Raw genomic sequence first — 72089 nt, 5'->3', positions numbered from 1 at the left:
TGTAACAGAACGTGGAATTAAAGCTAATCCTAAGAAAATTCAAGCAATTGAAGATATGAAGTCACCAACTAGCAAAAAGGATGATCAATGGCTACATGGATGTCTAGCAGCATTAACAAGATTCTTGTCCAGAGCAGCTGAAAAGTCACTTCCATTCATGAAGGTGTTAAAAGGCTGTTTAAATAAAAAAGATTTTGTGTGGACGACGGAAGCCGAAAATGCATTCCAAGAGATCAAGCAGTTGTTAAAAACATTACCTACATTAACAGCACCAAAAGAGGGGGAAACCCTAATTTTATACTTAACTGTCTCAAAGGAAGCAATAAGTTCTGTCCTAATTTGTAAAGACCCGTCCTTATCCTCCTGGACGAAGTCATCAACATTTGGTTCCATTGCGATGATCGACTCCAAGTAATGTCCTTAACATGAGCAAATGCACAGCGGAAGACTTAATTCGTACCTGAGAATAACATGCTTTAAAACGTCAACATAAAGTTGGTGAGATATAGGTTTGATGCTAGCAGCGTTATAAATATGGACCACAAGATTTTATATAGATAAACATAATACACTCAAGTGTATGTAAAAGTAGTTGAGCACTTGGTAACCATACTTAACATTTAAATCATCGCAGCATATTCTTAAATAATCACTACACCGTACCAAGTGTAGTATACAGAAACGAAGTACTGTGCAACCGTTTAAAACTGGTCGTCCAGCCCGGTTGGGGTTGTCAGGCACGATAGATCTATCAACAGGATTCGCGTTTACGCTCCTCACGTAAATATTAGCTACCAAGTATAAAGAGATATGCCATGGTACAACTCAACGTAGAATTTATATTTTTGATCACTTGTGTCCATAACGTAAATCATTTATAAAAACAGCGCATGTATTCTCAGCCCAAAATATTTAGAGTTTAAAAGGGACTATATACTCACCTAATGTATTTTGTAGTAAAAATACATATAACATCATTGATCAAGTATAGGGTTGGCCTCGGATTCACGAACCTATATCAAGTATATATATTAACACCTCTAATCAACGTGTAATCGTAATCAAACCAGTTTATATATATTAATTATATAATATTTTACTTATTTTAAATAGTAATGTATTATTATTTCAAATGTTATGTATGTTTATATATATTATAGTAACTTTAGATATACTTATAATATATTTAATATTTATATCTTTACGTAATTATCTTTTGTTAAAATAATATTTATAATAAAAATATGTTAATAATACTAATAATGATAATAATGATAATAATAATATTTAAAATTAATATTAAAAGTTTTGATAAAATAATTTTTCTAATAATGATAATAATAATAGTTTTGGTAATAATAATAATATTAATAATAAATATAACAATAACCAATAATAATAATGATAGAGGAAAAAAATAATAGTAAGAGTGTATACCCCTTGAAAGTTTTTCCTAAAAAGAAATGCCATGGACCGGACTCGAACTCGTGACCTCTCGATTAACACAAACACACTAAACCACCCAACTACTCTATACTTTCCTGATTAATCCCAGATAATAACATATATATCCGGTATTTCGGTTTGGCCCAACAACCACATTGTAAGTCCATTTAATTTACAACAGGCCCAAGTAATACACTAATTGAAACATGGCCTGATAAAAAAAAAATCTGTTTTAATGTTTTCAGGTTATAACCCAATAAGGGTTTTGGTGGTTCGATTCTTAAAAGGAAAAAAAATCACGGCCGACGTTTTGTCTGTATAAGGAATATTTCGAGTAGACAACACACCCTCTTTATCTTTACAGCTCATCCCCGTTTGCTATTAAATCATCATCATTATCGTTGTCACTTTCCTTCATCATCATTAGCAATCCTTCGTTAAATCAAGGGAAACAGAAATGATTTATGTAGTAGTAACAAGCTATTGTGCAGCGGTTTTTTTTTCTTCTTCAAACAGAGCTAAATACACGAGTTGAATTAATTAAATAAGGGGATCGATAGGTGTGAGTTACGAAGAGTGCAACAGAAAAAGAAAGAAAGAAAGAAAGAGGTGGTGGTATTTAATCCGTGTTCATAGTGTCGTGGAGGTGATGATGAGTGGTCCGTGATAATTTGAACAGAAAAAAAATAGCAGCAGTCGGTAACGTTAATAGTAGGGTTACGATGGGTTGTGTGATGATGGTTTTAATGGTGGTGACAACATGGGTCTTGTACAGGAAATATATATATATATATATATATGCCACAACAAATATGTTTTGAGAGGGTGGAAGTGGTGATGTTTGTTCATTTTTGGAACGGAAACCAGTCAAGGTTGTTTGATGATTGAACACGGTGGGATAGATGATTCCTTGGTGGTGATTTGTGGTTCTTTGATCAAGAATAGAAGAGAGAGAGTAGAGATCGAGTGATCATAGTGAAGGGTTTAAATACGATCGCTAAAACAGAAATATAAAAGATGCTGATGATACGTGGTGTATTCGGATCGAAACAGGAGTAGAAGTCATGAAGGTATTTGTGAAGGTCCTGGTCGTTGGGTTCTCTTTTGGTTCATCAAAGAAGATATTAGAAACAAGAATTGTGAAGGATGCAAATGGTGGTTGTTCATGGGTTGTGTTTGAGTGACGGTTTACAACCAGGAAAGGAAGTACTACATGGTGGTTGTTATGGCTGTAAACAGAAATCGTGGTAGCAGTAAAAGAGGGTGGCGATATGGGTTTTTTTTTTTATTTGGGGTCTTTGGTTCGTGATAATCAACACAAAAAAAAAATAAGATGGTTTGATGGTGGTTTCACTTGGTATATATATAAAATAATGGTTCGACAGGTATAATAAATCAGAAGAAGAAACAAACGAAAAAAATACAAAAAAAAATAAATAAAGAAGATATCAATCCTATAACAGATTTTGTTGTGTTCTGGGTTTGAATTCACTAATTGGTACGACCGGAGACAACAGAATCAATTAGCATAAAGTATGAAAATGATTGTAACTTAATATAATTCTCTTGAAAAGGAAACATATATTTATCTATAGTTTATATATATTTTTACTGTTTTTATAATCTATATATGTAATACGTAATTGAGTATATACATATTGTTTTCAGTATATGTATATGTATGTATTTGAATATAACTCGTATTAATACACATTATTAATACTAATAATAAGTTTAATATTAAAATTAATAATAATGGTAATAATATCAATAGTAATACTAATGATAATATTTAGCGAGAGTGATAACAATATAATTTTAAAATATATATATATATATATATAGATATATATATATATATATATAACCATTATAATAATATTTGTGGTGCCGCTAAATAATATTAGTTATATTAATATTATTTATGATAATAATAATATCTATTTAATATAATTTTATATATTTATAAGTAGTATTTATGTACATTTTTAAATATATACATATATTAATAGTTTTCATTACATCGCATATTATTTTACATTTTTATTTCCTAAAATTAAATCATATATTAAATCAAATAATATATTAAATTATTATTAAATATAATTATATATGCATCTATCTACAGATAGTTGTTCGTGAATCGTCAAGCTTGGTCAAAGGGTAACTAATCATCCGAATATAGATTTCAAACTTTCTAGACTCAACAATGGGGTTTTTGCTTATCGTGTCGGAAACATATAGAGATTATGGTTTAAATTTGGTCGGAAATTTTCGGGTCGTTACAGTACCCACCCGTTAAAGAAATTTCGTCCCCGAAATTTGGTAGAGGTTGTCATAAATAACAATAGGAATGTTTTCATGACAAATATGAGGTAATAATAGAGCTTTATCATTATTGGAAGATATGGATAGAACGAATTCGATCATGTGAAGCGCACGAGTGAAGCTATCACAAAAGAATAAAATGAGTGAATATGAAATTGTTTTAACCGATGACGTGACTAGAATTGATTTCCAGAATTTTAAGGGATTTAGGGAAAATCTTACGTAATAAGATTTGGTTCTTTGGCGATCAGGATCTTCTTTGGCAAATCTGTTTTGATTTCTTTGTCGGATATTTCACTATAAATTCACCCCTTCATTTCCTTATTCTCCATACCATCTATTCTTTCTTCCTTTACTCGTTCCTTAATATGCTCCATCCAATCCTGATTCTTTTTATACTTCTAACTTTCATATCTTTCATTCTTCTCTTTCATTTACCGCCAGAAGAATCTATTTACTTCTATCATTTTCTCGGAATTATAATATTTTTAATTCTCCCATGTCTTTACGTTGCAATATGTATTGATATACACGGTTTGTAAATCCTGGGTGGTTTTCGGCCTTTGTATTCTTCATTATTTTTCAAAGCTTCATGTTTTCGTTTTCTCTTCCAGATTTCGAGTCAAGCGAGTAATGGTCCGGAATTCGTAGGTATGAGATTTGGAATGAACATAGCTAATGCTCTCAGAAAGAAATGATAATGGCACGATTTTTGATTTGTCAAATTGCCAGAATATCCTGGAAAAGACTGAATCATCAAGAAATATTTTCTTGATATTTTTAAAAATTAAATAGAATGTAAGAGTCGTGTAACATGACACATGATGATGGTACTGTGTATCATCACATTCCATTAGAAACTTAACATGACTTACTGTAATATAATGAAGTTGATCAAGTTTCATTATATTATACTAATTCATGCATCAGTTCCCAACACTATTTCAAAACATTCATATTTTAACTTCAGAGGTTTCAGAATTTAAAAACTAACACAGTTTCTTTTATGTTGTAACGCAGATATTACAGAAGGATAAATGATTTTAGATAAAGATAATTGTGAAAATATCTATAGAATTATGGAGAATATATATAACGGAAGATTTGAAGATATAATATCTAAGATAAGATGATGATGAAGAATATTTGTCTGTGAAGGTTTAGAATAAGAAGTGGGGTTCCTACTGACGGTTTCAGCAGGTACTGAATCATTTGGATTCTTTGAAAGCAGATTCAGTCCTTGTGATTTATCCACAGCCTCCTTCATACTTTGCTCAATCCGTTTTTCAGTTCCAAACCTCCTCTTTTCTGAGCTTTATCAATACATTATACTTTATCATCAACTTTTAACTGCTAAATTCATTTACAGTTTTTGCTGCTTCATCAGCATTTCAAGGACTACTTCATAGTTCAGGGTGTTTTTCAGAAATTTCACATTCGAAATATGAAATTCTTAGGATAGATGTTATAGGTATAACTGGAGAGGTTCTGCGAATTATCAAAATACTGATTGCAGGTTCCGCCAAAGAGATAACAACCTGCTGGTACATCTGTTGATGATGTCGCGAAATATGAAAGGTTCTCCGGTAACAACGGCGAAAGAATAACGTATATGTCGAGGTTATAATAAGACTAGTCTTGCTGAGGAATCGAGGTTAACTTGCTGAAGCTGTGACAAAATTGACAACTTTGAAAAGGAATCGTAAGGTTGTTTTTGCTAATGAATGGTAAAGGATTCAACACAGATACGTGTTAAACTATGAATTTAGGTTCAAGAGTTCTTCAGATGCATAACTATATGCATGGATCTTTCTTCCGTAAACGATGTGCGGCTGGTTCAACTTCTTGATCAAGGTGTTTTCAAGAATCAAGAAAAGATTTGAATGCGAATTGTAATTGTCAATGTACAAATGAGGTTTAAGATGAAATCAAGTGGCAAACTTGAAGATTAGTTTAGTTTCATATGTTATAATCAATATTTTAATTTATTTTAATTGTCCAAAGTTAGCAGTCCAATTGTCCAATGGTCCAATAGTTCAACAATTCAATATATTCATATATAATTTAACATACATAATTAATTAATACGTATCGTGACCCGTGTACCGGTCTCAGTGTCGATCACAACTCAAAGTATATATATATATTTTGGAATCAACTCCGACCCTGTATAGCCAACTCCCACATTCACATATAGAGTGTCTATGGTTGTTCCGAAATATATATAGATGGGTCGATATGATAGGTCGAAACCTTGTATACGTGTCCCGTTATTTAAAGTGCGTAAAATAAATAAATATGTATCATGACCCGTGTACAACGTATTGTCTCAGAATTAATCCGATGTATTGTGTACAAATGTCCCGACTTAAAATGCGTAAAAGTAATAACAGAAATTAAATGATGATAAATAAAATTGCAAGAATGTAAATTGCAATAATATAAATTGCGATAAATAAATCAGTTAGCTGGGAACAGTTAGCTAGGAACAGTTAGCGTGGAATCTTAACAATATTTCAATTAGTTAATCCGTTTGTTTCTAACAAATTTTATTTTATCCAATGTTTTCTTCATTATGCCACTTGTTGGATTCTGATAGGACAAAATTCAAATATGAAATTTGAATGGAAATGGTTATTCGGTGATGAACGGATACGTATATCGATGGTTGTAAGTAGAATAGTGAATGACCATTAAATCAGATTCGAAGAATGTACCGTGTAACTTATTAGTGTGAAATCTAAATATTCCTCGGGTACTACCTACCCGTTAAAATATTTTCATCATTAACAGTTTGTTCGAAAGAATTTTTAATTACAATCTTTATGAAAATATACTTACATATATATTTTCTTCAGATGTAATCATGGATCTAACGAGTCAATAAGATATTAAACTCATTTGATTTATCGTTAATGCTAGATTACATAATCTCTAAAACCTTAGAAGTTTCATAATCGTCGTGTCGAGCGAAGATAAATGAGGTAGAATGATATGTAAAGCGAAGATAATCGATATAGAATGGTATGTAGAACGAAGATCATACTTGAAATACAAATGGGGTTATTGAGGTGTGTGATGTTGATATCCGAGGTACAGATTGTGACGTTGAGGTTTACGGCGCAGTTGTGGTTGGGATGATAAGGGTACTGTCGGCGTTGATGATGGTAGTACTGATTATGCTGCCGGTGCTGCTACTGGTGTTTGTAACCTTCGCACCATATTCTCCAAAGCCGTCACGCGAGCGCGAAGTTCGTTAACTTCTGCTAGTACACCGGGTTGATTGGCGGTTGGAGCGAGCGGATGAATAAGATTCGAAATATAGGATAGTATACAATCGTGACGAGATACTCTAGAGATAAGAGAGGAAATGGTGTTTCGAACAGGTTCGCCGGTAAGTGCTTCAGGTTCATCGTCAAGAGGGCAAATTTTGATGGATGGAAGGGATCTTCGATGTGAAATGATTTTCAGATATCGGATGAAATTCTAACTATATAGAATGTCTATATATAATCCTAAAGATTTCGTAGACTACAGGGGAATTTACGGCATATGTCAAGTAAGTCTACGGATGCGCTAAGATATGAATTATCAAATATGCTAAGATATGAATTTTGTCTATACACTATCGATGCACTAAATGCAGTAAGACGTGTCTAGACTTGTGAATGATAAGCAGGCAATTCCCTAAGGATGATAAGCAAATAATTTCTGACTAGAAATGATAAGCAAAACTTTTGACATGTAGACAAGGTCAAAGTCCAGACTCATTAATGTATCCTAACAACTACTAGTCAGACACACTAACGCAAGACCTGGTTCACTAAGACCATCGCTCTGATACCACCTGTAAAGACCCGTCCTTATCCTCCTGGACAAAGTCATCAACATTTGGTTCCATTGCGATGATCGACTCCAAGTAATGTCCTTAACATGAGCAAATGCACAGCGGAAGACTTAATTCGTACCTGAGAATAACATGCTTTAAAACGTCAACATAAAGTTGGTGAGATATAGGTTTGATGCTAGCAGCGTTATAACTATGGACCACAAGATTTTATATAGATAAACATAATACACTCGTAAGTGTATGTAAAAGTAGTTGAGCACTTGGTAACCATACTTAACATTTAAATCATCACAGCATATTCTTAAATAATCACTACACCGTACCAAGTGTAGTATACAGAAACGAAGTACTGTGCAACCGTTTAAAACTGGTCGTCCAGCCCGGTTGGGGTTGTCAGGCCCGATAGATCTATCAACAGGATTCGCGTTTACGCTCCTCACGTAAATATTAGCTACCAAGTATAAAGAGATATGCCATGGTACAACTCAACGTAGAATTTATATTTTTGATCACTTGTGTCCATAACGTAAATCATTTATAAAAACAGCGCATGTATTCTCAGCCCAAAATATTTAGAGTTTAAAAGGGACTATATACTCACCTAATGTATTTTGTAGTAAAAATACATATAACATCATTGATCAAGTATAGGGTTGGCCTCGGATTCACGAACCTATATCAAGTATATATATTAACACCTCTAATCAACGTGTAATCGTAATCAAACCAGTTTATATATATTAATTATATAATATTTTACTTATTTTAAATAGTAATGTATTATTATTTCAAATGTTATGTATGTTTATATATATTATAGTAACTTTAGATATACTTATAATATATTTAATATTTATATCTTTACGTAATTATCTTTTGTTAAAATAATATTTATAATAAAAATATGTTAATAATACTAATAATGATAATAATGATAATAATAATATTTAAAATTAATATTAAAAGTTTTGATAAAATAATTTTTCTAATAATAATAATAATAATAGTTTTGGTAATAATAATAATATTAATAATAAATATAACAATAACCAATAATAATAATGATAGAGGAAAAAAATAATAGTAAGAGTGTATACCCCTTGAAAGTTTTTCCTAAAAAGAAATGCCATGGACCGGACTCGAACTCGTGACCTCTCGATTAACACAAACACACTAAACCACCCAACTGCTCAATACTTTCCTGATTAATCCCAGATAATAACATATATATCCGGTATTTCGGTTTGGCCCAACAACCACATTGTAAGTCCATTTAATTTATAACAGGCCCAAGTAATACACTAATTGAAACATGGCCTGATAAAAAAAAATCTGTTTTAATGTTTTCAGGTTATAACCCAATAAGGGTTTTGGTGGTTCGATTCTTAAAAGGAAAAAAAATCACGGCCGACGTTTTGTCTGTATAAGGAATATTTCGAGCAGACAACACACCCTCTTTATCTTTACAGCTCATCCCCGTTTGCTATTAAATCATCATCATTATCGTTGTCACTTTCCTTCATCATCATTAGCAATCCTTCGTTAAATCAAGGGAAACAGAAACGATTTATGTAGTAGTAACAAGCTATTGTGCAGCGGTTTTTTTTTTCTTCTTCAAACAGAGCTAAATACACGAGTTGAATTAATTAAATAAGGGGATCGATAGGTGTGAGTTACGAAGAGTGCAACAGAAAAAGAAAGAAAGAAAGAAAGAGGTGGTGGTATTTAATCCGTGTTCATAGTGTCGTGGAGGTGATGATGAGTGGTCCGTGATTATTTGAACAGAAAAAAAATAGCAGCAGTCGGTAACGTTAATAGTAGGGTTACGATGGGTTGTGTGATGATGGTTTTAATGGTGGTGACAACATGGGTCTTGTACAGGAAATATATATATATATGCCACAACAAATATGTTTTGAGAGGGTGGAAGTGGTGATGTTTGTTCATTTTTGGAACGGAAACCAGTCAAGGTTGTTTGATGATTGAACACGGTGGGATAGATGATTCCTTGGTGGTGATTTGTGGTTCTTTGATCAAGAATAGAAGAGAGAGAGTAGAGATCGAGTGATCATAGTGAAGGGTTTAAATACGATCGCTAAAACAGAAATATAAAAGATGCTGATGATACGTGGTGTATTCGGATCGAAACAGGAGTAGAAGTCATGAAGGTATTTGTGAAGGTCCTGGTCGTTGGGTTCTCTTTTGGTTCATCAAAGAAGATATTAGAAACAAGAATTGTGAAGGATGCAAATGGTGGTTGTTCATGGGTTGTGTTTGAGTGACGGTTTACAACCAGGAAAGGAAGTACTACATGGTGGTTGTTATGGCTGTAAACAGAAATCGTGGTAGCAGTAAAAGAGGGTGGCGATATGGGTTTTTTTTTTTATTTGGGGTCTTTGGTTCGTGATAATCAACACAAAAAAAAATAAGATGGTTTGATGGTGGTTTCACTTGGTATATATATAAAATAATGGTTCGACAGGTATAATAAATCAGAAGAAGAAACAAACGAAAAAAATACAAAAAAAAATAAATAAAGAAGATATCAATCCTATAACAGATTTTGTTGTGTTCTGGGTTTGAATTCACTAATTGGTACGACCGGAGACAACAGAATCAATTAGCATAAAGTATGAAAATGATTGTAACTTAATATAATTCTCTTGAAAAGGAAACATATATTTATCTATAGTTTATATATATTTTTACTGTTTTTATAATCTATATATGTAATACGTAATTGAGTATATACATATTGTTTTCAGTATATGTATATGTATGTATTTGAATATAACTCGTATTAATACACATTATTAATACTAATAATAAGTTTAATATTAAAATTAATAATAATGGTAATAATATCAATAGTAATACTAATGATAATATTTAGCGAGAGTGATAACAATATAATTTTAAAATATATATATATATATAGATATATATATATATATATATATATATATATATATATATATATATATATATATATATATATATATATATATATATATATATATATATATATATATATATATATATATATATATATAACCATTATAATAATATTTGTGGTGCCGCTAAATAATATTAGTTATATTAATATTATTTATGATAATAATAATATCTATTTAATATAATTTTATATATTTATAAGTAGTATTTATGTACATTTTTAAATATATACATATATTAATAGTTTTCATTACATCGCATATTATTTTACATTTTTATTTCCTAAAATTAAATCATATATTAAATCAAATAATATATTAAATTATTATTAAATATAATTATATATGCATCTATCTACAGATAGTTGTTCGTGAATCGTCAAGCTTGGTCAAAGGGTAACTAATCATCCGAATATAGATTTCAAACTTTCTAGACTCAACAATGGGGTTTTTGCTTATCGTGTCGGAAACATATAGAGATTAGGGTTTAAATTTGGTCGGAAATTTTCGGGTCGTTACATAATTGCAGAACGGAACAGCGTGCAAATGCCTATATATTTTGTTAGCAAGGTGTTGCAGCTTAGTGAAACAAATTATCCACCACTTCACCGCATGGTTTATGCCCTTGTGCATACTGCACGACGTTTACGAAGATATTTTCAAGGTCATCCCATCTTAGTGTTAACAGATCAACCATTGAAGCAAATACTCCGGCGTCCAGAATCATCTGGCCGTTTAGCAAAATGGGCCATCGAGTTGGGGGAGTATGAAATCAATTTTGCTCATCGAAATGCAGTTAAAGGACAAATTTTGGCAGATTTCCTCTTGGAGACAAATGAAAAAGTAGAGTATGACAACAAAGTGGAACCATCACAGCATGAGTGGGAGTTACACACTGATGGGGCAAGCAGTGAAGAGGGAACAGGTGCAGGGCTAGTTTTAACAAGTCCAGTCTGTGAAGAGTACACTTATGCATTGAAATTATGTTTTTATGCTTCAAACAATGAAGCAGAGTATGAGGCATTACTCTCCGGCCTCCGCATAGCGGTAGAAATGGGGATAACAAATTTACGAGCATATGTTGATTCTCAAATTGTTGCCCAGCAGGTTAATGGAACGTTCGATGCAAGGGATACATCCATGAGGCAATATGTAAAGTTGTTGGAAGCAATTTCAAAGAAATTTGATAACCTTGAAGACGTGCAAATCCCTCGAAATAAGAACAAGAAAGCTGACGTCTTGAGCAAGTTAGCTACTTTAACCTTTGATCATTTGCACAAATGAGTGTTGGTTGAAGAACTTAAGGAGAAATCAATACATGGAAACTCAATTATTACAATAGTTGAAGAAGCTAAGGAAACTTGGATGACTCCGTATTTGAGATATTTGCATGACGGATGGTTACCTGTTGATAAGGCGGAAGCAAGAAGAATAAGAGTAACTGCACCAATGTATGAGATTGTTAGTGGTGTCCTTTATCGAAAGTCATACAATGGTCCGTTGTTAAGATGTTTAACCGATGATGAAGCGATAAAAGTGGTCAAAGAAATGCATGAAGGAGTTTGTTCTCAACACTCCGGTTTCTGTACTGTGGCATCACGGATCATGCGACAAGGGTATTTTTGGCCTTCCCTTTATCGGGATGTCGCAGAAATCATAAAAGCATGTGAGAATTGTTAGAGGCATGGTACAGTTCAGCATCTTCCAAAGTATGATTTGATACCGGTGTCATCCGCTTGGCCGTTCTGTAAATGGGCTATTGATATTGTGGGGCCATTCAATAGGAGCACTGGTAATGCTAAGTTCTTGGTAGTAGCGATCGAGTTTTTCACAAAATGGGTTGAAGCAAAGGCTTTAGCAAAAATCACAGGATAAAATGTCAAAAAGTTTGTTTGGCCTGATATTGTATGCCGTTATGGGGTGCCAAATGAAATAGTCAGCGATAACGGCAAGCAATTTGCAGAAAATCCATTTCGGAGTTGGTGTGAAGAGCTAGGCATAAAGCAAAACTTTACATCTGTTGCTCATCCACCGTCCGTGCTGTGGCCGTGGACAATTTCTTTACCCTCATTACTGGAGAGCAAGCCACCAAGCCACCGGCCATGGCAGAATCTACACAGTATTTCATTGATCGAATTGCTAATTATCCATTGCCCAGAAATCTTGCTATACCAACAATTGGAGTTTATTATGGCACAACAGATCCGGAAGATTTTCTGACTATGTTTGAAGGTGTTATGAGGTTGCAGCATTGGGAGGATGAAACTGCGTGCCATATGTTTCCTATGGTATTGCAGAAAATGGCACGCGAATGGTTTGCTAGTTTGCCGCCAAGGAGTATTACCAGTTTTCTTGATTTGAGAGAAAAATTTGTGATGCAATACCAAAATCTACGGAGCTGTACTCTGACACATCTTGATGCACACGAGATCAAAATGCATCATAACGAATCTTTGAGCAATTTTATGAAGCGTTATACACTTGAAGCACAGAAGATTCCTGATTGTCCAGAATCACAGCTTGTATCTGGTTTCATTTTCTGTTTGGACCAGCGACGGTTTAGTGCACTTGTTCATGCATTATGGTATGACTTGCCAAAAACATTGCATCAAGCGTTGGAGGTTGCACAGAGGCATGTTCGAGCTGGTGAGCGTGGGTTGAACAAGTTTGATACTGGCAGTAGTAGCAAGCCGCACAACGGAGGACGGTATTTTGACAGAAATCAGAGAAGGAATGACAATTCAAATGGAGGATGGAGAGGAAACAATCACCCTAATGATTTTCACCACAACAGAAGGCCAATAGAAAGGCACCCATTGATCATGGCGCTTACCAAAACTCCGAAGGAAATCCTTTTCACTGAACCAATTCGGACCACTTTCAATGCTCCAGCACCTATGGAGGAAAGGGAGGGTCCAAAGAGTGAGTTGTGGTGTGATTTCCATGAGGCTTGGGGTCATGATACAGACAATTGCAAATCTTTGATGAGAGAAATCATAGCGAAAATCAAGGCAGGAGAACTGAATCATTTGTTGCCTGGCAAATAGTACAGGAGGAATGATCCTCACAGAAAATTTACGTGGCAAAGGAATAATGGTAACAGAGGACGCCGTGGAGAGAACAGAAGAGAGCAGCATGGCGGAAGAGATAATCGGAACCAACCGCAGTACGGAGACCGGATCACAGAGCGCGAGACAACTCCAGAAGTTGTAATTAGGATGGTTTGGATCAATGAAAGTCATTATGAAGAAGGTGAATCAACAAACAGCAATTTGGACAGCTGGAGATATGCTCCAATCATCTTTCAGCCAATTCAGAATTGGACGTTGTCCGTCGAACCAGTGATCATTTCAGCAGTAATAGCAAATAAGTTTGTCAACTGTATCTACACTGATACGGGAAGTGAAGCTGACATCATTTACTGGCATTGCTTGAAGACTTTTCCAAGGCATGTGCAGAGCAGAGCAAGACAAACGAGGTTGAAAGTTTCTGGATTAACGGGGGCCCCGGTAAATGCCATGGGGCAGATTCGTTTGGAAGTTGTTATGGGCACATTCCCATTGTTGAGAATAGAAACAATTGATTTCACAATCATAGATGGAAATTCTCGGTTTAACGTCCTTTTTGGAAGGGCAGCGTTGGCTAAATTCGGAGCAATAACATCGACAGCTCATGAAGAGATCAGGTTCCCAACTCCTAACGGAGTAGCCGCCATACATTCACAGTATGTGGCACCGGCTAGGGAGAGATCCACATTTGTGAACTTACCAAAAGGCAACGTAAACTGGAGAAAGCATGATCGGTTGTTTAGTGATGATGAAGTTCAGGAGTTTTTCATTCCATAATCAAGTGTGTAGGCCGGATGGCGCTGGGCGCTCGGTGTATGAAGAAGCAAATCTCAGCATGTTATCAAGAGCAAAAGTTTATTATCAGAGCAGTTTTTTAGCATTTTTACGAAGACATTGTCTTTTACAATCATTGTATTCATGCCAAAATACGCATGTTTGGCATTTGAAGAACATATTTTCGCATTATATGAAGAGCAACGTTTATCAATTTACTGTGAACCATTGTGGTTATTTTACAGTGCATATGTTAGCAATTGCATACATTAAACATTCATGGCGTACTAATTAGGCTTGATCCACCTAAATTCGTCATCAATCGTTTATGTACTGCACAGTACCGAACAATAAATTATATATTTTTCTTAAACAAAGTGCTGCCCGTGACAAATGTAAAACATTACATTTATAACCTACCCACAGAAGGAGTGTATTTTTTAAAAAAATACCTCCGATGGCGGAAGCTTTTGTGCCGGCCAGTAAAGGCACAAGGGATGGCTAGAAAACGTTTAAGTTTTACTAGAACGCACCGAGGCATGATACAAAACTCAGATACTTGTCATGACAAACATTATAAAAAACTTACTTCACAGAACGAAGTTCTATATTTTATGTATGAAGGCAAAATAATTCACAATTCTTCCTCATATACTTTATGACGGAAGGCGTAAGACGGAGAGTTTATTGATTTGTAATCATTCTTCTAAAAACACTTCATAATTCCTCCTCATATACTTTATGACGGAAGGCGTAAGACGGAGAGTCTATTGATTTGTAATCATTCTTCTAAAACACTTCATAATTCTTCCTCATTAATTTTATGACGGAAAGCGTCTACATATGAATTACCTTATACACTTTTCAAAATGATTTGCTCAATTATACACTGCACAATTGTGTATAGAAATTTTATGCTCAGGTGCATAATCAATTGGTTTTAAAGCATTAAGCATCAAAATATTTGCAACAAGCATGTAAACACACGTAGTGATCACAATAAAGTCAGTATGTATATAATGTCAAGGTCAGAAGGAAATTTATTACAAAACATTGTTTGACATTTTTACAAAAATCAATCAAACTGCACGCTAAGCACATCTTGAGCAGATGAATCTTCCTTGCTGCATACCTCATCATAAACATTTATCTTCAAATTTATCAATTTGTCTTTAGTCTCATCAACCTTTTCCTGAGTACCAGGAGGCATAAGTTTGGCAATAGCAGCAGAAGGGGTCTGGTTGAGAGCAAGGCGTTTAAACAGCTTGCCGGTCACATCAGCAATAGCATGGGTGCAGGCAGCATCAACATAATCATTGTAGGGATTCCCTACAAGACTGGATCCAAGCACCTTAGCTATCAGACCTGGTATACCCTTCTTAAGCTCAGCAAAATTACCTTCGCCTTTCTCCGCCCTCCGGAGAAGCTCAGCAGACTTTTCTCTCTCTGCATTCAGCTGCTTCTCCAGCTCACCCACTTTCACCTGCTCCTCTTCAACTCTTTTCTTTTCAGCATCCCTTTCCCCTTGAAGAACAACAGCAGCATCTTGAGCGCTTTTTAGCTCAAATTCTTTAGCCTTTATTATTTTATGCGCATCACTTAAGGCACGCTCAGCATCAGCAGCTCTTTTACGAGCATTTGCACCTTCAGCTATGTCTTTACGGGCTATATCAAGAATAGACTCTTGATGCTTCTGCAGTTGCAGCACAGAGTCCAGATGATTGGTTAGCAGTACATGAGCTGCCATAGTTGATTCCCTGAGTTGGTCAGAATGGAGAGCAGTGAATTGGGGTTTCAGCTCAGGGATAACACAACCCTGTACAAGAAAAAAAAATTTATGAGTAATTTCAGGCAACTCACATCAATAAGTTACAAACGTATACATGCAGAAGGTCTTATCATTCATACCTGAAGAAGAGTTGCAAATTCTTTATCCTTAGTGGCAGGGTTTGCAATGATGGCCTGCAATGCCTTCACATGAGCAGGAAGAGTTGGCTCTTGCACATTAGAGGATATGATAGCTGGGTTAGTGATATTAGGAGGAGGAGAATGATAAGCAGAGTTGCCTTCTGGACTATCTTCATGAAATTCAGATTCATCGAATGGAGTAAAGTTTGGGTCAGGTGTTTTCAGGCCCTTCTCCCCTTCACTTTCAAGATTCTCCTCCGTCCTCCGTTCACCGCCCTCCGCCGCCTTCCCTTGGCTATCATCCGACTCTGCTAAAATCACTAACAAGAACAAATTAGCATTATGAACAAACATAACGGTTGTACGCAAAAACATGTGCAAATTAACATTTTCAAGAAAGCACAGAATGGACATACTTCTCCTTCGTTTCTGCTTTTTGCCCTCCTCTATAATCTTCGCCCTTTTTGAGCCTATGCTCTTCTTTCTTGTCTTTTGGGTTGGAGGAGGAGTGGGGTTGGTTTCACCCGTGATGTCAACTGACCCCGATGTTTGTTGATCGACGGTGGTGGTATCATCCGCTGTCCGCTCAGTGTCTGTATGTTCAGACTCGGATTCACTGATTGAGCTGCTCACAGCAATTTCTTTCCCCTTTTCAGTAGCAGCAGCAGCATCAGCAGCAGCTTTAGTTTCAGCTGAAACTCTCTCCACCTCTAGCTCTTCAGCAGTTTTGTCACGAGCAGTGACCTCTACATCATCATCAAGATCAGCTGATAAAAGAGCAGAGCGAACCTGCATCACGGAGTTGGCTGCAAAAATTATACATAAACAGCAATATAAGTAAACATAACAAACAATAGACACAAATCTATATATATAATAGGATGATTATATCACATCCTACCCTGGTTTTTCTCACGAAGTACTGGCACAGAATTGCTTGGCCATTCTTGACTCACTTTGCACAGCACAAGAATTCCCTCATACCTTTCGTATGATCTGGGCGGAAGACGGAGCTCTTTCAAGCTATTTACTATCCGCTGCTCTGAGGGAGAAATCTTAACGCCCTTTCCTATACCAGCATCAATAGCACCCCATTTCCGGACAACGGAGTACTCTTCCGGAATAACGGTCTCATCAACAAAGAAAAATGGACTTTTCCAGTCCTTCAAATTTGAAACTCTATTCGGACCAACAAAATGGTTATTTTTCTTACTATCAATAGTAAGCCAGCAATCACTAATTGTGCGAATTCTAAACAAAGAGATAAAAACTTTAATGCGAGGCTTTATATTAATAGCATTGCAGTACATTTCAAAAAAGATGATTTTTTGAAGGCCGTGGGGATGCATTTGACTAAGACAGGCCTTATAACATCTAAGAAGGCGAAGAAGAAAGTTAGTAAGGGGGACACGGAGGGTGCCGTGGGTAATTTGTAAGGCGTATAAAGTAATTTTCCCCTCAGGAGGGTTGTCAGCAGTTTGTCTATTGCTGGGAAGAACGGGGTTGTATTGATTGAGATGGCGGAAGGCAATCTTTAAGCCATCTAAATATTCATTTGTCAATGATGAAGCCATCGTGCTAACTTCTGGGATATCAGTGGTATTTGACGAAGAAGGCTTAGCGTGCTCTTGGCCAGTACTCCGTGTAGAAGCCATGATAATACAGTAAAAGATATCAACAAGAAGAAAATAGCAGTAATATGAAGTGTACTGACCTTGGAAGACGTTAAACCTTAAAAAGTTGAAGATTGAAGAAGGCGATGAAGATTTGGGGGAGAAATATGCTTTTTAGATCTTGGCAAAAGTAAAAAAGTGATGGTAACAGGGTTATGACGGTTTTTATTGGATTTCATCGATGCAATTTTTATGGCCACGATTAAGACACGTGTAGGGGTGAGTTTAAATGAAGGGTACGAAATAACACTTTTTACAGCTGGAGGCGCGTGGATGATCTCAGCCGTAAAAAATTAATCATAACAGCGTCAGTAAAACTCGTCTGCATTTAATGCCTAAAATGTTTTCCCCGATGCAAGTGGATAATGAACAGGATGGTTTGGCATGCGTTTTCAAAACTTTAACGACTTAATCATTCTTCAAATGCTTAAGTCATTAAACTGGGGTGACTTAATGGTGTATCCTATCGTATACACACATAAAAGGCATAATGGTTGCATGAAAGTAGCATCAGGAAGGCTGGAAACAACAGTTCTGTGAAGTTAATCGTCCAGCGTTCTCCGCTGTACAGGCTGCTCCGTCATGCGTAAGCCCTGAAGGCCGCCTAGCGCGTAAGTCCTGGCCGGAGAACGCCACCTTCAGCATAAATTTCGGATCACGAATAACAGAACATATCATCATCTGACACGTGTCCCCAAGTAATCTGGTGGATCTGACACTATAAATAGACCCCTTGGGTCGTCATTTTACACAGTTCAGATATTCTGACAACTCTGAGAGCTGAGACTTCACTTCTCTTTCTCTCTCTACTTTATCTCACTAGAAGTCATCCGGCTAGCACTCTTACGCTCTACGGACGACAGATTGATTAAGCCACCCCACAAGTTTCTACACTTGTGAACCGGGTCTGCAGGGATTATTTCCCGAGGGTAAAAATCAATCGGCAACACTCCGCCCTCCTAAAGCTAGATTACTTCTAGTATCTTGTTGACGCACTAAGCCTTACCTCATAAGGAAATAGGTGTTAACAATAATAATAATAATAATAATAATAATAATAATAATAATAATAATAATAATAATAATAATAATAATAATAATAATAATAATAATAATAATAATAATAATAATAATAATAATAATGGTTATGTTACTTATAATCATGGTAATAATAATAATTATTATAATACTAATAATAATTAGTAACAATAACATTTAACATTAATAAATAATAACAATAATAATAATAATAATAACAATATTAATAATAATAAGAATTTTTAGTTTCAAAAACTACCTCCCAAAAGCCTTTCTAAAAGAATGCCCCGAACCGGGCTTGAACCCGAGACCTCTCGTATAAGCACAAACACCCTCAACCATGCTTCTGTCCCAGTTTTTCTGATTTATACCATAATTATATTTATTTAACCTATAACGAATCTGTGTTATCTTCATCATCCAACTCAACTTGCCCAGATCACTTAATCAAACAATATTATAAATTACAAATTCGAATTAAGTCTTAAAATTAAATTATAAATGACTTGTTGTGGGGTTTTTTTAATTAGCGGCTAATAAAAAAAAATAGTTGTCGTGAAGAACACAACACAACTCATACATTGATTTTAATTTTAAGGACGTTTCAGACAATGATTACAACATTAAATAGGTTTGAAATCGTTCACACAAACTTCTTGAATCGTTAATTGTTCTAGAAACATCAACAGAAACTCGAATTTTATGAAGAACAAATCGGTTGACTTTTTGAATTTGAACTTTGACCTCAAAATTCATACTCGACATGATGAATTGGACCTTGAAACTTTGCATACATCTAAAATGAAAGATTTTTAACCCAACTGCATTAATATATTTTTAAATAAAACTCGAATTCGAATTTTGACAAAAAAATGAAGAACAAAGGTTATCTTGACTGTTTTCTTGAATTACAATTTGATTTTTCTGATTTTGATCGAATTGTAATTGCAGAGTATTATATAGAAGTTAATAGATACAATCACAGCTAAATTGACTCAATTAACGTTTGTTTGCTAGTTTGATTCGTACCTAACAGAATTTGTCTGTTAATATGACTAATTGGAATGATTTGTACCAGGTTGTAGTTATAAAAACAATTTACAAAATAGATTGATAAAGATGGGAAACTGAATTCGTAAATTTCTGTATATATATATATATATATATATATATGTTTGTATATAATCGAAATTTTATGTATTTATGTATATAGCTGTATGTATTTATATATATATATATATATATATATATATATATATATATATATATATATATATATATATATATATATATATATATATAAATACATATATATTGTAGTGACCCGAACTTTTCCATGTTTATATATATTAATTGAGATTGATATTTACATGATTAAATGTTTCCAACATGTTAAGCAATCAAACTTGTTAAGACTTGATTAATTGAAATATGTTTCATATAGACAATTGACCACCCAAGTTGACCGGTGATTCACGAACGTTAAAACTTGTAAAAACTATATGATGACATATATATAGATATATATATAGTTAACATGATACTATGATAAGTAAACATATCATTAAGTATATTAACAATGAACTACATATGTAAAAACAAGACTACTAACTTAATGATTTTTAAACGAGACATATATGTAACGATTATCGTTGTAAAGACATTTAATGTATATATATCATATTAAGAGATATTCATACATGATAATATCATGATAATATAATAATTTAAAATCTCATTTGATATTATAAACATTGGGTTAACAACATTTAACAAGATCGTTAACCTAAAGGTTTCAAAACAACACTTACATGTAACGACTAACGATGACTTAACGACTCAGTTAAAATGTATATACATGTAGTGTTTTAATATGTATTTATACACTTTTGAAAGACTTCAATACACTTATCAAAATACTTCTACTTAACAAAAATGCTTACAATTACATCCTCGTCAGTTTCATCAACAATTCTACTCGTATGCACCGCATTCGTACTCGTACAATACACAGCTTTTAGATGTATGTACTATTGGTATATACACTCCAATGATCAGCTCTTAGAAGCCCATGTGAGTCACCTAACACATGTGGGAACCATCATTTGGCAACTAGCATGAAATATCTCATAAAATTACAAAAATATGAGTAATCATTCATGACTTATTTACATGAAAACAAAATTACATATCCTTTATATCTAATCCATACACCAACGACCAAAAACACCTACAAACACTTTAATTCTTCAATTTTATTCATCTAATTGATCTCTCTCAAGTTCTATCTTCAAGTTCTAAGTGTTCTTCATAAATTCCAAAAGTTCTAGTTTCATAAAATCAAGAATACTTTCAAGTTTGCTAGCTCACTTCCAATCTTGTAAGGTGATCATCCAACCTCAAGAAATCTTTGTTTCTTACAGTAGGTTATCATTCTAATACAAGGTAATAATCATATTCAAACTTTGGTTTCAATTTCTATAACTATAACAATCTTATTTCAAGTGATGATCTTACTTGAACTTGTTTTCGTGTCATGATTCTGCTTCAAGAACTTCGAGCCATCCAAGGATCCATTGAAGCTAGATCCATTTTTCTCTTTTCCAGTAGGTTTATCCAAGGAACTTAAGGTAGTAATGATGTTCATAACATCATTCGATTCATACATATAAAGCTATCTTATTCGAAGGTTTAAACTTGTAATCACTAGAACATAGTTGAGTTAATTCTAAACTTGTTCGCAAACAAAAGTTAATCCTTCTAACTTGACTTTTAAAATCAACTAAAAACATGTTCTATATCTATATGATATGCTAACTTAATGATTTAAAACCTGGAAACACGAAAAACACCGTAAAACCGGATTTACGCCGTCGTAGTAACACCGCGGGCTGTTTTGGGTTAGTTAATTAAAAACTATGATAAACTTTGATTTAAAAGTTGTTATTCTGAGAAAATGATTTTTATTATGAACATGAAACTATATCCAAAAATTATGGTTAAACTCAAAGTGGAAGTATGTTTTCTAAAATGGTCATCTAGACGTCGTTCTTTCGACTGAAATGACTACCTTTACAAAAACGACTTGTAACTTATTTTTCCGACTATAAACCTATACTTTTCTGTTTAGATTCATAAAATAGAGTTCAATATGAAACCATAGCAATTTGATTCACTCAAAACGGATTTAAAATGAAGAAGTTATGGGTAAAACAAGATTGGATAATTTTTCTCATTTTAGCTACGTGAAAATTGGTAACAAATCTATTCCAACCATAACTTAATCAACTTGTATTGTATATTATGTAATCTTGAGATACCATAGACACGTATACAATGTTTCGACCTATCATGTCGACACATCTATATATATTTCGGAACAACCATAGACACTCTATATGTGAATGTTGGAGTTAGCTATACAGGGTTAAGGTTGATTCCAAAATATATATAGTTTGAGTTGTGATCAATACTGAGATACGTATACACTGGGTCGTGGATTGATTCAAGATAATATTTATCGATTTATTTCTGTACATCTAACTGTGGACAACTAGTTGTAGGTTACTAACGAGGACAGCTGACTTAATAAACTTAAAACATCAAAATATATTAAAAGTGTTGTAAATATATTTTTGAACATACTTTGATATATATGTATATATTGTTATAGGTTCGTGAATCAACCAGTGGGCAAGTCTTACTTCCCGACGAAGTAAAAATCTGTGAAAGTGAGTTATAGTCCCACTTTTAAAATCTAATATTTTTGGGATGAGAATACATGCAGGTTTTATAAATGATTTACAAAATAGACACAAGTACGTGAAACTACATTCTATGGTTGAATTATCGAAATCGAATATGCCCTTTTTTTTATTAAGTCTGGTAATCTAAGAATTAGGGAACAGACACCCTAATTGACGCGAATCCTAAAGATAGATCTATTGGGCCTAACAAACCCCATCCAAAGTACCGGATGCTTTAGTACTTCGAAATTTATATCATATCCGAAGGGTGTCCAGGAATGATGGGGATATTCTTATATATGCATCTTGTTAATGTCGGTTACCAGGTGTTCACCATATGAATGATTTTTATCTCTATGTATGGGATGTGTATTGAAATATGAAATCTTGTGGTCTATTGATACGATTTGATATATATAGGTTAAACCTATAACTCACCAACATTTTTGTTGACGTTTAAAGCATGTTTATTCTCAGGTGAATATTAAGAGCTTCCGCTGTTGCATACTAAAATAAGGACAAGATTTGGAGTCCATGTTTGTATGATATTGTGTAAAAACTGCATTCAAGAAACTGATTTCGATGTAACATATTTGTATTGTAAACCATTATGTAATGGTCGTGTGTAAACAGGATATTTTAGATTATCATTATTTGATAATCTACGTAAAGCTTTTTAAACCTTTATTTATGAAATAAAGGTTAAGGTTTGTTTTAAAAATGAATGCAGTCTTTGAAAAACGTCTCATATAGAGGTCAAAACCTCGCAACGAAATCAATTAATATGGAACGTTTTTAATCAATAAGAACGGGACATTTCAGTTGGTATCCGAGCGTTGGTCTTAGAGAACCAGAATTTTGCATTAGTGTGTCTTATCGAGTTTGTTAGGATGCATTAGTGAGTCTGGACTTCGACCGTGTTTACTTGAAAAATGATTGCTTAACAAATTTTGTTGGAAACTATATATTTTTAACATGTGAATATTATGTGATATATTAATCTCTTAACGCGTTTGATATTATGTGATAGATGTCTACCTCTAGAACAAGTCCCATTGACTCACCTAATAATAATGAAGAGTCAAATGTAAATTGGAATGATTCGTGGACTGATTCACAAGTTCCCGAAGAGGAACCGGAAGAAGAGTCGGAACCGGAAGAAGAATCGGAACCGGAAGAAGAATCGGAACCGGATGAAGAAATAGAACCGGTGGGGGAAATAATAAAACGGTTAAGTAAAAGAAAATCCTCAACCAACTGACCAAGGTTAATTATGGTCAATGGTGTTTCCGCCAAGGAAGCAAAATATTGGGAGGATTACCAATTCTCCGATGAATCGGATTCCGACGAGAATTCCGATGATGTTATAGAAATTACCCCAACTGAATTTAAAAAGGCAAAAGAAAATAATAAGGGAAAGGGCATAAAAATAGAGAAATCTAATTCCAACCCCGATGAACTTTATATGTATCGTCAACCCCCGAAGTCCTTAAGTAGTAACAATGACCCGGGAACCTCTAAACCACCAGGTTTTTCTAAACCAATGTGGATTACGACGGCTCGTATTAGGGGAACATCATATATCCCTAGAAACTTGGCAAAACAAACCAAAACCGAAGAAGAAGAAACAAGCGAGTCGGAATAAGATAGTTGTATTCGTGTGGTGTAATATATGTAATATAGTGTGCTTATGCTTTAGGATATATGTAAAAATTGCTTGTATTAATAAGTATTTTTTTTTTATGAATCTAACTCTTGTCTATTTTACAGTATAAAAACACAAAATGGATAGACAACCCAATATTTTAAGAGACCTACCCGGAGACATGATTGATGAAATCTTGTCTAGAGTCGGTCAGAATTCTTCGGCACAACTATTTAAGGCGAGATCAGTTTGTAAGACATTCGAAGAACGTTCCAAGAATGCCTTGGTTTATAAAAGGCTTTCGTTCGAAAGATGGGGGATATCACATTGGGAAACCCATAAGTTACGATGTGTTTACTTTGACGCATATATTGCGGGGAACCCAAATGCTATTTTACGCAACGGGTTAAGAAATTATTTTGACTCAATATATCCGAATATTGGACTTCGTGATTTAGAAAAAGCGGCTAACATGCAACATAAAGAAGCATGTTATGCTTACGGATTAGTAATGTTCGCTTCTCACTAAAGTGAGAACAAGAACATCGGGCTACAACTATTAAACAAAACGTTTCCACAAGTGACGGAGTCGGTAATTGGGGTAAGAAATGAGGTTTTTAGATTATTACGGGACTGTTGGACATTACGTAACCCTCGTCCCTTTGATGACGTTACAACACGCTGTCTTATCAATGGCCATAACGGTTATGTTGTACAAGACCAAGGATGGGAAGTAGTCCTAGTAAAACCAGAATGCATGACTTGTTTCTGGAAGTATGAATTACGTGTCTTTATTGCCTTTGCTGAACGACTTGTGTACTAGCTAGAATTATCTTCACAACTATCTTGTATCAAAGTTATTGTGTGCTATATTTCATGCTTTATGTAAAATAAGCGGTATTGTAAGTTTGTAAAATATTGTATAAAAGTTTGAACACGAAATATTGTTATAATCAGTTTTTCATATAGAATTGTAGTAGTTGAATTGTATATTAGCTACTAAGTATGAACTTAACGGGTAGGTACTACCCGAATTTAAACTTATAAAACGCTAATATGAAGAAAAAGCTTTTATAAATGAGTTCATATTATGCTACGAAATACTATTAACTACTCTTAATATTCTGTATGATTAACTTGTTCCATTTGACTATTTTGAAGGAAATGGCACCGACTACTCGACACACCGTGAATATGAATGAAGAGGAATTCCGTACTTTTCTAGCTTCAAACATAGCCGCAGTACAGGCTGCGCTACATACCAACAATAACCTTGGATCTAGCAGTACAGGAAATCGTGTAGGATGCACCTACAAAGAATTCACTGCCTGCAAACCTTTGGAATTTGATGGAACCGAAGGACCGATCGGATTGAAACGGTGGACCGAGAAGGTTGAATCGGTGTTTGCCATAAGTAAGTGTACTGAAGAGGACAAAGTGAAGTACGCTACGCATACCTTCACAGGTTCTGCGTTAACATGGTGGAATACCTATCTAGAGCAAGTGGGACAAGATGATGCGTACGCACTACCGTGGTCAGCATTCAAGCACTTGATGAACGAGAAGTACCGTCCCAGAACCGAGGTCAATAAGCTCAAGACAGAACTTAGAGGGTTACGAACCCAAGGATTTGATATTACCACGTACGAAAGACGATTCACAGAATTGTGCCTATTGTGTCCGGGAGCATTCGAAGATGAGGAAGAGAAGATCGACGCGTTTGTGAAAGGATTACCGGAAAGAATCCAAGAAGATATAAGTTCACACGAGCCCGCCTCCATACAACAGGCATGTAGAATGGCTCACAAACTAGTGAACCAGATTGAAGAAAGAATTAAAGAACAGACTGCTTAAGAGGCCAATGTGAAGCAAGTCAAAAGAAAGTGGGAGGAAAACGGTGATAAGAATCACCAATACAACAACAACAGCAATTACAACAATAATCGCAACAATTATCCCAACAATCGCAACATCAATCGCAACTACAACAAACGGCCCAACAACAACAACAACAACAACAGCACCTACAACAATCATCCCAACAACAATAATAACCGCAACAACAACAACAATCAGAAGCAGCTATGCCAAAGGTGTGAAAAGAATCACTCGGGGTTCTGCACCAAATTTTGCAACAAGTGTAAAAGAAATGGTCATAGCGCGGCGAAGTGTGAGGTCTACGGACCAGGGGTTAATAGAACGAAAGGAACAAATGGTGTCGGAACGAGTAATGGCGGAGCAAGTAGTGTCGGAGCAAGTTATGCCAATGTAGTTTGTTATAAATGTGGAAAACCAGGCCACATTATTAGAAATTGCCCGAACCAGGAGAACACGAATGGACAAGGCAGTGGAAGAGTTTTCAATATTAATGCGGTAGAGGCACAGGAAGACCCGGAGCTTGTTACGGGTACGTTTCTTATTGACAATAAATCTGCTTACGTTTTATTTGATTCGGGTGCGGATAGAAGCTATATGAGTAGAGATTTTTGTGCTAAATTAAGTTGTCCATTGACGCCTTTGGATAGTAAATTTTTACTCGAATTAGCAAATGGTAAATTAATTTCAGCAGATAATATATGTCGGAATCGAGAAATTAAACTGGTTAGCGAAACATTTAAGATTGATTTGATACCAGTAGAGTTAGGGAGTTTTGATGTGATAATCGGTATGGACTGGTTGAAAGAAGTGAAAGCAGAGATCGTTTGTTACAAAAATGCAATTCGCATTATACGAGAAAAAGAAAAACCCTTAATGGTGTACGGAGAAAAGGGCAACACGAAGCTACATCTTATTAGTAATTTGAAGGCACAAAAACTAATAAGAAAAGGTTGCTATGCTGTTCTAGCACACGTCGAGAAAGTACAAACTGAAGAAAAGAGCATCAATGATGTTCCCGTCGCAAAAGAATTTCCTGATGTATTTTCGAAAGAATTACCGGGATTACCCCCACATCGATCCGTTGAATTTCAAATAGATCTTGTACCAGGAGCTGCACCAATAGCTCGTGCTCCTTACAGACTCGCACCCAGCGAGATGAAAGAACTGCAAATCCAATTACAAGAACTTTTAGAGCGTGGTTTCATTCGACCAAGCACATCACCGTGGGGAGCTCCTGTTTTGTTTGTCAAGAAGAAAGATGGTACATTCAGGTTGTGTATCGACTACCGAGAGTTGAACAAACTTACCATCAAGAACCGCTACCCACTACCGAGAATCGACGACTTATTTGATCAACTACAAGGCTCGTCTGTTTATTCAAAGATTGACTTACGTTCTGGGTATCATCAAATGCGGGTGAAAGAAGATGATATTCCAAAGACTGCTTTCAGAACACGTTACGGTCATTACGAGTTTATGGTCATGCCGTTTGGTTTAACTAATGCACCAGCTGTGTTCATGGACCTTATGAACCGAGTGTGTGGACCATACCTTGACAAGTTTGTCATTGTTTTCATTGATGACATACTTATTTACTCAAAGAATGACCAAGAACACGGTGAACATTTGAGAAAGGTGTTAGAAGTATTGAGGAAGGAAGAATTGTACGCTAAGTTTTCAAAGTGTGCATTTTGGTTGGAAGAAGTTCAATTCCTCGGTCACATAGTGAACAAAGAAGGTATTAAGGTGGATCCGGCAAAGATAGAAACTGTTGAAAAGTGGGAAACCCCGAAAACTCCGAAACACATACGCCAGTTTTTAGGACTAGCTGGTTACTACAGAAGGTTCATCCAAGACTTTTCCAGAATAGCAAAACCCTTGACTGCATTAACGCATAAAGGGAAGAAATTTGAATGGAATGATGAACAAGAGAAAGCGTTTCAGTTATTGAAGAAAAAGCTAACTACGGCACCTATATTGTCATTGCCTGAAGGGAATGATGATTTTGTGATTTATTGTGACGCATCAAAGCAAGGTCTCGGTTGTGTATTAATGCAACGAACGAAGGTGATTGCTTATGCGTCTAGACAATTGAAGATCCACGAACAAAATTATACGACGCATGATTTGGAATTAGGCGCGGTTGTTTTTGCATTAAAGACTTGGAGGCACTACTTATATGGGGTCAAAAGTATTATATATACCGACCACAAAAGTCTTCAGCACATATTTAATCAGAAACAACTGAATATGAGGCAGCGTAGGTGGATTGAATTATTGAATGATTACGACTTTGAGATTCGTTACCACCCGGGGAAGGCAAATGTGGTAGCCGATGCCTTGAGCAGGAAGGACAGAGAACCCATTCGAGTAAAATCTATAAATATAATGATTCATAATAATATTACTACTCAAATAAAGGAGGCGCAACAAGGAGTTTTAAAAGAGGGAAATTTAAAGGATGAAATACCCAAAGGATCGGAGAAGCATCTTAATATTCGGGAAGACGGAACCCGGTATAGGGCTGAAAGGATTTGGGTACCAAAATTTGGAGATATGAGAGAAATGGTACTTAGAGAATTTCATAAAACCAGATACTCAATACATCCTGGAACGGGGAAGATGTACAAGGATCTCAAGAAACATTTTTGGTGGCCGGGTATGAAAGTCGATGTTGCTAAATACGTAGGAGAATGTTTGACGTGTTCTAAGGTCAAAGCTGAGCATCAAAAACCATCAGGTCTACTTCAACAACCCGAAATCCCGGAATGGAAATGGGAAAACATTACCATGGATTTCATCACTAAATTGCCAAGGACTGCAAGTGGTTTTGATACTATTTGGGTAATAGTTGATCGTCTCACCAAATCAGCACACTTCCTGCCAATAAGAGAAGATGACAAGATGGAGAAGTTAGCACGACTGTATTTGAAGGAAGTCATCTCCAGACATGGAATACCAATCTCTATTATCTCTGATAGGGATGGCAGATTTATTTCAAGATTCTGGCAGACATTACAGCAAGCATTAGGAACTCGTCTAGACATGAGTACTGCCTATCATCCACAAACTGATGGGCAGAGCGAAAGGACGATACAAACGCTTGAAGACATGCTACGAGCATGTGTTATTGATTTCGGAAACAGTTGGGATCGACATCTACCGTTAGTAGAATTTTCCTACAACAACAGCTACCTTTCAAGCATTGAGATGGCGCCGTTTGAAGCACTTTATGGTAGAAAGTGCAGGTCTCCGATTTTTTGGAGTGAAGTGGGGGATAGACAGATTACGGGTCCGGAGATTATACAAGAAACTACCGAGAAGATCATCCAAATTCAACAACGATTGAAAACCGCCCAAAGTCGACAAAAGAGCTACGCTGACATTAAAAGAAAAGATATAGAATTTGAAATTGGAGAGATGGTCATGCTTAAAGTTGCACCTTGGAAAGGCGTTGTTCGATTTGGTAAACGAGGGAAATTAAATCCAAGGTATATTGGACCATTCAAGATTATTGATCGTGTCGGACCAGTAGCTTACCGACTAGAGTTACCTCAACAACTCGCGGCTGTACATAACACTTTCCACGTCTCGAATTTAAAGAAATGTTTTGCTAAAGAAGATCTCACTATTCCGTTAGATGAAATCCAAATCAACGAAAAACTTCAATTCATCGAAGAACCCGTCGAAATAATGGATCGTGAGGTTAAAAGACTTAAGCAAAACAAGATACCAATTGTTAAGGTTCGATGGAATGCTCGTAGAGGACCCGAGTTCACCTGGGAGCGTGAAGATCAGATGAAGAAGAAATACCCGCATCTATTTCCAGAAGATTCGTCAACACCTTCAACAGCTTAAAATTTCGGGACGAAATTTATTTAACGGGTAGGTACTGTAGTGACCCGAACTTTTCCATGTTTATATATATTAATTGAGATTGATATTTACATGATTAAATGTTTCCAACATGTTAAGCAATCAAACTTGTTAAGACTTGATTAATTGAAATATGTTTCATATAGACAATTGACCACCCAAGTTGACCGGTGATTCACGAACGTTAAAACTTGTAAAAACTATATGATGACATATATATGGATATATATATAGTTAACATGATACTATGATAAGTAAACATATCATTAAGTATATTAACAATGAACTACATATGTAAAAACAAGACTACTAACTTAATGATTTTTAAACGAGACATATATGTAACGATTATCGTTGTAAAGACATTTAATGTATATATATCATATTAAGAGATATTCATACATGATAATATCATGATAATATAATAATTTAAAATCTCATTTGATATTATAAACATTGGGTTAACAACATTTAACAAGATCGTTAACCTAAAGGTTTCAAAACAACACTTACATGTAACGACTAACGATGACTTAACGACTCAGTTAAAATGTATATACATGTAGTGTTTTAATATGTATTTATACACTTTTGAAAGACTTCAATACACTTATCAAAATACTTCTACTTAACAAAAATGCTTACAATTACATCCTCGTCAGTTTCATCAACAATTCTACTCGTATGCACCCGCATTCGTACTCGTACAATACACACCTTTTAGATGTATGTACTATTGGTATATACACTCCAATGATTAGCTCTTAGCAGCCCATGTGAGTCACCTAACACATTTGGGAACCATCATTTGGCAACTAGCATGAAATATCTCATAAAATTACAAAAATATGAGTAATCATTCATGACTTATTTACATGAAAACAAAATTACATATCCTTTATATCTAATCCATACACCAACGACCAAAAACACCTACAAACACTTTCATTCTTCAATTTTATTCATCTAATTGATCTCTCTCAAGTTCTATCTTCAAGTTCTAAGTGTTCTTCATAAATTCCAAAAGTTCTAGTTTCATAAAATCAAGAATACTTTCAAGTTTGCTAGCTCACTTCCAATCTTGTAAGGTGATCATCCAACCTCAAGAAATCTTTGTTTCTTACAGTAGGTTATCATTCTAATACAAGGTAATAATCATATTCAAACTTTGGTTTCAATTTCTATAACTATAACAATCTTATTTCAAGTGATGATCTTACTTGAACTTGTTTTCGTGTCATGATTCTGCTTCAAGAACTTCGAGCCATCCAAGGATCCATTGAAGCTAGATCCATTTTTCTCTTTTCCAGTAGGTTTATCCAAGGAACTTAAGGTAGTAATGATGTTCATAACATCATTCGATTCATACATATAAAGCTATCTTATTCGAAGGTTTAAACTTGTAATCACTAGAACATAGTTTAGTTAATTCTAAACTTGTTCGCAAACAAAAGTTAATCCTTCTAACTTGACTTTTAAAATCAACTAAAAACATGTTCTATATCTATATGATATGCTAACTTAATGATTTAAAACCTGGAAACACGAAAAACACCGTAAAACCGGATTTACGCCGTCGTAGTAACACCGCGGGCTGTTTTGGGTTAGTTAATTAAAAACTATGATAAACTTTGATTTAAAAGTTGTTATTCTGAGAAAATGATTTTTATTATGAACATGAAACTATATCCAAAAATTATGGTTAAACTCAAAGTGGAAGTATGTTTTCTAAAATGGTCATCTAGACGTCGTTCTTTCGACTGAAATGACTACCTTTACAAAAATGACTTGTAACTTATTTTTCCGACTATAAACCTATACTTTTCTGTTTAGATTCATAAAATAGAGTTCAATATGAAACCATAGCAATTTGATTCACTCAAAACGGATTTAAAATGAAGAAGTTATGGGTAAAACAAGATTGGATAATTTTTCTCATTTTAGCTACGTGAAAATTGGTAACAAATCTATTCCAACCATAACTTAATCAACTTGTATTGTATATTATGTAATCTTGAGTAACCATAGACACGTATACAATGTTTCAACCTATCATGTCGACACATCTATATATATTTCGGAACAACCATAGACACTCTATATGTGAATGTTGGAGTTAGCTATACAGGGTTAAGGTTGATTCCAAAATATATATAGTTTGAGTTGTGATCAATACTGAGATACGTATACACTGGGTCGTGGATTGATTCAAGATAATATTTATCGATTTATTTCTGTACATCTAACTGTGGACAACTAGTTGTAGGTTACTAACGAGGACAGCTGACTTAATAAACTTAAAACATCAAAATATATTAAAAGTGTTGTAAATATATTTTTGAACATACTTTGATATATATGTATATATTGTTATAGGTTCGTGAATCAACCAGTGGGCAAGTCTTACTTCCCGACGAAGTAAAAATCTGTGAAAGTGAGTTATAGTCCCACTTTTAAAATCTAATATTTTTGGGATGAGAATACATGCAGGTTTTATAAATGATTTACAAAATAGACACAAGTACGTGAAACTACATTCTATGGTTGAATTATCGAAATCGAATATGCCCCTTTTTTTATTAAGTCTGGTAATCTAAGAATTAGGGAACAGACACCCTAATTGACGCGAATCCTAAAGATAGATCTATTGGGCCTAACAAACCCCATCCAAAGTACCGGATGCTTTAGTACTTCGAAATTTATATCATATCCGAAGGGTGTCCCGGAATGATGGGGATATTCTTATATATGCATCTTGTTAATGTCGGTTACCAGGTGTTCACCATATGAATGATTTTTATCTCTATGTATGGGATGTGTATTGAAATATGAAATCTTGTGGTCTATTGATACGATTTGATATATATAGGTTAAACCTATAACTCACCAACATTTTTGTTAACGTTTAAAGCATGTTTATTCTCAGGTGAATATTAAGAGCTTCCGCTGTTGCATACTAAAATAAGGACAAGATTTGGAGTCCATGTTTGTATGATATTGTGTAAAAACTGCATTCAAGAAACTGATTTCGATGTAACATATTTGTATTGTAAACCATTATGTAATGGTCGTGTGTAAACAGGATATTTTAGATTATCATTATTTGATAATCTACGTAAAGCTTTTTAAACCTTTATTTATGAAATAAAGGTTAAGGTTTGTTTTAAAAATGAATGCAGTCTTTGAAAAACGTCTCATATAGAGGTCAAAACCTCGCAACGAAATCAATTAATATGGAACGTTTTTAATCAATAAGAACGGGACATTTCATATATATATATATATATATATATATATATATATATATATATATATATATATATATATATATATATATATATATATATATATATATATATATATATATGTATATATATATATATATCAGTATTTTGTACAGGTATATGAATCTGATTATAATTTGTATATATACATATATTAATAATAAAATTAATAATAATAATAATTACATAAATAATAATAAGATTTATAATATTGATAATAATATCAATAATACTAATATAAATAATGATAATTATAATAATAATTATAAAAATGATAATGATCATATTATTAATGATAAAAATAAAAATAATGATTTTTAATGTTAATACTTAATATTACTACTAATCATAACAAATTACATGTTTCATTTTTTCACATCTATATAGTATATATTATAATAATATTAATAATACAAATAATAATATAAATTTTAATATTATTAATAATAATGAGAGTAATAATATTAATATTGATATATCACTATATCTAAACTTGTAATTATATTTAATATATTAATATTACATATGTCATTTAATATATATATATATATATATATATATATATAATCACATATTCAGAATATCTAATATTTATACATTTTATATATATGATAATATACATACAACATTAATTATGTATAAATCCATATATATATATATATATATATATATATATATATATATATATATATATATATATATATATATATATATATATATATATATATATATATATATATATATATATATATATATATATATATATATATATATATATATATATATATATATTTATTTTAATAGTAACTCTATTATTTTGTATACTACTTTACATATTCAAATCAAATAACTAAATTGTATTTTATTGTTTCAAAATATTATATATACCTATATTTATATTTATAATTATATATATTTTACATATTTATGTATACACAATTGTTCGTGAATCGTCGGGTAAGGTTCAATGGATAGTTAAGTGTATGAAATTATTTTAATATAAAACTTCGATTTACTTAACTTGTCGATATCCATCTTTTAAGTTATCTACATTTCATAATTTCACCTTTACATTAAATAATATGAAAGTTAAATAGTTACCTTATCAAAAGTCACGAGTAAATTATTGTAAAGCATATATCGAAAATCAAACAAGAATCTCCAATAACATTTGTCTAGTTATCGTTAATTGACACTTTTGTTCTTACATGTAGATTTCATTACCATTTATTCCGAATGCTGCTAAAAAGGAAAGATTTCTCAAACGTGGACCTCATAACAGAGACTTATAATAATATCACAATACCTATGGGATTGATAATTGCTAACATAAATATCTGTTAATTAAATCGTTTGATATTATCTTTTAATTTCGTCGATAAATTTATTAAACATATATTGAAACAAATAAGTTTATATAAAGTGTTATTCATCAAATACTTTGCTAACGTTTTCAATTAATATGACTATATATTATATATACATATTTAAATACACACAAATGTTCGTGAATCGTTGAGCACAGTCAAAGGGTAATTGATTACATGAATATAGTTCCAAAACTTTCGAGACTCAGCATTACAGACTTTGCTTATCGTGTTGGAAACATATAAAGATCAAGTTTAAGTTTGGTCGGAAATTTCCGGGTTGTCACAGTACGCCAGTCATATCAGAATCTTGCCATGCAAAAACATCCAAATTTGTGGCTAAGATTTTGTAAAGCTTTTCCTTCGTTTCTTTTGCTATTGTGTTTCCAATGGTAATTATCTGATCTGGAAATTCTGGATTCGGTGACACTGAACCATCTTCATGAACAACTGGATCAACAGCGGTTCTGTTTATTTGCACACATTCTATTGCTCTTCTCCGTTCAGCGTATAGCGTGGCAATACCAGCTGGTGTAGGAAATTTCATCATGCCATGGACCGTTGATGTTACAGCTCCAAATTTCATCATAGCTGACCGACCTAGAATGACATTATATTGTGAGTTTGCCTTAATAACTAAAAACTCGATATTAGCTGTTCGTTTGAATGGCGTTTTTCCCAAGACTACTTCCAACAGTATGCTTCCTTCTGACCATGATGGATGATTAGCAAAACTTGCTAAGGGAACAAATGTGTCCTTTAACTGCTCCTTAACTCTTTCTGGTAATTGCACAAAACAATGCTCATACATGATATCTGCTCCTGCCCCTGTATCACTATATATTTCGCCAACAACACAGTTTGCTATTCGAGCTTTAATGACTACAGGAGCATCAGATGGATTAGTATTAAACATGGAAGGAAAAGCAATCAATTCCTGCTTCCAATCTTCTAATACTTCTGCCTTTCTCCGTTGTCTGGCTTGCCATGAATGTATCATGTTTGCTTCAATAGGTGTTGTCTGACAATTACGCCTTTTGGTGCTCTTGAAAGTTGAGTGATTCTTTTAGAACGGGTGGCGCCATTTGTTGGTACAATTTTCCATATAGGTGCTGTAAGGTACCAGTACAAGACAATAGCTGCTCAGCGTGTGGCGTATACTGTTGATTGTTGTTTGCCCTCGAGAAATAATCTCTGCAAACCCGAAACACAGATGTAATATCTGTGGGGTGGCCTCAATCAATCTGTGGATCAATCTGTAATGATCCGTCTAGCGTACTTCTGCTAAGCGGCTAATGTTATTTTAGAGTGAGAAAGAACTATGTGAGAGAGAAAGTGTACTTCCCTCTGACTGAAGTTCAGATCAGAATGAATGATCAAATGTGGTGACCCAGGGGGTCTATTTATAGGCATAGAATGTCCGAAATTCACGGTATACATGTGTCAATCACTGAATGGTTTTGTTACGTAAAGTATCCGGAATGTCGGTGGCGTGTGCTGACGTGGATGCGTGCCGCTCACGCGCTGAGTTAAAGGGCTTATGCATAGAAGCTGCATGCAGGGCTTACGCTTGACGCTGAGCGGCCTGATGTACGATGGTCGGTAAATACTGAACACCGCTAAATTTAATTATCTTTTGTGCTCTATGATCAATTTAATCAAGCAAGGTCAGTGGCTAAATTTCAAGGACAAGCTAAACTAACACATATTAAAAGATGAGGTGATTTGGTTTAGCCAATTGGTGCAGTGTATTCTGGCATGTCAGACGTTCTGTTTCAGTCCAATCAGTAGTTATCAAATCTTTGGCCTTATTGTGCATAATGTATCATGTTACAAGGTTTGACATAAACCAGACTTTTGTTCTATAACATATAAAGAGTAATTATCCAAAATTTCAAGTCCTCAAACTATTCACAACTCAACTTATAGAGCTAAAGGTGCATACTTAGCATATTCTGACAGAATTCAGGTAGTCATTTTGGCACGCACATTACACAAGCTATACATATCCAATTATCACAAGGCCTAGATGAAAAGTTATCAAAAGCATATGAATTTTACAGAAATGTAAAGACTTGGTTCAAGAATGATGAAAAACCGTGTGTACTTTTAAAATTTTATAAACGTTGCGGAAAGATAAAAATAAACATCTTTTTATATTAATAAAACTTGCAATTAAATATTCACACAATTAACGGTTCCCAACAAGATTCAATTACACCACTAATAATTGTCAATTAATAATATCAAAAAGTGGAGTTTAGATATACCTTTAGGAAGCGATGGTCATAAGTAGATTGAAACGAGTGTCCAAAGTAGAACACCTTTACAGTAAATTCATAGAGCACGTCAAGCAAACACCAGAAACTGCTAGATCTAGAATCACCAAATATTAGAAACATCAAACACACACCTTGTGTGTCGATGCCACTAACAAAACCAAAAGAACTCTTTTCTTTGATTTGTTACAAAATCCAAAAACATATATATGAATATATGTATACTGTAATTGCTAGCCACAAATTAAATGTAACTTTTTGTTTTACTCCGTATTGTATTTGACCGAGAACACCAAAAAGAAAAGAACACAATCTTTGTATTTTGTTTGTGCGGCTACCCATTTACAAAAACTAAAACCCTTTTGCTTTCTTTCTTTTTTCTTTGTTTTTGTTATTCCGTAACTATACAAAATTGAGTTCTCTTATTATAATACTCGGAGGTCTTTTGGCTGTGTAATGCACAGCCCATTAATGTCCATAAAATTGCTAAATTCATATTTATATGTTAGGACATTCGTCACGAGAAGACAAAAGAAGCGTGGAAGCTATGGAGATCAAAGAGATTTGTAGTTTCACTCCATACAACTTTTAATAAATATCGGTTGAGCCTTTCCATATTTAATTCAATGATTTGGGCCCATTTAACAAATGGGTAATGAATCACTTTAGAATATTGTGTGGTCATCTTTAGTTTAAAGGCCTGTATGAGGGAAAACATATATTAATATTAATAGTCAAACAATATAAACAATGGTCAATAAGAGTATGCTGTGGACCAATCTCTTTTATGCACGTGTCGATGAAACAATAAGCGTTTGTGAGGTGAAAAGAGCTTAAAGCTATTAGGGTTGGGAAAAGCTCTTTTTTTCAAACGCTACTTCAACAAGCGTTTGTGATTTTTTAAAAGGTTTTTGTATTTTAATTTATCAAATACCCTTCCAAGAGAATTCAAACCACGTAATAAAACCCTACACCCCATGTTCATACGATCAATCCCAATTACGTAACTCAAGAAATTCTCTCGTGGATTATTCATCTCATCACCTCTGGTAAGTTCAATCACTCTTCATGCCTTTTTTTTTTTTTGTGTTGCTATATGTTCTCTAAATTACATGTGGGCCTTTGAACAGTCCTTAAGATTTCAATTGGACGATGCATACATGATTACACGTATATGTATAAGATTTTAAATTGGATACGTATTATTGAAAAATAACTACACGTATATGTTAAAGTTCAGTAAGACATCTATATGACTTGACCAACATAAGCCTTTACATCAGTCAATGATATTTGTTTCAGAATTTTTAATTGATTACACATTTAATGATTTTAATCTTAATGAGTTTTAAATTGGATACAAATAATTGGATACATCTATGTTTATTGTTTACTTATATGTGTAGCTATAAATCCTTACACATAACTTGTTTCTTGTCTCAATTAGATAATAATGTGGTGATTAACAGAATCATTCGAGAAGTTGAAAAGTGTGCTTTTGGTGATGATATTGCTACTGTCAAACATGTTTCTAGTGGTAGTAAGAATTTAAAAACCAAACACAAGAACATAGCATACTGGCTAAACGATTGAAATCGAAATTCACATTGATATATTAAAGTAGCATTAAGTGTCTTTTTCTTCATGTCCACTTTTGTCATTATAGTATTTTTTTTTAACAGCTCCAGCTACTTTGCCAAACACCTAAATATATCTAAAAAACTTCAGCTAACAGCTTCTAGCTAACAGCTACCAGCTTTCAGCTAAAAGCTACCAGCTTTCAGCTTTCAGCTTACAGCTAGTTTTGCCAAACATGCCCTATAGTTAAAGTGGAAGTCCCACGTGGCACATAAGGTGCTACAGTAAAAAGTTACCTTTCCTTATATAGTATAGATATATACTCCGTATATATACATATACATGTTTCTATAATGCCTTATCACCCTAAAAGCCCAAGGCATATTTAATGTATTTTTATAACTCAATCAAAATAAGCCCATTTAATTATTTTGTAGTTTAAAAGCCCATTAAGTCTTATACATCTAATTGAATCATATTCAACTAAAATATGTTTTTCGAACTATAAGTTATAATTATATATCAACAATATATAATAATGAGTGATTATAAATATGTATATACATTATAGACATATAACCGGATATCTAAGTGCTCATTGTGTGTCACCTCGTATGCTTATATATAAACGATAGTATAGATTTGTGTTATGATGTACACATTAAACCAACAAAGAACACATTTCAAATTGATTTTAGAACCTGTTTTAAATTACTGATTAAACGAGTTTTACTAAGAACAATCATTTAGGCATAAAATGAATTTTACAACTCCAAATATCATGATATCCTAGTCTAATTGAATGTTTTTAAATTATCTACACAATGGTAATCAGTTTGTAACTCAATTCATCACTCATTTGTCCAGAATTCGGATTATATCAAAGATTTGCAAGAAAACTTCAATTAAACATATCTTGCACATACGGTAACGAAAATACGCAATTCAAAAGCCCAAAATGAATTTTACAACTCCAAATAGCATGGTATCCTAGTCCAATTGAATGTTTTTAAATTATCTACACAATGGTAATCAGTTTGTATCTGAATTCATCACTCATTTGTCCAGAATTCGGATTATATCAAAGATTTGAAAGAAAACTTCAATTAAACATATCTTGCACATACGGTAACAAAAATACGCAATTCAAAAGCCCAAAATTATTACTCCCTCCGTCCCATAATAAGTGTCCTGAATTGACTTTTCAAAGTCAATTTTTTCAACTTTCGAATATCTTTATTTGTGTTATATGACAGTTGGTGATACTCAGATCAATTAAAAGTACATTTAAAACCCAATCCACTCATATAACTTTTATCAAATATTATATTATACAAATAAATATATTTAAAGTCAAAGTTGCGAAATATTGACTTTGAAAATTCAAAACAGGACACTTATAATGGGACGGAGAGAGTAATTTTTCATGAGGATTCTGAATATGTAATAATATTTAACATTCAACAAGTTCAAGTTTTTGTAAAAGTGCAAATCAAATTTGGGTTTAACCCTAAACATGTCAAATGAACAAATTAACGCATGCAATTTACATATACACGTATAAATTTGAGCGATTGACAACATATACTATGAAATCTTATCAAATTTAGATTTATGAAAATTAGGGTTTATAGATTTATACCTTTGATCAACAAATTGTTTATACCAAAGCGTAGAGTGTGACGAGAATTACAATCTTCGTGTTGAAAGTAAAAGCTAAAAAATAAAATTGAGTGGTGATGTGTATGGTGATCGACGAAGGGGACGGGAGGGGAGAAGGAGATTGACTGATTAGGTTTAGGGGTTAGGATAATTATGTGCAGTATTCTAATTAACTAGCGATTTAAGGTTAGGGCCTAACTCACTATTGACTAGCAAAAGCCCAAAACAACAAAATAAAAAGGGGGCTTGGGGGGTTTGGCCGAATGGTGGCCCAAGGGAGTTCCCTGGCTCGTGTTGTTCAAGTTCATGTACTCATGGTCCGTTTCAAGTGTCGTTTAAACGTACCGAAGTCCCGGAACGCTAAACCGATCGTTAAAACGCAACCAAGTAGTCTAATTTATTAAAACAATTAATAAATTAAATATTTTTCAAAGTTAATAATTATTAAAATAAACTCGAGTGTTTCGTTACTCGAAAGATAGTTTTTGCAGTTATTTAAACCGTTTCGTTTTTATCGTATTTCATTATCCGAGATAAGTTTATTCGTTAATATTAACCCATATTAACTCAAGTAACCCACCAAGGATCAAGTATGCATTTAATACACTTAAACACACATAAAGTCAAGTAATCTCCATTAAAATAATTAACAGACAGTCAACGGAAGTAACGGAAAAAGTAGGGTTGTTACATTACCCACCTGTTATTGAAAATTTCATCAAGAAATTTGAAATTTTAGTGAACGTCTGTTGAAGTAGTTTCTTCTGGAAACAGTTGCGGGTACTTTTGCTTCATTTGGTCTTCACGTTCCCATGTGAACTCTGGTCCTCTTCGTGCGTTTCACCGAACCCTAACGATAGGTATGTTGCTTTGCTTTAAGCGTTTAACCTCACGGTCCATGATCTCAATGGGTTCCTCAACAAAATGAAGTTTGTTATCAATGCGCAGTTCCTCTAAAGGAATCACCAAGTTATCGTCGGTTAGGCACTTTTTTAGGTTAGACACATGGAAGGTGTCGTGTATTTCACTGAGTTCTTATGGAAGTTTCAATCTGTAAGCCACCGGTCCAACCCTTTCATTTATTTTGAATGGTCCAACATATCTAGGACTCAATTTACCTCATTTTCTGAACCGTACTACACCCTTCCAGGGTGATACCTTAAGCATGACCTTGTCTCCAACTTGGAATTTTAGAGGTCACCTTCTAACATCAGCATAGATTTTCTGACGACTTTGAGCTGTTTTCAATCGTTCTTGAATCTGTACAGTTTTCTCTGTTGTCTCCTGTATAATCTCAGGACCTATCAATTCAATATCCCCCAATTCGCTCCAGCACAAGGGAGATCTACACTTTCTTCCTTACAATGCTTCAAAATGTGTAGCTTTTATGCTCGTATGGTAGCTATTGTTGTATGAGAACTCAGCTAGTCATAAATACTTATCCCATCCGTTTATAAAATCAATGACACATGCTCGTAACATGTCTTCTAGAGTTTGAATGGTTCGTTCACTTTGGCCATCTGTCTGGGGGGTGAGATGGTGTACTCATATCAAAACGAGTCCCCATTGCTTTCTATAATGTTTGCCAGAATCTAGAAGTAAATCTGCTGTCGCGATCGGATATAATGGATACAAGCACTCCATGCCTAGAGATGACTTATTTTATGTAAACTTGTGCCAACTTGAAAGGACCTGTTCATATCGATTATCAACGATTCACAATAGTTGATTACATGGCGAGGTTCTGACCTCTATATGATACATTTTACAAACATTGCATTCGTTTTTAAAATACAAACTTTCATTACATCGAAAGTTGACAAGTATGCATACCCTTTCATAATATATCCAAATCATAAATGACTTAATAATAATCTTGTTGAACTCAACGACTCAAATGCAACGTCTTTTAAAATATGCCATGAATGACTCCAAGTAATATCTCTAAAATGAGCAAATGCACAGCGAAAGATTTCGTTCAAACCTGAGAATAAACATGCTTTAAAGTGTCAACCAAAAGGTTGGTGAGTTCATTAGTTTATCATAATCAATCATTTCCGTAATAGTAATTGACCACAAGATTTCAGTTTCCATAAATATCCGTACACTCGCAAGTGTATAAAAGTATTCTATAAGTTGTTGAGCCCTTCGCTAACCATACTTAACCATTAATGTAGCATATTCCCTTTATTATGAAATCTCCCTACACTGTACCAAGTGTAGTAAAAACGAAGTACTATGCAACCGTTTACGATACTAGAGCGACTAGCCCGGTTGAGGTTGTCAAACCCGATAGATCTATCAATAGGATTCGCGCTTACATGCTCTTACAATATGTAAATATTAGTTACCAAGCTATTAGGAAAAAATATGCAAAGTGGTACAACTCAACGTAGAATATGTTTTTAAGTACTTGTGTCTATTTCGTCAAACATAAAAGCAGCGCATGTATTCTCAGCCCAAAAATATATATTGCAAAACCAATTAAAAAGGGAGCAAATGAAACTCACTTGTAAGTCGTTGATAGTAAATAATATTATTTTTCAATTCGATGAAAAATACGATTCGGCCTTCGACAGATTCACGAACCTATAATAATAATAATATGTATCAACTATACTGTAATTATATTTGATTAATAATTATATCATACTTATATGATACTTTAAATTGTCAAGTTAGTAGTCCAATGTTAGTGGTCCAACAGTCCGATAGTCCAATAGTCCAATAATCGGTATATATATATATATATATCTATATATATATATATATATATATATATATATATATATATATATATATATATATATATATATATATATATAAAATCTTAGAATTACCCCATGACGGATTGTATACGTATTGTCTTTGCATCAAACCAGAGACGTATTGTATACATATTGTCTTAGAATTAACTAAGACGTATTGTGTACGTATTGTCTTAGGATTTATCAAAACGTAGTGTATACTTATTGTGTTAGGACGTACCAAGAATATTATTATACATATATACAATCACAGACATAACCAAGATTATAATATTTTGTTATACTACTAATAACATGTCTAAATATATATAGGATATAGGAAAAGTTAGCAAGGATATGGTTAATATAGTTTTTATAATATAAATTTCGTCCATACAACGTTAATTTTAGCAGATTTTATTTTACCCATAATTTCTTCGTTTTAAATCCGTTTTGAGTGAATCAAATTGCTATGGTTTCATATTGAATCAAATATTACTAATCTAAACAGAAAAAGTATAGTTTATAGTCGGAAATACAAGTTACAAGTCATTTTGTAAGAGTTAGTCATTTCAGTCGAAAGAACGACGTCTTGATGACCATTTTGAAAAACATACTTCCACTTTGATTTTAACCATGATTTTTGGATATGTTTCATATCCATATGAAATAACATTTATTACAGAAGGAAAACTCTTAATTCAAAGTTTAAGATAGGTTTTCAAAATTAAACCCAAAACAGCCCCCGATGATCTATGACGGCGTATGTTCAGTTTTAAGCTGTTCTTCGTGTTTGCAAGTTTTAAAAGTCAAGTTAGAAGGATTAAGTTTGTTTACGAACAAGTTTAGAATTAACTAAACTATGTTCTAGTTGTTTCAAATTATAAACTCAAAATAAGATATCTATATGAATATGAATCGAACGAGATTTTGAATAAGGTAACTACCTCAAGTTTAAAGAGTGATGTTACTGGAAAAATAAGAAAATGATCTTTGAGTAGATGATGTCCTATATAGCTTAGAATTCTTGATGTAGAAGCTTGGAATCAACAAAAGTTTTAAGTAAGAATTTTATCTTGATTTAAGATAGTTATGATTATATGAATTGAACCAAAGCTTGAATATGTTTTACCTTGATTAAGAAGTGAAAAACTACTGAAATAAATGAAGGTTTCTTGATCTTCAAAGAGTTTTTGGAATGGATTCAAAAGATTGAAAGTATAAACTTGAAATGGATGATCTTCATGAAGTGTTCTTGAATGATTCTTATAAGATGATTATAGATTGGATTTTTGATCAAAGATATGAAGGTTTAAGTGTTTTTTGTCGTGGTTTATGAAGGAGGGAAGAATATGAATGAAAAAAAATAGTTATGTGTAATATATATAGATATATATAAGCATATATGTAATATATATAATTATATAAGTAATAAAAACAAAATTAGTTTTGTAATCTAGCTTAAATTAGTCATATAAGATTACAAAATGTGATTCCATATGTTTAAACATGTTTCTCCATGATTAAAAAGGTTGAAAATGATGTTTTACTATTGGTATATATGAATAGTAAATACATCTAGAAGCTGTGTATATTATGGGTATAATACGGGTATAAAATGTTTTTGTTTTGATGTCTAAAGATGTTTCATGAATCATATATAATAATAAAGATGTCATTTTCCATGATAAAAGGTTGAAAATGATGTTTTACTATTGGTATATAAATACATCTAGAAACTGTGTATAAATACCATATTAATACGAGTAGACTTCGAATAGAATTCTTAAGGAAATCGAATGCGAATACGAGTATAGCTATCTTTGTTGAGTGTAAGTATATTAATATGTGTATTTAAGTCTTTCAAAAGTGTATTAATACATCTTAATACCATACATATATATTCATTTTAACTTAGGAGTTATAACGTCGTTAATCGTTACATATATATATAGTTTCGAAACCCTTAAGTTAGTAGTCTCATTTTATATATATAATCCATTGTTAATATACTTAATGGCATACTTAATTATCATATATTTATTTAATATGCATAAACACGCTTTAAATACACGTTGCAAGTTATTTATATATCTAATAACCAATATTTCAACTTACATTATTTAACAAAGACATTTTAATAAATAAATTCTATTATATTGAAAAATGATTTTGCACGTTTGAAAATAGATCAATCAAGTATTATGAAATTCAATTCTCCACTAACTTCTGTCTAACTCTCGTTATGTGATAGTTTTTCTCATTTGTAAATTACTTTACCATTTTCCGAATGTTGTCAAAAAGAATAGATTTCTTAAATCACAGTGGACCTCATAACATAGACCCGTAATCATATCGTAATGTATCTGATAATTCAATCATTTGATATTATCTCTTAATTCTGTCGATAAATATATCGAAACAAATACGTTCATGTAAAGTATCATATATCTAATACTTTGTTAATGTTTTCAATTAATATTATATATACATATCTATATACATATAATTGTTCGTGAATCGTCGAACACGGTCAAAGGGTAATTGATTACATGAATGTAGTTCCAAAGTTTTTGAGATTCAACATTACAAATTCTGCTTATCGTGTCAGAAACATATAAAGGTTAAGTTTAAATTTGGTCAGAAATTTTCGGGTCATCACAGTACCTACACGTTAAAGAAATTTCGTCCCAAAATTTGATCGAGGTCGTCATGGGTAACTATAAAAATGTTTTCATGACGAATATGAGTTGATGAATAGAGTTTTATCATCATTGAGTAATATAGATAAAACAATTTGATTACGCGAAGAGTATAAGTGAAGCTATCGCAAGAGAGTGAAATGAGTAAATGTATATTCGTTTTAACCGATGACGTAGTTATGATTGAATTCCGGAATTCATGGGATTGAAAGAAAATCTTCGTAATAAGATTTGGTTCTTTGACGATTAAGGAAATCATGATCTTCTTTGATTAATGCAATAATCTGTTTCGATTTCACTGTCGGATTTTTTTTTCACTATAAATTCACCCCCTTCGTTTCCTTATTTTCCACAACTCACACCTTCTATTCTTTCTCCCTTGATTCATACTTTAAAACATTCATCAATATGCTCCATCCAGTGTTGATTCTTGATATACTCCTCACTTTCATATATGTCGTTCTTCTTTTTCATCTGTCGCCGGAAGATTCTATTTACTTCTACTATACTCTTGGTTTAATAGTGTTTTTAGTTCTCCCGTGTCTTTATATTGCTATATGCATCGATATATATGGTTTATAATTTCTGGGTTGTCATTGGGCTTTACATCTCCCCTTATATTTTCAAGTCCCTGCTTCTGTCTTCTATAATCATTGTCATCTACAGTTAATGTCTTCTCCTATTTGCTGCGATTTATACTCCAATTTCCTATTTCAAAGTTTCATTCTTTCGTTTCCTCTTCTTGCGATTAAACACCGCATGTAATAGTCCAGAATTTGTAGATATGAATTTCGGAATGAACATAGTTAATGTTCTAAGAAGGAAATCGTAATGACACTATCTTGATTTGTCAAATTACCAGAATATCCGAAAAGATAGAACTATCAAGAAGATATGTTCTTAATATGTTTGGAGATTGAGTAGAATGTAAGAGTCGTGTAAATGGCACATGATGACGGTATGGTCTGTGAATCATCACATTCCATTAGAAACTCAGCATGACTTACTGTAATATAATCACATTGATCAAGTGTCATTATATTATACTAACTCATGCTTCAGTTCCCAACATTACTTCAAAAACATTCATATTTTAAATTTGAATTTTTCAGAATTTAGAAACTAACACAGTTTCTTTTATGTTGTAACGCAGTTATTGCGATGAGATAAATGATTTCGGATAAGAATAGTTGTGAAAATATCTTCATGAATATCAAACATATTTATAATAAAAGATACGATAATATCTTAGAATTTCTAACATCGATGGATGATGAAGAAGATTTGTCTGTGAAGGTTTAGAATAATAAGTAAGGTGTTTGCTAACGATTTCAGCAGACACTGAATCACTTGGATCCTTTGAAGGCAGGTTTAGTCTTTATGAATTGTCCACAGCCTCCTTCATGGTCTGCTCAATCCGTTTTCCAGTTCTAAACCTTCTCTTTTTCTCAGCTTTACCACCATACCATTCTTTATCATTAAACTTTTGACTGCTAAAGTCGTTTACAGTTTTTGCTGCTTCTTCAACATTTTTTTTCTTCCGGAGAACTAGTTCGCAGTTTGGGATGTTTTTCAGAAACTTCACATTCGAAGTATGTAAGTCTAGGAGATAGATGTTATATGTATATATATATAATTGTTGACGTAGAACGTTGCGAGATTCAAAATACTGATTGCTGATTCCTGGTAATTGGTATGGCAATTCTCGTTATAAGATGCAGATGAGTACATGATAGGGTTTTAATGAATAAGTATAGTGACTTTTCGAAGAGGCTTAAGTCGAAGGTTAATGAAGTTGTTGATAAGTTTACTGCTAATGTGGTGAGATATGAAAGGTTCCCCGGTAACAATGATGAAGGGGTAATCGTTATAATAATGCTTATTCGAATGAATAATTGAAGGTGATTTGCTGGAGCTGTGACAAAACTGTCTATTTTGAAAAGAGATTGAAAAGTTATTTTAGCTAATAAATGCCAAAGGGTCTTACACGGATACGTGTTAAACTATGACTTTGGTTTCGAGGGTTTTTCAAGTATAAGACTGCGGGTAACATGTGGTTGGATTATCATTTCGAGTGTCTTCAGGAATTTTGAAGGATTTGAACACAAGTTGTAATTGTTAATATACATATGATGTTCTAGTATTTTGAATGATATCAATATTTTTCTGGGTTCCATGAATAGAAGTGATGTTCTAGTACAGTTTTGAAGTCAAAGTATAGCTTTGAAAGGTGTAAGGATTTAAGAGTGATGATTTTGGTTATATCTCAAGTTGGATTCTGAGATTTCAAAATCAGAATATGTAATTAGATTTTGAATGAGTATGGTTGTTTTAATTTCTATAAAAGAATATATATTGTTATAAAAGTAGGGAGTATAATGGATGATTTGCTGAATCAGATTCGAAGAATGTAACATATTAATTGTGAATTTATATATCTCTCGAGTATTACCTACCCGTTAAAAAAAATTTCACAATTAATATTTTGTACAGAAGAATTTTATTACAGTCTTTATGGAAATATATATGTGTATATTTCTTCAGATGTAATATAGATTTAATGAGTTAATATTAGATTAAACTCATTTGATTTATGGTTAAGGCTAGGATAGATAATTTCTAAACTTTAGAAATTACATAATCACCGTAGAATGTTTCCCCAATGAAGTTATGAATCAATACTTCATCGTTGTGGTATTCGTTGGTATCTACAGGGCGTATGACGTCGATGCTCATGGGACAGATTATGAAGTTGAGGTTTACAACACGGTTGTGGTTGTGGGTGGTAAAGGTACTGTTGGCGTTGATGATGGTGGTACTGGTTATGCTGCTGGTGCTGATGCTGGTGTTTGTAACCTTTGCACCATATTCTCCAAAGCCACTACCCGAGCGCGAAGCTCGTTGACTTCTTCTATTACACCGGGGTGATTGTCGGTTCGGACGAGCGAATAAATAAGATCTAGAATTTGGTATAGTATATAATCGTGATGAGATACTCTGGAAATGAGAGAGAAAATGGTGTTTCGGACAGGTTCGCCGGTAAGTGCTTCAGGTTCTTCACCAATAGGGTAATGTGGTGGATGGAAAGGATCGCCTTCTTCTTGTCTCCAATGATTAAGGAGGCTACGAACCCATCTCCAATTCATCCAGAATAGATGATGGTTGATTCGTTGATCCATTCCAGTCACACTGCTTTCGGAGCTTGAGTGAGATTCTATTTCGGAATCCGAGGGACTTGAACTAATGACGAATTCCATTTCGTACGATTTAATAAAGGATTTTTCGATATGAAATGATTCTCCGACTATCGGGTGGTATTCTAATTACATAAAATATCTATATATATAGAGCAAAAGATTTCGTAGATTACGGAGGAATTTACGGAATATGTCATGCAAATTTTACAGTAACAGATACGATAAGATATGAATTTTGCCTATACACTATTCATGCAATTAATGCAGTAAGACGTGTCTAGACTAAGAATGATAAGCAGGTAATTTCTGACAGTAAATGATAAGCAAAACTTTTCACATGCAGACACGGTCGAAGTCCAGACTCGCTAATGCATCCTAACGACTATCAGTTAGACACACTAATGCAGACCTGGTTAGCTAAGACCACCGCTCTGATACCAACTGAAAGGACCCGTTCATATTGATTATAAACGATTCACAATAGTTGATTACATGGCGAGGTTCTGACCTCTATATGATACATTTTACAAACATTGCATTCGTTTTTAAAATACAAACTTTCATTACATCGAAAGTTGACAGGTATGCATACCCTTTCATAATATATCCAAATCATAAATGACTTAATAATAATCTTGTTGAACTCAACGACTCGAATGCAACGTCTTTTAAAATATGCCATGAATGACTCCAAGTAATATCTCTAAAATGAGCAAATGCATAGCGGAAGATTTTGTTCAAACCTGAGAATAAACATGCTTTAAAGTGTCAACCAAAAAGTTGGTGAGTTCATTAGTTTATCATAATCAATCATTTTCGTAATAGTAATAGACCACAAGATTTCAGTTTCCATAAATATCCGTACACTCGCAAGTGTATAAAAGTATTCTATAAGTTGTTGAGTGCTTCAGTAACCATACTTAACCATTAATGTGACATATTCCCTTTATTATGAAATCTCCCTACACTGTACCAAGTGTAGTAAAAACGAAGTACTATGCAACCGTTTACGATACTAGAGCGACTAGCCCGGTTGGGGTTGTTAAACCCGATAGATCTATCAATAGGATTCGCGCTTACATGTTCTTACAACATGTAAATATTAGTTACCAAGCTATTAGGAAAAAATATGCAAAGTGGTACAACTCAACGTAGAATATGTTTTTAAGTACTTGTGTCTATTTCGTCAAACATAAAAGCAGCGCATGTATTCTCAGCCCAAAAATATATATTGCAAAAGCAATTAAAGAGGGAGCAAATGAAACTCACTTGTAAGTCATTGATAGTAAATAATATTATTTTTCAATTCGATGAAAAATACGATTCGGCCTTCGACAGATTCACGAACCTATAATAATAATAATATGTATCAACTATACTATAATTATATTTGATTAATAATTATATCATACTTATATGATACTTTAAATTGTCAAGTTAGTAGTCCAATGTTAGTGGTCCAACAGTCCGATAGTCCAATAGTCCAATAATCAGAATATATATATATATATATATATATATATATATATATATATATATATATATATATATATATATATATATATATATATATATATATATATATATATAATCTTAGAATTACCCCACGACGTATTGTATACGTATTGTCTTTGCATCAACCCAGAGACGTATTGTATACGTATTGTCTTAGAATTAACTAAGACGTATTGTGTACGTATTGTCTTAGGATTTATCAAAATGTATTGTATACTTATTGTGTTAGGACGTACCAAGAATATTATTATACATATATACAATCACAGACATAACCAAGATTATAATATTTTGTTATACTACTAATAACATGTCTAAATATATATAGGATATAGGAAAAGTTAGCAAGGATATGGTTGATATAGTTTTTATAGTATAAATTTCGTCCATACAACGTTAATTTTAGCAGATTTTATTTTACCCATAATTTCTTCGTTTTAAATCCGTTTTGAGTGAATCAAATTGCTATGGTTTCATATTGAATCAAATATTACTAATCTAAACAAACAAATTATAGGTTTATAGTCGGAAATACAAGTTACAAGTCGTTTTGTAAGAGGTAGTCATTTCAGTCGAAAGTACGACGTCTTGATGACCATTTTGAAAAACATACTTCCACTTTGAGTTTAACCATGATTTTTGGATATGTTTAATATCCATATGAAATAACATTTATTACAGAAGGAAAAATCTTAATTCAAAGTTTAAGATAGGTTTTCAAAATTAAACCCAAAACAGCCCCCGATGATCTATGACGGCGTATGTTCAGTTTTAAGGTGTTCTTCGTGTTTACAAGTTTTATATCCTTATGTTAGCTTGACATACTGTCATAATACATGTGTTGAAGTATTTTAAAAGTCAAGTTAGAAGGATTAAGTTTGTTTGCGAACAAGTTTAGAATTAACTAAACTATGTTCTAGTTGTTGTAAATTATAAACTCAAAATAAGATATCTATATGAATATGAATCGAACGAGATTTTGAATAAGGTTACTACCTCAAGTTTAAAGAGTGATGTTACTGGAAAAATAAGAAAATGATCTTTAAGTAGATGATGTCCTATATAGCTTAGAATTCTTGATGTAGAAGCTTGGAATCAACAAAAGTTTTAAGTAAGAATTTTATCTTGATTTAAGATAGTTATGATTATATGAATTGAACCAAAGCTTGAATATGTTTTACCTTGATTAAGAAGTGAAAAACTACTGAAATAAATGAAGGTTTCTTGATCTTTAAAGAGTTTTTGGAATGGATTCAAAAGATTGAAAGTATAAACTTGAAATGGATGATCTTCATGAAGTGTTCTTGAATGATTCTTAAAAGATGATTATAGATTGGATTTTTGATCAAAAATATGAAGGTTTAAGTGTTTTTGGTCGTGGTTTATGAAGGAGGGAAGAATATGAATGAAAAAAAATAGTTATGTGTAATATATATAGATATATATAAGTATATATGTAATATATATAATTATATAAGTAATAAAAACAAAATTAGTTTTGTAATCTAGCTTAAATTAGTCATATAAGATTACAAAATGTGATTCCATATGTTTAAACATGTTTCTCCATGATTAAAAAGGTTGAAAATGATGTTTTACTATTGGTATATATGAATAGTAAATACATCTAGAAGCTGTGTATATTACGGGTATAATACGGGTATAAAATGTTTTTGTTTTGATGTCTAAAGATATTTCATGAATCATATATAATAACAAAGATGTCATTTTCCATGATAAAAGGTTGAAAATGATGTTTTACTATTGGTATATATATACATCTAGAAACTGTGTATAAATACCATATTAATACGAGTAGACTTCGAATAGAATTCTTGAGGAAATCAAATGCGAATACGAGTATAGCTATCTTCGTTGAGTGTAAGTATATTAATATGTGTATTTAAGTCTTTCAAAAGTGTATTAATACATCTTAATACCTTACATATATATTCATTTTAACTTAGGAGTTATAACGTCGTTAAGCGTTACATATATATATAGTTTCGAAACCCTTAAGTTAGTAGTCTCATTTTATATATATAATCCATTGTTAATATACTTAATGGCATACTTAATTATCATATATTTATTTAATATACATAAACACGCTTTAAATACACGTTGCAAGTTATTTATATATCTAATAACCAATATTTCAACTTACATTAGTTAACAAAGACATTTTAATAAACAAATTCTATTATATTGAAAAACGTTTTTGCACGTTTGAAAATAGATCAATCAAGTATTATGAAATTCAATTCTCCACTAACTTCTATCTAACTCTTGTTATGTGACAGTTTGTTCTCATTTGTAAATTACTTTACCATTTTCCAAATGTTGTCAAAAAGAATAGATTTCTTAAATCACAGTGGACCTCATAACATAGACCCGTAATGATATCATAATGTATCTGATAATTTAATCATTTGATATTATCTCTTAATTCTTTCGATAAATATATCAAAACAAATACGTTCATGTAAAGTATCATATATCTAATACTTTGTTAATGTTTTCAATTAATATTATATATACATATCTATATACACATAATTGTTCGTGAATAGTCGAACACGGTCAAAGGGTAATTGATTACATGAATGTAGTTCCAAAGTTTTTGAGATTCAACATTACAAATTCTGCTTATCATGCCGGAAACATATAAAGGTTAAGTTTAAATTTGGTCAGAAATTTTCGGGTCGTCACACAACTTCTCCATCTTGTCATTTTCTCCTATTGGTAGGAAGTGTGCAGACTTAGTGAGACGATCCACTACAACCTAAATGGTTTCGTAACCTCCCATGGTCTTTGGCAGTTTTGTGATGAAGTCCATTGCAATACATTCCCATTTCCATTGGGGAATTTATGGTTGAGTCAGTAGCCCTGATGGCTTTTGGTGTTCAGCCTTGACCTTAACGCAAGTCAAGCACTTTCCGACATAGGTAGCAATGTCAGCTTTTAGATTTGGCCACCAATAAAACGCCTTCAGATCTTGGTACATTTTATCTGATCCAGGATAAATTGAGTATCTTGACTTGTGTGCTACCTCCAACACCAGTTCTTTCAATCCACCAAATTTTGGTACCCAGATTTGGTTAGCAAAATATCGTGTTCCACAATCTTTTATATTGAATTTCTTATCTAATCCCTTTATAAATTCAACATCAACTTTCTCTTGTTTCACGGCCTCCAGTTGTGCATCATGGATTTGTGATGTAAGGTTCGTACATACAACTATGTTAAGAGCTTTAACCCTGAGAGGTTTCTCTCTTTGTTTTTTGCTCAAAACGTCCGCTAAAATATTTGCCTTGCCAGGATGGTATTGAAGTTCACAATCGTAATCAATAAGTAATTCCACCCAACGTCGCTGTCTCATCTTGAGTTGCTTCTGATCAAATATGTGTTGTAAACTCTTATGGTCGGTGAAGATAGTAAACTTGGTTCCATACAGATGGTGTCTCGACATCTTGAGTGCAAAGACCACAGCTCCTAGTTCAAGGTCGTGCGCTGTGTAGTCCTGCTCATGAATCTTTAACTCTCGCGATCCATAAGAAATAACCTTGTTTTGTTGTATTAGCACACAACCCATTCCTTGACGCGAGGCATCACAATAAATAACAAAGTCTTTATTTCCCTCGAGTAGATATAATATCAGTGCAGTTGTTAGCTTCTCCTTCAACAACTGAAATGCAGTTTCTTGGGGTTCTGACCACTCATACTTCTTACCTTTATGAGTCAACGCGGTTAATGGTCATGCAATCATAGAGAATCCTTCAATGAATCTCCTGTAGTAACCATCAAGACCTATAAATTGTCGGATCTGAGTTGGTGTCTTTGGAGTTTCCTAATTCTTAACCGTTTCAATCTTTGTCAGATCCACTTGTATTCCATTGGCACCTATAACATGACCAAGGAATTGTACCTCTCGTAACCAAAAGTCACACTTTAAGAATTTTACATATAGTTGCTCTTCCCTAAGCATTGTCAGTACTAAACGTAAATGTTGTTCGTGCTCTTCTTTGTTCATGGAGTACACCAATATATCATCAATAAATACAATGAAGAATTTATCTAGGAATGGCTTACACACACGGTTTATTAGGTCCATGAACACTGCTGGTGCATTCATCAAGCCAAACGGCATCACTGTAAACTCATAATGTACATAGCATATTCTAAACGCCGTCTTAGGAACATCAGCTTCTTTGACCCTTAATTGATGATATCCATATCTTAGATCAATCTTTGAGTAACAACTAGACCCCTGCAATTGGTCAAATAAGTCATCAATCCTCGATAGTGGGTACTGATTCTTGATTGTCAATTTGTTTAATTCTCTATAGTCGATACATAATCTCATTGATCCATCCTTCTTCTTAACGAACAAGACCGGAGCTCCCCAAGGTGAAGAACTCGATCGTATAAACCCGTTGTCTAACAGCTCTTTCAATTGGCTAGACAACTCTTGTAGTTATGGGGGTGCAAGTTTATATGGTGCGCGAGCCACCGGTGCCACTCCTAGCACTAAATCAATTTGAAATTTAACTTTCCGATGCGGTGGGAGACCAGGTAGTTCCTCCGAAAAACTTCAAGGAAATCCTTAATGATAGGAACATCTTCGGGTCTCCTTTCTTCAGGTTCAACTTTGCTCACGTGAACCATAAATGCAATACATCCCTTTATCACATACTTCTGAACTTTCAGGCAGTTAATGAGATGTAGTTGTGTGTTGCTCTTTTCTCCATACACCATCATAGGTTCACCGTTTGCAATAGAAATATGAATAGCCTTTTGGTCGCAGACCACCTCGGCTTTATTGTCAGATAACCAGTTCATTCCAACCACGAGGTCAAAACTTCCCAGTTTAATAAGTATCACATCAATGTTAAAAGACTTACCCTCTAACTTCAAAATACAACCACGATAAATCTTATCAGCTCTCATCAAGTTACCGTTCCCTAGTTCTATAAACTACATGTTATCTAAGGGAGAAATAGGGTTCTTAACGTTGTGATAAATATCCTTAGATATGAAGCTTCTATCAGCACCAGTGTCAAACAAAACATAAACATTTTTATCATTGAGTGAAAACGTACCCGTGACTAGCTTCGGATCATCATGAGCTTCTGTGGAGTTGATATTGAACGCCCTGTCTCGAGCAGTTCCAGTAATGTTGTTCTTGTTACAATCCTTCTTAAAATAACCCGACTGTCCACAACCATAGCAATTCTTAGTATTATTTGTATTGTTGTTGAGGTTAACCTTGCAATCCTTGGCCAAATTTCCAAATTTCTTACACATGTCACAAATCACAAGAGTACAGGTTCCAGAGTGATGCTTGCCACACCTTTGACATTGTGGCTTCTTACCCTTATACCCAGAGCTAGCTCCAGTGATACTAGTGTTGTTTCTATAAGTTTCCTGCTTTTTAAACGGTTGTTGGTTATGGTTCTTATCTTGTCCACCGTTCAACTTTCTCTTTCCATTGTTTGACTTAACTTCACCAGCTGTAACAATCTTTCCTCTCTGAACAATCTGATCCAGTAACAAACTTTCCATATCAATTGCCTCCTGCACAGTTGTGGGTTTGGAAGTAGTAACTCCACCTTGTATGTTCTCACTTAAACTTTCAATATATTGTTCAATCTTACGAGTCTCGGGAGTGACCATGTCTGGACACATTAGTGCCAACTCGAAGAACGTCTTGTTATAGGCGGTAAAATCGGTGCCTACTAACTTCAACCCACGGAACTCACGTTCCATCTTCTTAATCTCGTTAAGAGGACAGTACTCCTCAATCATTCGTTGTTTCAAGGTTTCCCTTAGAAGAGCATATGCTTGATCATGACCCAGAGAATGTGAATAGATGTTCCACCATGTGAGCCCACTGTCAGATAGTGTGCCCGTAGCAAATCTCACGTGATCGGCATCATTACACCCACTGAAGCGAAAAACTAACTCTAACTTTTCGAACCATCGATTGAGACCAACTGGTCCTTCAGTCCCGCTAAAGGAGTGTGGGTTGCAGCTGGTGAATGTTTTGTAAGTACATCCACCACGGCCTTGGTTGCCGTTGTTATTGTTGTTGTTGTTCGGTCCACCATTGTTATTATTTTTAATTGGACCGCCATTGTTGTTGTTATGCATCTCATTGAACTCTCTTAGTAACTCAGCTATCTGTGTTGCGATACCCTCGGTGACAAGCCTCTTGATTTGTGCTGATGCGGTTTCTTTAGGAGGCATGATTCTTCAAAACATAATAATACACCAGGTCAGTGTCAAAATCAACGCTATATATAAAAATATACTAGCAACGAGTAGTGAAGACTAGTAAATAGTAATACTCCCTCCGTCCCATTACAAGTGTCCACTTACTTTTTGCACACAGTTTTAGAAAATTCCACTAACTCCATTTTCCACCAATCAGAAATCTTCTCTCTCTAGAATAACCTCTTCTCATTGGTTGAAATATAAAGTGGACACTTGATATGGGACATACCAAAATGGAAATGTGGACACTTGTGATGGGATGGAGGGAGTAATACGTAGAGATTCCTTAGTAGTGAGAAGTAGTGTTAAGTAGTACTAGTAGTAGTAAGTAGTGACAGTAGTGACACTAGTGATAGTAATGATGGTAGTGACATTAGTGATAGTAATGATAGTAGTGACACTAGCATTATGTAGTGATAGTAGTGGTAATAGTATTGAGTATTGACAATAGTGATAATCATAGTAGTGTTCCTACAACACATGTAATTATCTATCACATAACATCGAGTAATATAAAAACCACACAAATCGCAGATATATAAATAATACCACACCACACAATGTAAAGGTAAATAGTAATCCATAAATGATAAGTAATCCACCATGTCCAAAAATAATCCAAAGTAAAATCCAACCAAAATAAATGTCAAGTACTAATAGCCCGGTTTAACCACCCGGTAAGTCTATGCAAAAATAGTGGAAAGAATGACGAAGAAATGAGTAGAAGAAGGTCCAACGTCAAATGACTCCTTCACTTCTTCCTCTGCCTAGTGTGAAAAGCTGGTCTATCATCACTCTTAGTCTTGGCTAGAGCCTCCTCTAGCTCAGATATCCTTGAAACATATGTTTCATTCAGCTTTTTTTGCGCTACAAATCTAGCCTCAATCTCGTACAAGTACTCGTTCATAGACGTCACTGTCGCCTGCAATCCCTCGATCACCTCGGGATGCAGGATAACCCTCATCATATCACTAATAGCATTCACACGATCTCGTATCATAGGATCCTGTTAGTATGGATTAGGTCCATAGAGTAGATGTTAACAGGATGAATAGGCATTGGAGCAGGTGCAGGGTCATTAGGCACCGGAGCCGGTGCAGGCGCCGCGCTCGAGTTGTTTGAACTTCCTGACGAATTCGACATCTATCTCAGCAACACAAGAATAGATAGAGAAAGAAGATTAGTTAGACACAAGGTATAATCAATAAGTACTCATATAGTGACTAAGTTCGGGTCGTAGTCTAGATTCGCTAAAGTGTTCTAATGACTCGATCAGACACACTAATGCAAATCCTAGTTCCCTACGAACTGTTATAACACCCCACCAAATTTCCATTTGACGGGCGTGTTAATCATAGGTCCCACAATAACAGTTGCGCCCTCTAAATGAGACGTTTCAAAAGCATTCGCATTTAATTTTATTAAAAACAGTTGACTTTAAAACATAAGTCAATAACCAAAATGAAATACTATTGTGATCGTAACCACAAGCCAACAGTATTTAACAAGTGTAAAAGTTTAAATGCGAAAATAATTATTGTCTTTAAATAAATCATGCTGACTCCACAGCCAGACCATGCACCAAGCAAACAGCGGAAGCTAGTACCTCTTATGGACATGAGAACAAACACGCAAAAACAGGTCAACAAATATGTTGGTGAATCTATAGGTTTAAGTAATATAAAACAGTATATGAATAACAGTATTCAGAAAATAGTTCATTTGTATTTGACCACGAGATTTCAATAAGCACAACCCAAGCATTGCAAAATTGTACATACATCCGTGAGCACTTGAGTACTAGCTAAAGACCTGCGTATAGTATGTAACTACACTTATCCTTTACCATGTATATCGTATACACTTGTTCGAGTGTACATAAAGTTCAAAGTAAATGCACCACAGTTATAGTAGGGTGAGGTTTGTCTAACCTAACGGATCCGTCCATCTAAATTGTGCTTACCCGAAGGTAATTAGAGTATTCAAGCTAGGGGCTTTGTAAACAATAACTCAACATGTATAATAGTACTCGTGTCAAAAGTAAAAGCATTTGTAAAAATGTAAATATAACCAGCTTCTATTCTCATCCCAAAAAATATGTAAAAAGCGGGACTGTAGACTCACCTTTGAAAACCTCTGTACAAAAAGTAAGCAAAAATAGCTTGTACGGTTTACGACCGAGTAATGCAACCAAGATATACATATTTAGGTTGGTCAATAGTTGTATCTTATACAATAGTTATTTCATAGAGTAAGTTGTCCTATTACTCAGACCAACGTGTTTTAATGTAAAAGTCAACACATAGTCAACTAGTTCATGCAAGTCAAACAAAGTCAACCAGAGTCAAATAAAAGTCAAACTTGGTCTAAGTGGTCAACCAAAGTCAACACATCAGTACGTTCATGTCAATGTTGGTAAAATAGTAAAACTTGGTTCATATCGTTCATTTCAGTTTCATTTTCAAGTTTTATCGATTTCTAATTTCGTTGTCATACCGCATGTTAAGTAGTGTGCAACTAAGACACATATGAGTATATGAAAATCAATTTTCACTTATGACATGTTAATGATCAGTATACAACCTACATCCATTCACTAGTTCAAAGTTATGTACTTAGCATGAAGCACATAATCGCATTCACAATACACATTGCCCGAAATCCGTTTCAATCTGCGCATCAGTTTTAAAATGAATATAACCGGAGCTAGGAGCATGAAAATCAAGCAAGGTCAGTGGATAAATTTCAAGAACAAGCTAAACTAACACATATAAAAAGGTGAGGTGATTTAGTTTATCTAATTGGTGCAGTTCATTCCGGCATGTCAGACGTTCTATTTCAGTCCAAGTTAGAAGTTATCAAATCTTTGGCCTCATTGTGCATAATGTATTAGGTTACAAGGTTTGACATAAACTAGAATTTTTCTCTATAACATATAAAGAGTAATTATCCAGAAGTTGAAGTCCACAAACTATAAACAACTTAACTTATAGAGCTAAAGGTGCGTACTTAGCAAATTCAGACAAAATCCGGGTTGTCATTTTGGCACGCACATTACGCAAGCTATACATATCCAATTATCATAATGCCTGGATGAAACGTTATCTAAAACATATGAATTTTACAGAAATGCAAAGACTTGGTTCAAGAACACATTTCAAATTGCTTTTAGAACCTGTTTTAAATTACCGATTAAATGAGTTTTACCAAGAACAATCATTTAGGAATAAAATGAGTTTTACAACTCAAATAGCATGATATCCTAGTCTAATTAAATGTTTTTAAATTATATACACAATGGTAATCAGTTCATAACTCAATTCATCACTCATTTGTCCAGAATTAGGATTATATCACATATTTGCAACAAAACTTCAATTAAACATATCTTGCACATACGGTAACGAAAATACGCAATTTAAAAGCCCAAAATTATTAATTTTTCATGAGAATTCTGAATATGTAATAATATTTAACATTCAACAAGTTTAAGTTTCTGTAATCATGCAAATTAAATTCGGGTTTAACCCTAAACATGTCAAATGAGCAAATTAACACATGCAATTTACATATACACGTATAGACTTGAGCAATTGACAACATATACTATGAAATCTTATCAAATTCAGATTTATGAAAATTAGGATTTATAGATTTATACCTTTGATCATCAAATTGTTTATACCAACACGTAGAGGGTGACGAGAATTACAATCTTCGTGTTGAAAGTAAAAGTTAAAAATTAAAATTGAGTGGTGATGTGCCGGGGATGGTGATCGAAGAAGGGGGCAGGAGAGGAGAAGGAGATCGACTGATTAGATTTAGGGGTTAGGATAATTATGTGCAGTATTCTAATTAACTAATGATTTAAGGTTATGGCCTAACTCACTAGTGACTAGCAAAAGCCCAAAACAACAAAATAAAAAGGGGGCTTGGGGTTCGGCCGAATCGTGGCCCAAGGGAGTTCCCTGGCCCGTGTTGCCCAAGTTCGTGTACTCGTAGTCCGTTTCAAGTGTCATTTAAACGTACCGAAGTCCCGGAACGCTAAACCGATCGTTAAAACGCAACCAAGTAGTCTAATTTATTAAAACAATTAATAAATTAAATATTTTTCAACATTAATAATTATTAAAATAATCTGAGTGTTTCGTTACTCGAAAGATAGTTTTTGCACTTATTCAAACCATTTCATTTTTAACGTATTTCAATATCCGAGATAAGTTTATCCGTTAATATTAACCCATATTCATTTAAGTAACTCACCAAGGATCAAGTATACATTTAATACACTTAAACACACATAAAGTCAAGTAATCTTCGTTAAAATAATTAACAGACAGTTAATAGAGGTAACGGAAAAAGTAGGGTTGTTACAAGTACCCAGGAAACCATCGATTTTCACTGAGCTTATCACGCTTGGCGGAGTGCGGAATATGTCCTCATATTTGGCGAGGGACTGTTGGCTTGGTTCAGTAGGGCTGCTAGCTTGATCTGCAACAAAAAAGGACAAGAAATAGTTTTAATGATATGCATAGAAACATATATTTATACGAAACATTAATACACCATGAAATTGCCAATGGAAAAATTAATATGCGAAAGCAAACTTACTGGTCTTTGGTGCGGAGCTATAATCTGAAACCACTGGGGTTTCAATAAGCTCTTTAGCACTTTTCCTAGTCCTTTTCTTTTGAAAAGGAATAGGCGAAATAAGCTTGAGCTTATTTCTTTCGGGTTCATCAGCAGTCTCTGCAACGACATCCTTTTTGGTGCAACGACATCCTTTTTGGGTTCTCCTTTTATCAATCTCTCAAATCTTTATATTGAGATTGGTGGTATTTGGAAGTTGTAAAAAGCTGATTGATTTGTTATGCAAGTAGAAGAAAGAAAAATGGCAATGTGAATTTTCACGAATCATGGTTTGCCGATATATATAGGTTAATTGAGAATGTCAACGGTTCAATTTAACGGCTATATAGCAATACTTCGGGAATGCTAATATAGTCATTATGCTGCCTTGGTCTAACGGTAACATATTTGCTGCGCTAATCCTCATTGCGGATATTTGGAAAGCATCTTTAACTACATTTTTTTTTAGAGTTTATTATGTTATATTTTCGCAGAAAATATAACACAATAAACTAAGGGGACTTGATCATATATACATAGGAATGTATATGCATATTTTAAAGTGCAAAAGGAAAAACAAAAGCAAGTGCAAACAAAGCTGCGTGAATAAACAACAACCGTGCACATCACATTATTGCATTGCGAAAGACCGCATAAACTCAAGATTGTGAAAGTGTCCCGCATAGTTACTGCGGTCCATTAAAACATGCGCAGATATTGCGTCCGCGAAGATTCCAAACCTATAAATAGGGAGTTTGAACTCTCATTTTAGATTGTTGATTTTCAAAGATTGCTCTAGGCTTTGTGATTCACTCATGACTTTTTCCGATGAGTTATCATAATTTTGGCTAAGGTAAATCCATCAAGACCGGGACATGGTGATTGACCACTCGATGTTAGTGAAAGACGATCATAAGATCCCATAAACATTATCAACACCACATTCCACCCTCATTGCACTCAATCCTTGATTAAACTCTAATCTAGGATTGATTAGTGGTTGTGGTGGTGGTGATGGTGGTAAATCACATTCTATTATATTATAATACTAATTCTCATGAGCTGATACTGTTCACGAGGGTAGTATTGTCTTTTTAACAACTTGAAAAAAGGGCAAATAGATAATTACAGATTATTCTCAAACACCTTTTGTAACGACCCTGGATTTTTCCAACGTTTATTTATTAATAATTGTTATTATTAATACTTATGATTTAACGAATGTATGTTATTACATTTACTTGTTACCATGATTGATCATACTTGACTTTAAATGCCCGAAACATCTTTGTGACACACGAACTTTATACGAATAATATTTTCAGATATTATTTACATTCATGATTAAGTTTTATTAATCATTTTAATTAACTAAAGTTACTAGTTAATTACTTGGGCTTTTATTGGATTATCATTTATTTGGACTTGGCTTATTCCTTTAACTTGTTACTTACACACATACTTGGGCTTATAAGTCCACCCTACTTCCTTAGTGGACTTATTAGCCCATTACTTCATGTAAGTATTACTTTAGAGATTAACTAGTTAGTTTAAGTTACATGGAATCTAGTTACACATCTTTCCCATGAACAACCACCTTATTAACCACCTTTTAAAGACTTTACCATGCATGGACTAGTGAACAACTCCCTCCCCCATTTTGCTTGTCAAACCGTCAGCCACCTTGGTCAATGGGAGATTCAAATCTTTTTTTTTACACTACTTGTTCACTAGTATTCACTTGCAATCTCTCACTCCAAAAACACACACTTCATTTTACTTGCAACTTTTCTCTCTTTTCTCTCTAATTCTTGTAAGTAACTTGAGCTATTTCCTTTCTTCTTTCCTTGCTAAAACCGTAGCAAGCAACCTTAATCATCATCATCATTTGTTGTTGTTTGATATTTGTCTTTGTAGTTACTTACTAGTTGTTGTTTGTTACTTACTAGTTATCAAGAACCAAACTGAAAGGACCCGTTCATATACATTATAAACGATTCACAATAGTTGATTACATTGCGAGGTATTTGACCTCTATATAATACATTTTACAAACATTGCATTCGTTTTTAAAAGACAATCTTTCTTTACATCGAAAATTGACAGGCATTCATACCATTTCATAATATCCACTATCCAACTATAAATTGATTTAATAATAATCTTTGATGAACTCAATGACTCGAATGCAACGTTCTTCGAAATATGCTATGAAAGACTCCAAGTAATATCTTTAAAATGAGCAAATGCACAGCGGAAGATTTCTTTAACACCTGAGAATAAACATGCTTTAAAGTGTCAACCAAAAGGTTGGTGAGTTCATTAGTTTATCATAATCATTTATTTCCATCATTTTAATAGACCATAAGAATTTCATTTCCAGTTCTCATAAATATACGTCCCATGAATAGAGACAAAAATAATCATTCATATGGTGAACACCTGGTAACCGACATTAACTAGATACATATAAGAATAGCCCCTATCATTCCGGGATCCTCCTTCGGACATGATATACATTTCGAAGTACTAAAGCATCCGGTACTTTGGATGAGGTTTGTTAGGCCCAATAGATCTATCTTTAGGATTCGCGTCAATTAGGGTGTCTGTTCCCTAATTCTTAGATTACCAGACTTTAATAAAAAGGGACATATTCGATTTCGATAATTCAACCATAGAATGTAGTTTCACGTACTTGTGTCTATTTTGTAAATCATTTATAAAAGCAGCGCATGTATTCTCAGTCCCAAAAATATATATTGCAAAAGCATTTAAAAGGGAATAATGAAACTCACGCATATAATTATTGTAAAACAGTTAATAAAACATTTGCATGTATTCTCAGCCCAAAAATGTAAAGAGTAAAAGGGAGCAAATGAAACTCACCATACTGTATTTCGTAGTAAAAATACATATAACGTCATTGAACAAGTGCAAGGTTGGCCTCGAATTCACGAACCTAAATTAATTATATATATTTATGTGTTGGTCAATATTTGTCTAACAAATTAGGTCAAGTCATAGTGTACCACAATCCTAATGCTCGAGACTAATATGCAAAAGTCAACAAAAGTAAATTTGACTCAAAATAATTTCTAAAAATCTATACATGATTAATATATAGTTTAAATATCGTCGTTTTATATTTTTAAATATTTTTAAAAGATTTAATAGAGTAAATAATATAATTTATTTATTAATAAATAAAGTTTTATATTAAATTTATATAATAAAATATACTTTTATATATATTAAGTAATAAAATTTATAGGGTTCATTTAATATCATAAAGATAATATGATAGGTATTATTAAAGTAAGTTATTACACATAGTAAAATATGTTTGTATCACATATTTATTTGATAAAATAATATCTATAATGTTAGTAAGTAAAAGTTGTATTATTTTGTAATAATAATTATTATTATAAAAATATCAATATTTATAATTACCAAGATGATATTATGATAAAACGATAATTCTAATTATGATAACTTTAATATTTACAATAATTTTTAATATTATCTTTAAAATAATAATTCTATTTAAAATAATAATAATAATGATATTTTATAGTAACAATGACATTTCTATTAAAATGATAATTTTTGTTAAAATGATAGTTTTAATACTAACGATACTTTTAATAATAATAGTAATGATAAAAATAATAAGAATGATAATTTTATCTAAATCAATATCATATAATATTTTAATTTCATCATGATACTCTTACCCATTATTTCCTAATCGTTTCGTTTAATAGCTTTTAATCATCTTTTATATCGTGTTCATAATAATGATAATAATAGTAATCAAAATAATTAGGTGTTACAAATATTTGTTTTAATTACACTAATATTAATAATGATAGTTACTATGACATTATTAACGATAATACTAATAATTATCTTAATGATAATATAGTAATAATAATAATAACAATAACAATAACCATTTTTAAATAATGATATATATTAATAATGATAATAATAATAATAATACCAATAATAATAATAATAATAATAATAATAATAATAATAATAATAATAATAATTGGATAATAATAATAATACTAATTATAACTTTAACGATAATAACGATAGTAATAATAAAATAAAATAAAAATAACATTTTTTAATGATAAATCCCTTTTATTGATAAAGATAATAATAATGATAATAATAAGATAAAACTAGAACGACGATAAAAACGACGATAATAATAATCATTTTTTAATAAAAATATCGAAAATTCAATTGATTATAACTTCTAATCCGTTCATCAAAACCATTCGATATCTAAAGGAAAAGTTCTTAATTTTTCGCTAGCTTTCCAAGGACATGCATATCTTATACCTTATCTCAACCGCAAGTGTAACTAATTCAAGATTCAACCTAACCTGTCTAAGGGCAATATCAAAAGTACAAGCATGCATAATCCTAAATACTCGAGCACTAGTCAGGGATACACTATTAGTATGTAAATGTTAAATTATGAGTACTCACGTATCAATATTGAGATTCAATATTGCAGGAAAGGTACGTAGATGCAACGGAAATGATAAACACTATATTGACCTCACGAGCATACCCATGAACCATACTCAATCACCTCCATAGCTATAACCCATAATTTCCTTAATCCTATCCCACTCGAAAAACAACTTCGAAATCACTCGGACAGCACTCCGTCGTAATATTTTATGTATACTAATAATATCTTGAAATAATACGGAGTAAATATATATATGTAAATCGATTGAGAGAGTTTAGAGAAAAATATTTTCAAGTTTCTATGAAATAATGAAACCTATTGAATTCTATTTATAATAGATTTTTGAATTATTAAAGTGAATTATTAAAGTATGAATTACTAAAGTGAATTATTAAAGTATGAAGTATTAAAGTGAATTATTAAAGTATGAATTATTAAAGTAAATTATTAAAGTATGAATTATTAAAGTGAATTATTAAAGTATGAATTATTAAAGTGAATTATTAAAGTTAAAGTAAAGTAAAAATAAAGTAAAGGTAAAGTTTAAGTATAGTAAAAATATAAAACTATGTACGTATAATACGCGTATAAATATATATAATATTAATTTAAATCGTTATATATATTTAATAAAATAAAATATAAATATCGTTATCTTTATCATACTAGTTAAGTAATGAGTTGTCAAAAGTGATTCTAGATATTTATAAAAGTTATATACGTTTTAATAAGAAAGTTCTTTTTAAACTGAAAACGTTTTTGTACGTTTGAAACTAAATAGATCAATCGAGTCTTTATGAGATTCACTCTTCCACTATCCTTTGTCTAGTTCTCAATGATTGACAATTTGTTCTTATTTATAAATCACTTTACCAATTTTCGAATATTATTAAAATGGAAACATTTCTCAAATCAACGTGGGCTTTTCAACAGAGACTTGTAATCATAATTCAATATATCTGATAATTCAATCATTTGATCTTATCTTCTAATTCCATTGATAAACATTTTGAAATAGATACAATCATATAAAGTATTTAATCTAATATTTTGTTTACGTTTCAAGTTATAATATATATACACATATACATATATAATCATATTCGTTTAATGGTTCGTGAATCGTTGGAACTTGGTCGAGGTTGAATGAATGTATGAACATAGTTTAAAATTCTTGAAATTTAACTTAACAAATATTGCTTATCGTGTCGGAAACATATAAAGATTAAAGTTTAAATTTGGTTGGAAATTTCCGGGATGTCACACAAACTCTTTAGTTTGTTGTTCATTTATCTTGTTCATAACAAGAACATACAAGAACATAAACTTTCTAGTTATGTTCTACACTTATTGTTTTTAAAAGATTAAAGTTCATTTGTTGAAAGCATACTTGTGTTCATGAAGTAAACTTAAGGTTTACTTTCTATAGATCAAAGACTTAGGCTTGAATTTTTAAAAGTATAAAACACATGAACTTGTTACTTGTTTATTTAGATTATTTCTTCATTTTATGTACTTTAATTTCATGTTTGTTGGTTTAAATGGTCAAGTGTTACAAGTTAGTCTTGATCTCATACTTTCTTGAACTAAAATTAACTTTAAAAGTTCAAGAACATGTAAGTAAGCTTTCTTTAATTATAACTTGGTACACTTATGTTATATCTAGAATTTTGGGTCTAGGATCTTCAAGATCTAACTAAGAACTATGTTCTACAACTTAAGATCTTGATTTTATAAGTTTATTTTCAAGTTGTAACTTAATATTAGTTTTAAAGTTCATGTATGTGTTAGATCTAAGACTTTGATGTAACTTTGGTTCATCGAACTACATACAACACTTAATTGAGTTGTGCTATATGTCTTAGACTTACAAAAATGTTATGATGGTGAAACCTTGGTTAAGATGAACACATCAACGAGTTGTACACTTGAAGCTATATGCATCAAGGATGAGAACCGTGATAAGCATCAAACACCAAGAACCTACCGGACCTACTGTTTTACTGTTTCTGTGTCTGACCTGTACGACTTAGGCTACTGTAAAGATGATTTTCAGATAGCTCTGTTCGAGTAGATAACTTTTCATTTAGGACTTGTCTTAATCCGAGTTACGGTTTAGGATTTATGGCCCTCCGATCGTCACTATGTCCTTTTAACGTTGTGCTGAAAATTCTGACCTACTCGCACTTAGACCGTCACCACGGTCAAACGAAGATGAGTTTGCTTCTGGGATTTTTATCACAACTAAAGGACTCATATACGGAGCCACGGCCACTGGTCTCACCTTATTTCAGTAGATATTGAGGCCGTGGTGACTGATCCAAATCAGCCTTTGTTTTAAACTCTTTTCATGAACGAAACTTACTTTACACCTTTTGTTTGATGATGAATGATGATGACCTTTAAGACCTAATTTACATAAATTTAAACCTTTTGGGACGATTTACTGACTTAGTACTGTTTGACTTAGGTTGAGGACTTCCCGGACCTACACACTTGCTTATTTCCCGAGTCATACTTTACCGCTACTTTATCATTGTGAGTTATAGCATCCCTTTTTACCTTAATTATTTTGGGACTGAGAATACATGCGCTTTTTACATTTTACATACTAGGCACGAGTACTTAAACTTTATATGTGTGTGGGTTATACAACGGCATAAACATTCCCCTTAGCACGATAACGTTTAGTCATTGGTTTTTGAACCGGTGAACGCGAATCTTAGATATGGATCCATAGGGTTTGACATCCCCACTCGGGCTAGTCGCGCTAGCATTTAACAGGTGTTTAATACTTCGTGAACATACGCACTCGCCAAGTGTACTTTCAGGGGGTTATAAACGTTAAGTCTAGTTACCGGGTGCCCACGGTTAACATATACTTTATCATACTGTTTTGAAACGCTCTTTGTAGCACTGAAATCTCGTGGCCTACCTTACATATTGTTATACTTAAACTATAGCTCACCAACCTTTGTGTTGACATTTTTAAGCATGTTTTTCTCAGGTGCTTAAGGTTGCTTTCGCTGTGTATTAGTCTTGCTGTAGACACCCACTGCTTTAGAGAAGTCACTGCATGAACTACTTTATCTTGCATTCGAACTTAATTACTTTTGAAACTATGACTTGTAACTACCATTGGGGTCACGTACATTATTAACGGCTTCTGTTCATTGAAGCATACTTTTGGTATTAAACATTGATGTTGGTTAAGACATCACCTTTTATCATGAATGCAAACGTATTTCAAAATAGCATATAGTGTTTGACCTTGTAATGATCCTGTTGTTAATGGTTCGTACATGATGATTTAGTACGGGGCGTCACATTTGGTATCCGAGCATTGGTTGTAGGGAATTAGGTTGCATTAGTGAGTCAAAGACCGACCCGTGTAGGATTCACTAATAGGAGTAATCTACAATTTGCTAGTTTACTTGTTTCCGTTGAACTTACTGCATGCTGCTGCTTACTTTTACTGCTATATGCCGTACGCTACTACATTATTTCACTACTGCATGATACTACTTGCTTTCGATTGCATGCTACTTTCATACGATTTGCTATTATTGCCATGCTATGTACTGTTATACATGATTTAGACTGTTGGCCTAATACGTGCTTGCTTTATGACTTACTGACATGGAAAATTTATTTTTCCTTGTTCAGATGTCGGATATTCCACCTGCTATCATTTTGGGCAGTTCAGACTCGTCAGCCACCACACCTACTGCTGCTGTCGACACATCGATCCCGTTACCTACGAGTGACCCCGGCGCTTCATCTTCCGGAGCTAGTAGCCATACACCGGCTCCAGTGGTTAATTTAGATGGAACCCAGGACCCTCCGGAGATTCCAGCTCCATCTGCCCCCGGACCCTCGGTGTCACAGCCTCACTCCGGTGAGATTGTGATTCCCGCGAAATTCGGGGAAGGTCCATTCCGTAACCGATATCGCCATTGGTGCCGACGCGCCCCTGATGGACGTCTCATTCCGATAGGACCCGCCAGATACCGAGAGATGATGGCCGCCCGAGGAGAGCCAGTTCAGCCACCCGTGGAGCCATCACCGCATGATTATGATGATTCTTCATCCGATGACCCATCCACAGACTACTCGAGTGATGATGACTCGGACGAGCATTCACTGACGCATTTGGTCGGCGTCGTAGGGTTACTGCCCGTAAGCGGCTTGTGCCGTACCCTGCCGACCCACTCGTGTGTAAGGCACCCCGTTACGTACTGACTATTTTTGGAGCCGGATCGTCTACATCTGCACCACCGGCGCCACCGGCACCACCTGCACCGCCTGCCTCACCATCTCCCACTGTCAAGGAATTGACAAGGGAGGTGGGGATCCTCCGAGCTCGAGTTACTGAGCTCGAGGACCAGATGTCCCATGTATTGGATATCCTACACCCACCTTCACCGTAGGGCTTTTGTATTTAGATTTCATTATGTAATCTAGTTGTAGTTTTATATTTCACTTATGTATTGTACGAAACTATGCAGATGTATGCAACTTATTATCATTAATGAATGGAACTTTGCGTTATTTAATTCTTGCACGGTGTTCTATTTACGTTACTGTATGATTCTATGGTATTTGTACCTAGATGCGTTATTTAATAAACATGTGATGTGTTGATTCCATGTTGGTTACCATATATTGTATTATTACTATTTGAATACTGGATTTTGACTTGAGTCAAAATTTTTGTTTAGAACATCATGGCCAACAGACGATCCACACCTACCGTTTCCCAAATCGAAGATATGTTCAATGAACGAGTCACCGCAGCCTTAGCAGAAAGAAACCGCCAAGCTCCACCGCCACCGCCACCGCCACCAGTTATCCCGCCTATTCGTAATGGGTGTACGTACAAAGAGTTCCAGAGCTGCAAACCTCACAACTTCAGTGGAACAGAGAGGCCAGTTGGTCTCACTAGATGGTTCGAGAAGTTAGAATCTGTGTTCTGAGTCAGCAACTGTTCCGAGTCCAACAAAACCAAATTTTCTTCATGTACACTGGCGGATGGCGCCCTCACTTGGTGGAACACAATGGCACAAGCAAGGGGTATCAATGAGGTGTTTGCTACGCCATGGGAAGAGTTTAAGTGTGCCATGATTGAGGAATATTGTCCGAGAACCGAGATACAAAAGATGGAGATCAAATTTATGCAGTTAAAGGCTGTTGGGAACGACCTCGATAGTTACAACTGGAGTTTTTTGGAACTAGCCCTGATGTGTTCGACAATGGTCACCCCGGAATTCAAGCGAATGGAAAGGTACTTCTGGGGACTTCCTAAGAGCATTAAGGGAAACGTCACCTCGTCCAAGCCGCCCAATGTCCCAGAAGCGATGCGCATGGCGCATACTTTAATGAATCAAATTATTATCGATGAACCGGAGAAGGCTAAGTATGAAGCGGTTAGTAGTGAGAAGCGCAAATGTGATAACAACAGGGGAAGGACCTATGATCAGAACCAGGCGAAACGACATGAGGGTTTCAGAGGAAACAACAACGGTGGAAACCCCAATCCGAACACCAACTCAAACCCGAACTACAAAGGAACCTTACCACAATGCAAGAGGTGCTATAAGCACCATACTGGGTATTGTAATGTTGTTTGCGAAAAGTGCCAACGGACTGGGCATATCGGGAAGGACTGCAAGGTCACCACTTTGAATAGAAAGCCAAACACCAATGGACCGAAAAAGTGCTACGAATGCGGACAGACGGGCCATTTCAGAAATGCGTGCCCCAACAAAAGAAAAGACGGCGGACCACCCCGTGGTAGAGCTTTCAACGTTAATGCAAGGGATGCACGCGAGAATCCTGACTTGGTGACAGGTATATTCACTATCAACAATCTTTTAGCTTCTGTCCTATTTGAGACTGGTGCTGATAGAAGTTATGTATGTAGACATTTTTGCGATAAGATTAATTAGTCATTAGTCCCTTTAAAGGAAAGTATGCTTGTAGAGGTAGCCAATGGAAAACTTGAGAAAGTTGACCATATTAGTCGAGGAGCTATTATCAACATAGCTGGTGCAGATTTCGAAATTGATTTGATACCCATCAAATTAGGAAGTTTTGACGTGATCTTCGGTATGGATTGGTTGAGCAAGATAAGGGCCGATATTATCTGTGGAGATAAAGCTCTTCGTATTC

The sequence above is a fragment of the Rutidosis leptorrhynchoides genome, chromosome 7, assembly GCF_046630445.1.
Source record: "Rutidosis leptorrhynchoides isolate AG116_Rl617_1_P2 chromosome 7, CSIRO_AGI_Rlap_v1, whole genome shotgun sequence".
Classification (NCBI taxonomy): domain Eukaryota; kingdom Viridiplantae; phylum Streptophyta; class Magnoliopsida; order Asterales; family Asteraceae; genus Rutidosis; species Rutidosis leptorrhynchoides.
This window is presented reverse-complemented; position numbering follows the sequence as displayed.